Below are 65,738 nucleotides of genomic sequence, written 5' to 3'. Positions count from 1 at the left end.
AGACCCTAGCGCCAAACCGAGTCCCTGGCCTGCTGCCCCACCGTCACGTTCCGTGGAGCCTCACCTCTTAGCGTCAGGGGCCACCCCGCCTCGCACGCAGATGCTCTGTCCCGGTTGCAGGTTGAGGTTGCTGGCTTCCAGACCCTGCACAGAGAAGATGCAGCCCAGCGTGTTAGGGGGCGCAGCTGCTGCCTGCCTGGACCACCCCACCCTGGCAGGAGACTTGGGGGTGGGAGGGAGGGTTTCCCTGATGTCTCATATGGTGCCAGGGGGAGACTGGGGGACAGGACCCCCTCAAGGATCTGTGCCTTCCTGGGAGAGATCTCATACACCTGCAGGGTCTGCTTGTGTCTGTCTATACTGGGGCCTGGGAGGTGAGGTGCTGGGTCCCATCACCCCCTTGAGCAGCTGAAGAAGGAACAGGTTGCCCGTGGGGTACCCGCTCGGCCACCATCCTGGGGAACAGAGAGAGAATGGCCTGAGGCTGTGGGGCCTCTGCCACCTCAAGCCCCTGTCTTTAGAGACACAGGGACCAGGGAGAAAGGGAGACATGGCCAGGTCACCCTGCAAAAGGGACAGCAGCCAAGTTCGGGCCTGCAGCCGGGCCAGCTCAGGGTTAACAAGTCTGAGCCAATATGGGCACTGACAGGCGCTGGCGCTGGGGCAGGTGGGTAGGAGTTAACTGGCGTGAGTGATAACTTCTGCCAGAAACTGGCACCCTTCCTGGGAGCCTGGGAGAACAAGAGACTCCTGCTTCCCTCACCACCTTCACCTGCTGTACACTTGGGGGTGTTGTGGGACCCCCAGTCTCTACCTGCCCAGGCTAGATCCACCCACCCTCCTCCCCCACCCTTCCAGGCTGACCACAACTGGGCAGTCTCTCTAGAGCCTGGAAACTTTCTAGAGCTCTCTGGAGCAGAGGGTGACTCTGCCCTGGCCCGCGACAGGGGACAGCTGCAGCGGGGGAGGGGACGGGAGGTTCACGGCAGTGGAGGATGGGGCTCACAGTCTGCTTCCCCACCCCCACGCTGACCGGCCACGCCCTTCCTACTCCCACTTCTCACAGAAACTGCAGAATGTCAGACTTTGGCAGAAGTAACTGTGCTGTCAGACCTGGAAGGAATCCAGGGTATTCTTAAACCAGAGAAGGCCTTAGGGGACCGTGGTCCCCACCCCCCATTTTACAGATGTGGTCACTGAGGCCCAAGAAGAGAGAAGGCACTCCTTCCAAGCCACACACACAGCTGGAATAGAACCCAGCCCCTGTTCCGCCCCTGCTCAGCCCGGTTCTCTCCCCACCCTGCTCCCACTGGCTGGCCCCACACCATCCCCTGGACTTTGGGGTGGGGGCTCCACACTCACGGCCATGACTGAAGCTAGAGGGTGATCCTGCAGCACCAACTGTCCAGAAGAGACTCCACCCAAGAGATGGCCCCTGACCGGCGCTCAGCCCTTTTAACTGGACCAGACTTTCTCTGTGTCCCGCCCCCCCTGGCTATCCAGCCAATTGCAAGTCAGAACAGGGCTAGGGGCCACTAGGGGTGGAGTCCATGGAATTTTGAAGCCACTTCTGGAGCAAAAGGGACCAATCAGAATAGGGAACCGCTTTCTTAGCCACACCACCGAAGCCCAAGCTCCACCTGCTTTTCTCCATCCCGCCCTCCCCTCTCCAAAATTGTGCTGTAGCAGAGATTGGAGGAAGCCTAATGGAAAATAGTTTGAGAATGAGCTGGGCCCCAGAGCTGGTGGGAAAGGGCCCGGGGCCAGGACGCCGAGCTCGGGGGCGCCCAGAGAAGGCGGCGTAGGAGGGGGTGAGGGGCGGGAAGGAAGACATGCGCTGGGGGCTTCAAGGAGTTAGAGCTGGGGCGTGAAGCTGCTCCAGGGCAGGGCCAGGGTGTGGCTTCTCTGTGGAGGGCTGGGGACCCACGACCACAAGGTCTGGGTCCCACCAGCCCCCCATCCCCCAGACGTGGGTCTGTGGCCGTGCCAGCTGCTGCTCCTCTCTTCAATCTAAAGAAAGGCTGGGCCAGGCGCCAGCATCGGCTGTGCCTCCAACTCCAGACTCCTGAAGGGCCTGCTGGGGCTTCTCAGAAGGGTCTGGTCTGACAACCGCTGGCCTGAGGCTGCCAGACCTGGGAGAGGGGAGGGGCACAGCTCTGGGTGGACCGTGAGCGTTTGGGGTCTCTGCTCCACGCACTACAAACACAGGCTCCATCTCCTGGTACGTGGAGTTGATATTCTCAAAAACACCGTGTAAGCCTAACTTTAGGTATGACTCGCTCCCAGCCTCCCTCACGGCTGGAGTGGACTCTGACCACTCCAGCCCTGTGGTGGGAGCCCTGCGGTGAGAGGGAGATCCTGCAGGAAGGTGGTCTTCAAGGACAAGCTTTGCTGCTTGGGCAGGAGTTCAGAAGCGAGTCTGGCGCACAGCAAGCATTTGACCCCACAGGAGAAGTTTGTGGGACGAAGCCGCGAATCCAAAGGACCCGGATAGTGAAGGGACTCACTAAGGGGCTTGACTGTTGTATGATCCAGATGCTGAGGAGCCACTGAAGGTTCTAGAATGGTGAGTGAGGAGACAAGGCTGTGGCAGTGAAGAACCTAGGTGTTTTCTGTCTTTTGTAATCCTTACCTTAATGGCTTGGCTGGGGGCTGCGTGAACTCCAGGCCTGATAGTCTACGTGACACTTGGCAGGACACCTGGCAGGTCACGTAGGCAGACCACTCCCCAGGAAGGAGGTACCTGGTGTTTGATAAGATCCACCGCCCTTTAGCTCATCGATCTGTACTTTTTGAAAGTTGCTTGCTTCAAACCCACCGATAGGAGCCTGCTAAATCATGACCGTATGGTTAATAGCCTAAAATGTATAAGAATGCTGGGCCGTTCAACCGGGGGCTCTCCTTCCTTTGTCCTCCCTGCAGATCCTGCTGCAGCCTCGGCTGCCCCTGCCCAGCCCAGCATGGGAGGTGGCTGGGAGACCTAGGTTAACCTGAATAAACCACCTCTATGCCTTAGCACCAACTTCAGACTTGCTGATTTTCTGGGGATTTCAAAATTTGACACAACAGTAGCAAAGTGCAGGGTTGAAGAGGGCACTCCTTTCACACCCAGGAAGCAGGTAGAAAGAGGGGCAGGAGAAGTTCCAGACAAAGTGAAGGTGCCCCCAACTTCCCCCACGGCCATCCCCTATCTGATACAGCCACCACCCCAAGGAGGAAGATGCGGACAGGCAGTGACTCACCCTGGAGACTGCTCCTGCAACCGCCCTGCCTTGCCCTTCTCGCCAGCGCAGCGCCTCTGCCCCCACCCACAGGGCTGCAAGCCGAGTGTGAGGCAGAAGCCTGCGGGGGGCGGGGGGGCTGGGTTGGGCCACCCCAGAGCCCCCTTCCCTGTCTTCCCAGACCAGTGGCTGCCTCAGAAGCCAACCATAACGGTTTCATTTTTTCCTTTCAGGCCTCCCCGGACCTCAATCCACTTAAGGGGTGGGTGGGGCCAGCCTGGCTCCGGTCAGGCCTTCCCCTAGGGGTCCCCCTTTCTGCTAGAGGAGGAATGGGGGCTTTTTGAGCAGGGGGATTAAGGCCTCAGGGCCCTGGGGAACTGTATGCCCCAACCTCAAAAAGGAATCTGGCTTGCAAGTATTAGCCGCAGAAGGGGGTTACCACCATACCCCTTTTTGGGTCTGGCCAGCCCACCAGGCTGGCAGAAGGGCGGCACTGCTTGGCACCTGGGTCCCCTGAAAGGCCCTGGTTGGGGACTGTAGGGACTCAAGGCATGGTTCTAGCCCTCGTGTGCACCTCCACCCCTGGACACAGTAGTGAGTCACTTCTGGCTTGCCTCAGTGATCCCATCTGCTAACTGGGGAGAGAAATCCTGTTCCCTTGCACAAGGTTGAGACTGGTCAGGGTACTAAGTCAATGATTTACGTCCTAGAGGCTCAAAGCACATTAAAGTCCCACTGGTCCACCAGTGTCTTTGTTCAAGGTGAGTTTGGCTTTCTGGGATTTTTCTTTCTTTTTTTCGTTAAGAGCTACAGAGAAAGAGGAACAGACACATAGATCTTACATCTATTGTTTCACTCTCCAAATGGCTGCAAAGACCAGAGCTCAGGCAGGCCAAAGCTAGGGGCTCTGTGCCTCAAACTCCCACATTCTAGCACTGGGCCAGCCTGGACCATCTCCTGCTGTTTTCCCCAGGCCATTAGCATCCAACTGGAGCAGCTGGGACATGAACCAGCATCATCATGGGGTGCTGGTGTCAAAGGTGACAGCTTTACCTGCTATGCCACAATACTGACCCCAGTACCCTCTTCTTTTTTAAAAAACATATTTACTGAGACCAGGCCCAGCGGCGTGGCCTAGTGGCTAAAGTCCTCGCCTTGCACGTGCCAGGATCCCATATAGGCACCGATTCTGATCCCAGCTGCTCCAGTTTCCATCTAGCTCCCTGCTTGTGGCCTGGGAAAGCAGTGAAGGACAGCCCAAAGCCTTGAGACCCTGCACCCATGTGGGAGACCCGGAAGAAGCTCCTGGTTCCTAGCTCCAGATAGGCTCAGCTCCAGGCACTGCGACCATTTGAGTGAACCAGCAGACAGAAGATCTTCCTCTTTCCAATAAAAATAATTTCTAAAAAATGTTTACTTTTTAAAAAGATTTATTTTCTTTTTATTGGACTACAGATCAGATTTGTGGAGAGAAGGAGAGACAAAGAGAGAGATCTTCCATCCATGGTTCACTCCTCAAATGGCTGCAATGACCACAGCTGAGCCAATCCAAAGCTGGGAGCCTGGAGCTTCCTCCGGGTCTCCCACCCAGCTTCAAGGTTCCAGGACTTTGGGCCATTCTCCATTGCTTTCCTAGGCCACAAGCAGAGAGCTGGATGGGAAGTGGAGCATGTGGGACACGAACTGGTGCCCATATGGGATCCAGGTGCTTTGCAAGATGAGGATTTAGGCATTGATCCATCATGTCAGTCCCTGCTTCTTCTTATTATTGTTTAAAGATGGACAGCCAGGAGAGACAGAGAGACATTACATCCACTGGTTTATTCCTCAAATGCCAGAAATAGCTTGCCGCTGGATCAGACCTAAGCCAGGAGCTAGCAACTTAATCTTGGTCTCCATGTTGATGCAGGGACCCAAGTACTTGAGCCATCACCTGCTGCCTGCCAGGGTCACATGAGCAAGAAGCTGGATTGGAAACAGAGCCCAAACTTGACCCCCATACTCTGATAAGGGAGGTGGTAAGCCAAGGGATAGCTGGAAACCTCGGAGAGTTTCCTCTTGCTGAGCTGGGCTGGGGACCCTCTCCAGATCCCAGTATCCTCCATAACAGGAAAAACTTTCCTGTCTGTGAGGCCCAGTGTTCAGCACTCTGCTCCCACACACTGTCTCCCCATCACCCCAACGCCCAACTAAGAGGAGTTAAAAAGGTGCCACCGCAGCATGGTAGGGTACGTTTTTGCCTGCAATGCCAGCATCCTGTGTGGATATTGGTTGGAGTTCTAGCTGCTTCACTTTCTCTTTTTTTTTTTTTTTTAAGATTTATTTACTTTTATTACAAAGTCAAATATACAGAGAGGAGGAGAGAGAAAGATCTTCAGTCCAATGATTCACTCCCCAAATGATTGCAATGGCTGGTGCTGCATCGATCCAAAGCCAGGAGCCAGGAACTTCTTCCAGGTCTCCCACATGGGTGCAGGGTCCCAAGGCTTTGGGCCGTCCTTGACTGCTTTCCCAGGTCACAAGCAGGGACCTGGATGGGAAGCAGGGCCGACTGCATTAGAACCGGTGCCCATATGGGATCCCAGCGCATTCAAGGCGAGGACTTTCGCCACTAGGCCACCGCGCTGGGCCCTGCTTCACTTTCAATCCTGCTCTCTGCTAATGCACCTGAGAAAGCAACAGAGGATAGCCAACATTCCTTGGCCCCTGTACCCACGTGGGAGATCCAGAAGAAGCACCTGGCTCCTGGCTTCCGACTGGCCCAGCTCCTACCCTTGCAGCCATTTGGGGAGGAAACCAACAGATGGAGGATCTCTTCCTCTCTCTCTCTCTTTTCCCACTTCTCTCTGTAACTATGGCTTTTAAATTTAAAAATATATAAAAATTTTTAAAGAAAAGTCAGAGACAAAGAGAGAAAGGGAACCTAGAGAAATAAACAGAAACGTTCCCACGGGTCATTACCCACGTTCTGGCGCCAGGTGTGCAGAGCTAAGATTTCTTCATGTCAGACCAGATAACTGCAGGCTGGCTCCTTGGTGACCAGCAGGCTCCCTATCGGCTGGAAGGCATTTTCTGAGGCATTTGGAAGATAAAATACCTTCGTCAGAGACTGCTTCCCCCAAAGAATGTACAAAGAACAAGGACTCCGTGAAAAGTTCTGAAAAAGTTTGTGGCCTGGAATCCCTCTTGCTCAAGACCTGCCCGCAGTCCTCCCCCAGCCAGCACCGGCGGAAGTCTGTGTCCCACTCAGATCCTGCTTTTGTCTGGCTCAGCTCCTCTTGCTGTGACTTCATTCGCCTTTGTCGACCGTGGGACAAGAGAAGCTTGCGACGTCCGTGGGGTTGTGTCTCGGATAGCTGAAGGACAGGTGGCACCTGCTGCTTTCTCTGCTCCAGCCCCTGTTGGCTGCGAGCCAGCCTAGCATGGCTGCTGGGCTTAAAGCGTCAGGCGGTCAGTGTGGCTGGGAAAAGCTTGATTCACCTCCTGGGTCCCTCTCAGTGGTGGAAAACATCAGCTTTGCTCTGACCCTGTTTTCTCTTTGCCACCATTGTGGCTGAGTAGTAAAACTGCCTCCTGCACTGTTGATACCGTATATCGGTGCTGCTTCAAGGCCCAGCTGCTCTGTTTCTGATCCAGCTCCCTGATAAAGCACTTGGAAAAGCAGCAGAGGATGGCCCAAGTGCCGGGACCCCTGCACCCACACGGGGAAAAGCCCTGGCTCCTGGTTTTGACCTAATCCAGCGCTAGCTCTTGTGGCCGTCTGGGGAATGAACCAGTAGATAAAAGATCACTCCGTCTCTGACCACTTTCTGTAACTCACATAAATAAATAAATCTTTAGAAATACAAATGTAAGTGTTCTTTTTAAAAGATTTATTAAAAAAATTTAAAGATACAAAAATATTTTTTGTTAGTTTTTTGAAAAAGATTTATTTATTTATTGCAAAGTCAGATATACAGAGAGGAGGAGAAACAGAGAGGAAGATCCTCCGTTCGATGATTCACTCCCCAAGTGAGCACAGCAGCCGATGCTATGCCGGTCCAGAGCCAGGAGCCTCTTCCGGGTCTCCCACATGGGTGCAGAGTCCCAAGGCTTTGGGCTGTCCTCAACTGCTTTCCCAGGCCACAAGCAGGGAGCTGGATGGGAAGTGGAGCTGCCGGGATTAGAACTGGTGCCCATACGGGATCCTGGCACGTTCAAGGTGAGGACTTTAGCCACTAGGCCACGCCGCTGGGCCCTGTTAGTGTTTTTTTTTTTTTCTTTTTTTAAGATTTGTTTGTTTTTTATTGAAAAGTCAGATATACAGAAAGATGAAGAGAGACAGAGGAAGATCTTCTGTTTGCTGATTCACTCCCAAGGTGGCCGCAATGGCCAGAGCTGAGCCCATTTGGAGCCAGGACCAGGAGCCTTGGGACCTGCAGAGGAGGACGGTCCAAAGCCTTGGGACCCTGCATTCGTGTGGGAGACCCAGAAGCAGCTCAGCTCCTGGCTCCTGGCTTCAGATCAGTGCAGCTCGTCCATTGTGGTCCCTTGGTAAGGGCAGTTCACGGATGACTACCTTGACCTACACTAATGAGGAAGTAGCGCAATTCAGGGCAGAGTTTTAAAAAAATGTGTAGCCAGTGTTTACTTACTGCAAAACAAGATAAAACAATGGGCTGGAATTGTGGTGTAGCAAGTAAAGCCTCCATGTGCAAGTTCAATATCCCATGTGGTCGCTGATTCAAGTCCCGGCTGCTCCACTTCCAATCCAGCTCTCTGGTAATATGCATATGTTGGGGTCCGTGCAGTGGATGTGGGGGACACAAAGGTGTGAAGAGTATTGTTCCATTATAGGCAGAGCCGCAAGGAATTTCTCGCTGTTTGGCAGGGCCCGGTGGACATCTCTACAACCACCTGAATGCAGCTCCACCTTCTTTTGCATGGACTCCGGACCACCCTGCGGAAGAACTCTAATCCATCCAGGAATTGTTTGCTGCTGTGAGGCTGGCCTTTTACTCAATGTGAGCTTGGAGGTTAATGTCAATAATAACATCTTGCAAAAGGGCCTTCTATTATTCATGCTGTCTTGGCTGTCCCCATTGACCTTATGCTAATCAAGGGACCTATATTTAGGCTTTCATTCTTTCCTCATTCTTTAGATTCCCCTTTGTGATACAAGATTGAATTTAGGATAAGAATTGTAGCAGGAACTTTTATTGTTTCTAGGTAAAACTAGTGGCAGAATTATCCCAACTTAACCTTGACGTAAAACATCTGAGTCAGAGTTTGACTGATTTTGTATAAATAAACCAGACAGCTTTCATGCATTGTCCATTATGATCATGAAATCCTAGTGGTCCGCCTTTCTTTCCTCTTTGCGCCTCATCCACGCGAGGTCTGAACTCAGCTGGAGCTGGACTCCGGCATGCATAGAAAAGCAGCAGAAGATGGCCCAAGTGTTTGGGCTCCTGCTCCACATGGGAAACCTGGAAGAAGATCCAGGCCCCTGGATTGGACTGGCCCAGCTCCCAGCCGTTGCAGCTATTTGGGGAGTGAACCAGAAGCTGGAAGATCTATCTCCCTCCCACGCACACCTTACCTCTCTCTCTGAGTAACCTTGCCTTTCAGATAAACAAATCAATCTTTAAAGGAAAAAATTAAAGTTGGGTGTTGGCAACTTTTGGGACTGGATTGCTTCGTCATAATAACCCACACCTTATCCGAAAAGATGGCAATGGATCACACGAGGAGGTTGGTAAGGGTCACTTTCAAGGCCGACAAGCGCCCTGGAGGCGGGCTAGGCTGCCTTGGCTCCTGCCCATGCCAAGACCGCTATGAGTGGTGATTTCAACTCTCTTGCTGGGACTGAGCTTCCGGATTCCTTGTGTGAGCAGGCTCTCAGCCAGAAAGTTCCAAACAGGGGTACCAGCGGTACCTCCTTCAGACAGCCCAATCCATTAGGGACCCCTGGTTGCTGCCAGGTCTAACGACTGGATTTGCCACCTGTCAGCAGAGAGAGAAGCCTGTGTGCAAGGAAGAACTGTGAGGAATTACACAGAGAGGTACAACGCCAAAAGAAACATTAAGTTTCCCAGGTCATTTTGGGTTTGTATCCCTGGCGCCCGGTGAGCCAAGTAAGGCTTCTTACTGATGCCAGACCAGACAACTTCAGCAGATCAGTTGTCAGCCATGAAGCATTTCTCTTTCTCTCTGTTTAAAAGACTCATTTGTTCAGAGGCAAGCGTGATGGCATATGGGCACCAGTTCATGTCCTGGCTGCTCCACCTGCAATCCAGCTCTCTGGTCTGGGAAAGCAGCAGCAAATGGCCCAAGTCCTTGGAACCCAGCCCCCAAGTGGGGGACCCTGAGGAAACTCCTGGCTTCAGCTCAGCTCAGCTCTGGGGAATGAACCAGCAGATGGAAGACCTTCCTCTCTGCCTTGCTTCTCTCTCTGTAAAGTGTGCCTTTAAGCCAATAAAAACAAATATTTTAAAAAATATATTTACTTATTTGAAAGTGATGGGGTGTGGAGCAGAGGGACTCTTCTATATACTTGTTCACTCCGTAAATGGTCACAACGGCCAGGCAGAAGCCAAGAGCTACTTCGGTGTTTCTTCTGGTCTCCCACGTGGAGGCAGAGGCCCAAGCACTTGCATCATCTGCTGCTGCTTTCCCAGGCCATTCTCTGCGAGTTGGATTGGAATTGGAGCAGCTGGGACACGAACCGGCTTCTATATGGGAGGCTGGCGTCACAAGTGGCGATTTTGTCTATTATGCCACCACCCAGGCCACATAAAGCATTTCCCAAGGCATCAGGAAGACAACATACCTTCATCAGAGACCGTGGTCACTTCCCTTAAAGAATGTCAAAGAACAAAGTCGATGAGCAGAAACTATGTGAAAATCTTGTCAATCTTATTTCCTTAAAACTTCACCGCAGGGCCCTTCTGGCCTGCGAGGTCTCTGTTTTCCCAATAAGATCCTGCATTGGCTCGGCCCAGCTCCTCTCACCGCCTGCATTGCTGTGAGGGCAGGAACGACCTGAAAGTCCTGTACTTTGTGTCTGCCCGCTGAGCTGAATTCACAGTAAAATGACGCATCCATCCCAATCAGGACAAGAGAAGCAAGGACCAATGTGGAGACTACAGGCCACCACCACATCTAAGGTCTCAGGCTCTGCTGAGGAACTTGATCCTCTGGGCCTGCAGGTGGCAGTGACTTGCCAATCACCAGCTACTTGGCAGGGCACAGGAGGGATGCTGAGGGCTCAGGGCTCACATTCCCTCCTGCACCACGCTCACTACAAGGACCACAACCTGCCACTCCACTTTTGGTTCCTGGGCAAAGTGGTTAAGAAGAGCTTTCTGGAAATTTCTCCATCATAAAAGCAGGACCATGACTGCTGCTGTGAAATGACCCCAGCACGTGAGGTCATCTCTTCCAAGTCAGTGTAGCCCTTCTCTGGTCCTGGTTCCCACCTGTTTCTGCCCTACCCTGCCCTAATGGACACTGGGTCTTTTCCAGCTGTGCCCACCAAAACACTATACACCCCTTCCTTGCACCCTAGCTGCTCTAGCTGGAGAAGGTAGGGGTGGTAAGAGTGACTACCAGCATCTTACCTGTTCCCCATTTATTTTTTGATTTTATTTATTTTTACTGGAAAGGCAGATTTACGGAGAGAAGGAGAGACAGAGAGGAATATCTTTCATCTCTAGACTCACTTTGCAAATAATTGCAATTACTGGAACTGAGTCAATCTGAAGCCAGGAGCCAGGAACTTCCTCCAGGACTCCCACATGGGTTCAGGGTCCCAAGGCTTTGGACCATCTTCCATTGCTTTCCTAGGCCACAAGCAGGGAACTGGATGGGCAGTGGAGCAGCTGAGACACAAACCACCCAGGCAGGATGATGGCACTTACAGAAGATTAGCTAGTTAGCCTATTGTGCCGGCACTGTTGCTCCCCATTTAATGACCAAGGTCCCTTTGAGAGGCGGAAAGCCAGCATCCCAGATTCCTGCACTCCTGAAGGGCTGGAGGGATCTTGGCCTTGGCCCTCCAAGCTGCCTCCCAGCCCTTCCTTGGCTTTCCCACCTGGGTCACAGGCCCCTAGGGCTCATTTGGGAAGCCACCCACTTCACCTCCTTTCACGCAAGGTCTGCGTGCAACTCACACCCGCCTAGGACAGAGCCTTTTTTGTGTTTTCAACATCTGACTTGTAATTCTAGGCTCAAGGAAGTGAAGAGCTTTAAAGTGCTTAGAAAATATTTGCACCCTGAAGGGGATAAAAAAAAAAATGTGCTGGTTCCAAAATGCTGAGTGCAAGGCTGAAATTAACAAGCGTTCACCTTGCTCCTGCAGGAACTGGCTGGACTGGTCACAGTAAGTGACCTTTGCAAACTCTGCAGGTGGGATTTTTCCATAGCAAGGGGTTCCCAGAATTCCTAGAGCTGGGTCAGTTCCTAAATTAGATCCAGATGGATCTACAGTCTTAAAGCCAAAAATCTAAAATACATAAAAATACTTGGAGAAAATTTTAAAGTTTTTATTGGAAAGGCAGATTCATGGAGAGGAGAGACAAAGACCCTCTGTTTGTTGGCTCACTCCCTAAGTGGCCACACAGCTGGAGCTGAGCTGATCCAAAGTCAAGAGCCAGGAGCTTCTTCTGGGTCTCTCATGCAGATGCAGGGTCCCAGGCCACAAGCAGGGAGCTGAACAGAAAGGGGAGAATTTGGGATACGACCCGGCATGCTTATGGGATCTTGGCACTTTTAAGGCAAGGATCACCGAGACGTTGCGCCAGACCCACAACACTCAGAGAAAGGTACATTAACTGTGGGATATGCCTAAGGCGTGTGTCTAAGGAAGGGTTTTCTGTTTTGTTTTTTGGCTGTATGCAACTCCAATTGCTTTAAGTGAAGGAAACTGCCAGAAGCCAGAAGCCTGGAGCTAGGAGGCTTCCCTGGCAGGTGAATTCTGTATTCAATAAAATCAACAAAAATCTGGGTTCTTGCATAAGCCTGAAAATGGCAGTGCAGACACTCCTTGACCGTTAGACACAAACTGATGAGTTCAGCTCTAGCTGTTGTGGCCATTTGGGGAGTGAACCAGCCGATGGAAGATCTCTCCCTCTCTCACCTCTCTATAAACTGCCTTTCTTTTTTTTTAAAAATATTTATTTTTATTATTTTTTGATTGGAAAGGCGGATATACAGAGAGAAGAGACAGAGAGGAAGATCTTCCGTCCGATGATTCACTCCCCAAGTGAGCGCAACGGTCGATGCTATGTCGATCCAAAGCCAGGAGCCTCTTCCGGGTCTCCCACGCGGGTGCAGGGTCCCAAAGCTTTGGGCCGTCCTCGACTGCTTTCCCGGGCCACAGGCAGGGAGCTGGAAGGGAAGCGGGGCTGCCGGGATTAGAACCAGTGCCCATATGGGATCCTGGGTCGTGCTAGGCGAGGACCTTAACCACTTGCGCCACCGCGCCGGGCCCTATAAACTGCCTTTCAAATAAAACACTTTTAAAGAAAATTTTAAAAAGCTGTCTCTCCCTATCACTTTCTCAAATATATAAATCTTAAAAAAATAAAAGGGGTGGTGGTGTTGAGGGGACACATTCAGTGCTGTCTCCAGGTGATGGACACCTCCAGAGCCATCTGTCCCCCCCAGCCTCGCGCAGTCCACCAATGCAAGCTGAAACTGTGTAGGTGACCACACCTTGCAGCTAGGAGCTTTCTTCCAGCCCCATGGGAGTGCAGCTTTGAGCCCTGGTCCTTCCATCTCCAATCCATCTTCCATCTGGGAAGGCAGTGTATGACGACCCACGTGCTTAGGCCTCTGCCATCAGTGTGAGAAACCTGCTTGAGGTTCTGGGCCCCTGGTGTCAGCCTGGCTCAGCAGCTTCGGCTGCTGGGGCCATTTGGGGAGTGAACCAGGGCACAGAAGCTCTTTCCCTCTCTCTAATGTTGTGCCTTCCAAATGAATATATAACAGATGAATTTCAAAAAGTAACCCAAGATGCACCCCTACCCAAGGGGAAGGCTGGGGCAGGCCCCTGTCCGGCCACAGTGAACCACACACGGACACTTCCGCTCGTACTTTATTCAGTACGGGAGGACAGGTTACAACAGAAGTGGGGGTGGCATGAAGGCCCTGCCCCCACCCTCACTGGCACACAATAATAAATAAACAGTTGGGAGTTGGCACAGAGAAGTGGCACAGCCAACACTGACCACAAGAGGGAGACACACAGAGGCCCCCCTTCTGAGCTATGGCCTCCATCCACACTGGATGGTGCCACAACTGGGGAAGGATGGGGCCTCAGAGTTGCTTGGCCTGTGGTGAAGGGTTGTCTTCCAACCTTGGCACCCCCAACCTGCAGTCCAGATCTCTGGGCAGATGCAGATTGTCAAGAGTCACAGACCTCTGGATTATTCTATTCTGGGTCTGAGGGGCGCAAGGTGGGCCAGGGAGTCCACTCCAGTGCCTGGGACAGGTCAGGGTAGTGTCCTCAGGCTCCTAACTGATCCACTTAGGACCTGGCTTCAGAGAGCTGCTGTGCCTTGGCCTCAGATTGGTCCACAGGCTACCACAATGGGAAGCCACTGCTCGGTCAGGGCAGGGTGGGAGAGACGGGCAGGCAGGGCAGCAGCAGCCCCAGGGAAGGGAAGGTTCCAGGTGGGGAGGGGCCTCTCCAGCTGGCCTCAGGGACCCGACTTCCAGAAAGGGCCAGAAGTAAGCCCATCTGCCTGGGCCAGACCACCAACAGGGTCTGGGACATCACAGAGTGCCCGGTCCCTTCTGGGAAAGGGGGAGTGAGGCACACCAGTCCCCAAGCCTCCCCCCACCCCAGCTCGGGGTTCCAGCTCCACCAGGATCAAAAGCAGGCCAGGGAGTGGGGGCGGGAAGGGGCCTCAGTCTCCCAGGCCTTCTATCAAGTCTGCGATGCTCTCCACGTAGTAATGGGGCACCAGGTTGTGCTGGCCAGTCGCCAAGTACGCCTGGGCCTCCTCCAGGCGGGAAACACCAGTGAGTGTGAGCACGGTGGTCATCCCGCAGCAGTGGCCAAAGAGGATGTCGGTCTCCAGGCGGTCGCCCACCATGAGGGTGCGGGCAGGGTCCACGCGAAAGTGCTCTGTGATGCATTCGAACATGTAGGGGCTGGGCTTGCCCACCACCACAGCCTGGCGTCCGGAGGCGGTCTCCACTGCGGCGGCCAGGCTGCCAGTGCCTGCGGTAGAGGGGACAGAGATTCGGATCAGCAAGAAGCCGCTCAGTGTGGGGGAGTCAGTCAGGCTAGGGCATCATAGCTGGCTCAGCCAGCCCTCCTTAAAGGTCCCTACTTTACCCGGTAGCCGTGGGCCTTTGGGCAAGCCCCTCAACCTGTTTCCCTGAACTTGCTGCAAAAGGGGGTGGGGTGCAGCCTAGGGAAGACTCAAGAGGGACATTCCATTCAGGAGCAAATGTTTTTGGGACTGGAAAAGCTCTAAGCCAGGAGCATGTGGTCATGGCAATTGGAACCCCTGCTCTGGGTACCAGAGCCTGGCATGGCACTTCTGGAATCCAGCAGGACCCAGAGAAATTCGCGCCTCTGACCTGGTCTGGCTCCATACGGGGGGGGGGAAAGCGATCACAGGAAGAGAATTCAACCTGGAGACAGAAAGCTACACGCTGGAAGGTGACTGTGGCTACGGATACCCGCATGGGTAAAATCCTGGCAGGCAACCAAGGGCTCAAACTGGGAGGACTGCTGTTTGGTGTTATCTCCCACTTGTTTCAGCGAGCCTCTGGGCTAGTCCACTCTGCTTAGGTCTGATTACCAACATTCACTGAAAGCACCTGCTAAGCTGCCAGGGGCTGTGCCATGTGCACGTGGCAGCCCAGCTCATCGAGGAGAACACGGAGGCTTGTCAAAGGCTGCACAGCTTTTCATGGGACAGGTGGGTGTGACCCAGACAGGCCACGCTGGCTTGGGAGGACAGATGGGCTCATTTTCAGGAATTCTGTGAGCTGAATGGGAAGGGACATTAGCGCTGAAAGTTAACAAATAAGAGCACCACATGGTGCACTACATTCGGAGCAGACTGTGCCTCGCTCACTCATCACTGTACCACACTTGCCCGAGCGCACCTCACAGCGCAAGCCTGTCTCTCCCCGGTGCCATGCCAGGGTGTTCATGCCACACAGATCAGCAGAACGGGCAAATCAAGGCCTCCCTAGCTACCAGTACCAATCTGACCCCAAGGGTCTGATGCCAGGCAGCATCAGGAGTCCCACAGAACATGGCCTTCCACACTGGCCCAGAGCAACACCCCCAGGGAAGTTCACCCTAACATCTGACCTAGAACTTGCTTGTTTGTTTGCATTGGGTACAGGAGAAAAGTGACTCTCCCCCTTGGCTGGAAAATCCTTCAAGAGTCACCCCAAAGGGTTTTTCTCCCAGCTGCCTCAGCTCCCCCAACCTTCTACCCCACTACACATCAGGATGGAGCTAATGTACATGACTATTCATGCCCCAGGATGCGCGGAGGCCCAGTTCATGGCAGATCGCTGGCGTGAGCTACCCCAGAGCCAGCAGGTGTCTCTGCTGTTCAGCACCGTTGGACTGGATGGGCAAGGGGAGCTGGGAGGTCGGCCTGATTTCAGATCTGAAGCCTTTCTATAGGCTGTGCAGATGCAACAGTGAGGCTGCACTTGCTAAGCCTCTCTGTGCCCTCTAGCAGGTGCACACAGGGGACATGGGGGCCTGGGCTCACCAGAAGGCCTGTGAGGCAGGCCTGTGAGGCAGGCTGGGCCTCTGCCCAGCTCTTCATCCCAATTCCAGAACCTTGGGGGGGTGTCCTAACCGAGATACACCTTTCATAGCACAGCCTGTCGCTGCCGGGAGCCCTGACCACAGGGAAACTGAGTCAGAGGGGGCAGGGGTCCTTGTAGCAAGCACCTGCCTCGGTCAGAGCCAGGACAGGTCTGAACTGGGTATCCCCGCCCTTCCCCTTGCCTCACCATATCACTGTCTGTCTGCTGTCCAGTTCTCCCCTTACCCTGGCCTTTCTGTGTCATCCTCTGTCCATTTCACATCAGTAGTACCCTGCTTCCTCCATAGGACTGCGTGTGGATGACCAGGTCAGTGGCCAGCAGACAGGGAGCGGTGGTGATCTATCCTGCCTGCCCACACACACAGCACCTCTGCCCAGTCCTGGTAGCCACCTGCTCCTATTTACCCAGAAGCCTCTGGGGAGCTGGGTTGAACACCTAGGATAAGAGTAGCAAAGAGGAAAAAAAAAAAAAAGAGTAGCAAAGAGGGGCTACCAGGAGGTTAGCTGGGCTTGACTATAGGTCAGACCCTCTCCAGTAGCCCACGGTTCCTCTCGGAGCTTCAGGCCATTTTAACTGGAAAATGGGATGGTCACTTCCACTTCCCCAGTAATTAAGAAATTAAACAGACACGGAGGGGCTTCTCCAAGCTCTGATACTTGAGGTCCTACTTTGCAGCAGGTTCTCACAGGGCATCAGGCCCTGCGAAGAGAGGGGGTGGGGTGGGGGGAGGGAGTGCTCCCATTTGACACCCAGGGACGCACTTGCTGGTTATGTAACTCCATGGGACGCCACAGCTTGGAGCTGCAGCTGAGGTCAAAGGCCTTCGAGCCCCAGGCGCCACACAAGTGCCCATAACCTCGTGCAGGAGCTGTGCGCCATCCTGGGGACCTCGGGCGGAGGGGGAGGGGCGGGATGACAACCTTCTCCCTTGGGTTTCCCACCACCCTATCCGATGGTGGGCGGGGCAAAGCGACAGGAGTCTTTCAAGCTGTTTTCAGAAGGCTGAGGTGGGAGTCAGGGAGATTTGGAATCCACCTTCTTCTCCCTGAGCCACAATGCACCTCAGTTCCCCATCCGTCAACGCTGGAGATGGAAGCTACTGTCCCATGTCTCACAGCGCAGGTTGGCAGCGAGGACATTCAAGCACCCTGGGCTCTGGCTGCGCGGGGGGCTACCCTTGCCATCTCTCCAGTCCTTCTTCCCCACCCCCCAGCCTCCGCGCCCATCTACTTCTCCCCTCCCCCACCAAGGCAAAGCATTGCTAGTCCTCCACCTGTGTCCCTCGCCAACCGCTCACTCACCAGGGGTCCGGCTGCCATCGCTGAGAGGGTGCCAAGGGTCGCGATCAGTAGCCACGAGCAAGCAGTCGGGGTCGCGCAGGTGCGCGCACGCCTGGCTCAGCTTGGCGAAGGAGAAGTGCTCGTCGTAGCCCACGAGCACGGCGCGCACACGCGTGGCCGCGGGATCCTCCGAGGCCAGGTCATGGCCAGGGTCCCCTGCTACACGCAGCCCCGCGGCGCGCAGCTCGGCGCGTAGCCCCTCGCCGCCCAGCACAAATACTGTGCCCGAGGCTTCCGGCGGGCCCGGCAGGCGCTGGCGCAGCAGGTGCGCGGCGCACAGTGCCGAGCTGAAGAGCTGCTCGGCTCGCAGCCCCCCGAAGCCGAGACGCGCGAACCGCTGGGCCAGCTCAGGCCGCGCGCGCCGGCTGTTGTTGCTTACAAACAGCGTCGCCTTGCCGGCCCGCCCCAACCGTTCCACCAGCTCGGGGGCGCCCGGTACGACGCACTCGCCGTTCCACAGCACCCCGTCGCAGTCAAACAGGACCCCCTGCGCCCGGCCTAGCACGTCGCGCAGGGCCGCGCCGCGCAGCCGCTCGCAGCGCGCCATGCAGCCGGCTGGCAGCCCGCACGCACGCCCGGCCGCCCGCTCGCCCTCCGCGGGCACGGCGCGCTCGTCCCGGCCCGGGCCCCTGCGGCTGCCAATCGGCCCGCAGGAAGGTCCCAGGGGCGGGGTCACTACATGGGCCCGTAGCCAATAGGGGCGAGAGTCTCAGAGACATGGCCAGTCGCCGAGGACTTAGAATTCCGCTAACCTCGTCCAGGGGGTGGGGAAGCTGGGAGATGACGTTTTTCGGCCCAATAAGGAGCTACGAGGAGAAAATGCAATCAACCAATTGGAAACCGAGGAGAGCCGGTTGCTAGAAGGAAAAACAGATGCTACGGGAGAGGTCAGCTTTTGGTCAAATCTCATTGTCCAGCCAACCATGGGTGCTGGAGATGCGCAAATTCACCTCGGGTGCCTTGGGCGATAGGACCCTTAGTCTGGACCCCGTGGTTCTCCACGCCGGTGGTGCCGCAAGCCTCTTAGATGTGTGTGTGTGTGTGATCACTTCCATATTTAGGATGAGTAAAGTGGATATTTTTCATGCATTTATTTAATTTCACTATTCTATGGATTTTTTTTTTTTTTCTACCACAAGGAATCGATCTTGGATGTTCACTTCCACGGCTTCTGGCTAATGCTTTTTTGAGGAAGCTAGAGTTGTGGAACAGCAGGTTTAGCTGCCATTTGCTATCAGGTGCCAGTTTGGAGAAACAGGGTCTCCACTTCCAATCCAGCTTCCTGCAAAAGCGCCTGAAAAACCAACCATTAATGGCCCAAGTGCTTGGTCCCCTGCTGCCCACATGGGAGACCCAGATGGAGTTTTGGGCTTGTTGCTTCAGCTTGGCCCAGCCCTGGCTGCTACATCATTTGGAGAGTGAGCCAGCAAAGGGAAGATCTCTCCTCCTCTTTGTCTCTGTCACTCTTGCTCTTTCAAATAAATAAATAAATCTTTGTTTAACAACCCACCCTGTGGGTAGGCACAACAGTGTAGTGGGTTAAGTTGCCACTTGGGACACCTGCCAGCATCCCATACTAGTGTGCAAGTTCAAGTCCTGGTTGCTCAACTTCCTGCTAAAGCACCAGAGAACCACCAGACAATAGCCCAAGCGCTTTGGTCACTGACACCCACATGGAAGGTCCACACGGCTTTGAATCTCAGGGGATCCACTATGAGGTCAAAATAGGGGAAGAACTGAGTTAGCTACAACCATCACCGAGTTTGCTGGCCAGGGGCTCAGGGAGTGACCCAGCTGGACTGGGGGTTTCTCACAGAGAGAAAACTGAAGGCTTCCCAGGTGCCTGAGTGGGAAGCTGGTTCCAAAGTGGAGCAGCGAGGAAAGCCACTACCTGCAATGCCAGTGGCTGCCCCACTTCCATTTTGGCTAATGTGCCTGGGAAAGCAATGTAAGATAACGCGAGAGCTTGGGAGCCTGTATCCACACAGGAGATCCAAAGGAGGCTCCAGGCTCCCAGCTTCAAACCAGCCCAGTTCTGGCCATTGTAATCATTTGGGGAGTGAGCCTAGACAGAAGATTTCTCTTTCCCTCTTTCTCTGTGACTTTAAGTAAATAAGTGAGTTTTAAAAAGTGAAGAAGCTGGGGCCCGGTGCGGTGGCGCAAGTGGTTAAGGTCCTCACCTTGCACGCCCGGGATCCCATATGGGTGCCGGTTCTATCCCGGCAGCCCCGCTTCCCTTCCAGCTCCCTGCCTGTGGCCTGGGAAGGCAGTCGAGGACGGCCCAAAGCTTTGGGACCCTGCACCCACGTGGGAGACCCGGAAGAGGTTCCTGGCTTCGGATTGGCATAGCATCGGCCATTGTGCTCACTTGCGGAGTGAATCATCGGACGGAAGATCTTCCTCTCTGTCTCTCCTCTCTGTATATCCGCTTTTCCAATAAAAATAAATAAATAAACCTTTTTAAAAAAAAAAAGTGAAGAAGCTGGAACTCGAACTAGTGTCCCAATATGAGATGTCAGCTTGGCAGGCCACAGTTTAACTCACTGTGCCACACTAGCCTGTGTCACGGCCTTTGTACAGGTTGGTAGTCTTACTGGCCTAAAACATCAATCTTGCCTTTCAACGTTTCCCTTGAAGACTTCCCTTACAGATCACCTCCTCTAGGAAGCCTTCCATGACTAAATGCCATCCACATTCACATATCGGTCTGAGCCAGGGAGTCCACCCCTCACTGGGACCCCAGTGCCAGGACCCTAGGTTCTGTCAGGTCTCCTCCTGTTTCCAGAAGCTTTGTGGGTGGAGAGCTCAGTCCAGGAGCCAGCCCAGCACCTGTGCAGAGCCAGCTTAGCGGAGCTGTGGACAGGGCATCTCACCCTAAGTACAACTTTTGTTAGACCATCCGCTTGGAGTGCCAGCAAGCAGAGCTTCCGGCAGTCTGTCAGACCTTGGTTCCCACCCCAGCCCTGCGTGCCTCAGTCTCCCCGCTTGAGAGGAGGGCGGCATTGATTTCCCAGGGAGGAGGAGCTGAGCAGGATGCTGAGTACAAGAAAGGAGGAGAGGAGGACTCCCCCTCCCTCTCCCCGCTGACAGCTTCTTTCATTTCAAAGCCAGAAGAGAAAACAACCCTTTAGGCGGCTGCTCCAGTTTTGTCCAAAATAATTTATTGACCAGCCTTACAAAAAAAAATATGTCGGCAAGAGAAAAATAATAAATCCCCTAAGGACAGACAAGCCCCTCCTTCCTTCCACTGGTTCCCCTGGGATCCTGCCAGAGAGTGGGGGGTCAGGCAAGGAGGAGGTCCCCAAGGAGAAGGTCAAAACATGCAGGGGCCGTGGGGGCCGGCCCAGCGGGCACCAAGGCACTTATGGGCAAAGGCAAGGACTGTGTCCTGCGAGGTCACGGCAGGCAAAGAGGGAGGGCACACCTGTTCAATCAGTCTCAGAGGCAAGGCTCCTGGGCCGGGGTTGGGGTGGCAGAGCTGGGGAAGTGGGGACCCCCTCAAGAGCTTCAGGGGCCCCCCCTCCTTCTTCTTTGGCCACCCCAAAGTCCACGTGCACAGGCCCACTGAGGGAGACTGGGCTGAGTGAGGCCAGCCCTGGGGATGCTGGGGACCTGAGGCTCTGACGCTGGGCAGGCTGTGGGGGTACAGGTGGCAGAGGGGGTGGCACTGTGGGGGCCCGGAGACTGCTGCCAACCAACCTTCGGGGCAGAGCTCGGGGTGTGACGGGGCTGCCGGAGCCAGGGGGCAGTGGCGCAGCTGGAGGAGAAGACCGGGCGCTGGCCACCTGGGGTGGTGGCATGGTGGGTCGTGCAGGTGCTGGGCGCTTGGCTGCAGAGCAAGACAGCAGGAGGAAGGTGAAACATCCCGATTAAGGGAGTTCCACCTGCAAGCTGGTCCCACCCCAGGGTCCTAGCACCTGCTTCTCCTCCTGTAGGGGCTTGCTCTCCCTTCATGCTCATCTCCCCAGTGGGCCCAAGACCAACGCCCTACACCTGTCACATCTCCCAGTTCTATTTGCTGCGCATGACTTTGGTGCTCTGAAAGGGCTTTGTGGACTTTTCTGTTGCTCGTGCATTGCTCACGCCCCTTACCAGCACCAGCAGAGTGAGCCAAGCAGACCATCTGGCACAGCACTGAGCAGGGGGTCTCCAGAGATGGCTGCACCTCCCAGATGGGCCACTCATGCCAGGGAGGCCTGCTCACCTGTCCAGCTCTGAACCAAGCTGACAGGTGAGTGGGCCCGGAGGCTGCAGGTCTCTCTGTGCCAACTACCTCTTTTTCCCCCTGCCCTTTGACCTCAGGTGCCTGGCTGCCCAGCTAGCTCTGCACACTGCACACAGCGCTCCCTTCAGGCGAGAGTGCTCTCTGCACCCAGGATGTTAGGACTACACTCAAGGTGCCCAGTGCTGGAATCTGAAGAAGGCAGCAGGACTGGATTCCTGGCCTCCCCCAGCCCCTCTCCTTCCCTTCCCACCGCCAACTCACTCTTCCGAGCTGCATCCTCAGCTGGGGTTGTGGCCTCTGGGGGGCTCCTGTGGACCTTAGGGGAGGCTGGTCTGGGGGGCGCTTCCGAGTCTACCCTGCAGAAGGAAGGGGAAGGAGGCAGAAACAGACATCGTCACTGCCTATAAGTTGCTTGCCTGCCATGTTGAGGAGACTCCCAGCTGACAGGAGACTGTCCTACCAGGGACCAGGCCAGATCCCTAAGGCAAGACGCTTCTGGTTCTAGACAGGCTTGCATCCACCATGTCCACCTGCTGTGGGACCCTGTTAAGGGGTCCATGGCCCCTGTGGGGGAAGGCTGGCACACTACCTAGTTGCCTGTTGGAGCGGGCCTCCCAGGGTGTGGTTCATGGGATGTTCTGCCTCTGGAAGCAGCGAGTCAGTGGGTGCGCCTGGCTCCCCCATCCACCCATTCTCTGCTCCCTCCTCTTGCATGGCACTGGCTACCACCTGCCATTCCGTGCTTGCTGGTTCTCTCTCCCACCATGCAGTGCGAGAGCTAAGCCCTGCTGCCCAGTGCATCTGGGGAATTCATGGCTCTGGCCAGCACAGCCTGTGGGACACTGGACAGCCCCTGCTCAATACAGATGCCCCAGAAACCCTTCCAGCTCAGTCTGGGAGGTTAGACAAACTCTACTGTGGTCACCTCTCTGGGTCCCTAAATTCCCAGGGCCTGGTACACAGTGGGCACTCAGGAAGCAGCCAGACAACATGCCAGTGAACACATTCAAGGCTGCCAACCTGCCCACACCCAACTGTCTGGGCTGGTCTTTGAAACCAGAAAGAAAACTGGTTTGAAAGAAACCAGAGTGTCCCATCGCTACACATGTTGGAACCCAACCAAGGCTGGACCACTCCTGTGCTTCTGGTTGCTACTAGATGACTTAGGACACTTGTGGCCATGCAAGTGCTACCTACAGAGTCGCAACACTATGGTTGAGAGGACAAGGACAAAAAAAAAAAAATGTTTGGGGAACAGCGTCAAAGCACAGGAAGTTAAGCTGCCACCTACAGCGCCTACAGCCTACACTAGAGTGCTAGCTCAAGTCTGAGCTGCTCTGTTTCCCATCAGCTCCCTGCTAATGCACCTGGGAAAGCAGCCGAAGATGGCCCAAGTGTTTGGGCCCCTGCCACCCCTGAGGGGTCCCCAAATGGAGTTCCAGGCTACTGGTTTCAGTCTGGCCTAGTCCCAGCCATGGCAGTCATTTGGAAAGTGAAATCAGTGGCTGAAAGATCTCTTTTTCGTCCTGTCATTTTGTCTTTCAAATTATTAAAATAAATCTTAGAAGAAAAAGAAAAATCTGACTATGTTCTGCATAGACATTTTTTTTTTTGGCTGGATTTCCCACTCCATGATTGGGTCTCACAGAGGTGGATGTGTGACAAGAGGGCCAAAGACCAGTGGTTGAGGCTGGGCACCTGCAGGGTGGGCACAGGGCGGGGTGGGAGGGCCATGTCCTAATGCTCACCTTTCCCTGATGGAGGCCGGGACTGCAGCCGGAGCTGGAGCTGGGGTGGTGGTGGGAGCGGAGTCAGGTGCAGCGGTGAATGGCAGGTCCTCTAGGACTGGCCCCTCACTGCCCTTGTCCAAGGGCGCCAGGGCCGCAAACAGGCCTGACACGTTGAAGTTGATGTCTGTAGACAGAAGGTGTGGGCCTTGGGGCAGAGCCTCTGCCAGCCCCTGTGCCTGGTCCCCTGCACTCCTGGGGTGAGCTTCGCCTCCTGTTGCCCATGGACGCAGACCAGGAATGGGAGCTCATAGCAGAGAGGCAAGTGCCGGGGCTGCCCAGGCCTGAGGCTGGGGGCAGGGGTGGGAGGTGGCGGGGAAACCTTACCTCCAGGGAACAGAGTGTCTGCATTCTGGATCAACACCTCTACCACGCCCACCACTTGGATGGAAGACACGGAGGCCGCGTCCAGGTGGGCCTGGTCCCTGGCACAAGAAAGCAGACACAATCAGCATTGTGTCTGACACCTGTGGCCTGTGAGGTCAGGCCAGCAAGGGCTCACAGGCCACAGGTCCAAGGCCGCCACGTATATATGTGTGTGCCTGGTTCATGCAGCCCAGACTGCCCTTTTTCCAGCCACTGGTTCAGCACCGAAACTTCTCCAAGTTCTCAGCTCTAGACAGACTCTCCTAGCATGAGATGGGACCTGTGTGTGTCAGAGGCCCCTCCCTGGGTCACAGCACACACCCCCAGTCCTGACGACCCCTGCTCCCATGCACCTGGGGAAGTAACAGGTAACAACTCTGGGCGCTGCATCCCTGACACCCACATGGGAGACTCATGTGGAGTTCCCGCCTCCCAGCTTCGCCCTGGCCCACTCCCGGCTGTCGCAGGCATGAGGAATGAACCAGACGATGAGGGATTGCCCACTCTCTTCCCATTTGTCTTTGGAATTAAATGAATAAAACAACTAAGCATAATTTCCTCACTCATGAATTTTTCAAATTTCCAAGGCAAAATTCTAGTCTGTGTAATTCGGACTGGTGTGACGGCTCAACTGGCTAACCTCCTGCAAGCACCGGGATCCTATATGGGCACTAGTTCATGTCCCAGGTGCTCCATTTCCCTTCCAGCTCCCTGCTTGTGACCTGGAAAAGCAGGAGAGGATGACCCAAAGCCTGGGGACCCTGAACCTGCATGAGAGACCTGGAAGAAGCTCCTGGCCCCTGGCCTCAGAGCAGCTCAGCCATTGCAGCCATTTGGGGGAGTGAACCAGCGGATAGAGAATCTTTTTTCTGTCTCTCCTTCTCTCTATACATCTGCCTTTCTAATACAAATAAATCTTTTTGTGACGTGTCCCCACTGTAGAGCTGGGGACATGGAGCGTTGGAGAATGACTTCCTCAGGCTGTTGCTGGCAGGTCAGGGGTTGCGGTGGAACCCAATCTTGCTCCCAGGCCCCCACATGGGGTTGTCAAGGCCCCCATTGCCGCTGTGAATGCAGAAGGCCATGACCCCAAGCCCTGGGGGCACCTGAAGTCCCATCAGGAAGTCTTCAGGGGTGGCTGTGGCCACAGCAGCTAACGGACCCAGGCCGAGAGTGAGCGAGTGAGATGGGGGTGTCAGGTGGGGCTCCCTCCCCCCACTACTGCCCCTCACCCTTCCTTCTCAGGCGGCCACAGCAGGTTGGGCCCCAGCACAATAGCGATGTTGCTCGGTGTCATCTTGTTCACCTCCTGCTCTTCAGCCAGCCGTGCCAGGAACTTCATCAGGTACCTGGTGATGGGTGGGACATACGTCATGGCCACAGGCCCCCTGGGCTTCCAGGGTTTCCAAAGAATGGGCAAGTGCCACCCAGTATGGTTCTAACAGCAGCGTCAATAGGGCCCCTCTGTGGGCTGGGCTGGCATGGGTGGAGGATGCTAAGACCTGCAGACCCACCTGCCAAGGCTGTGCCAGGCACGGGGGCAGAAGATGCCAGGCAGGTGACTGGGCTAAGTCCCCCCTGGGGTTCTGGCTATGGGGTTGGACTCACCTGAGGTTGTTGAGGTTGTCAGGGGGCAGGCGGCTACACACCTCCTGCAGGGCCTCCAGCCGGGCACCTGGTTCCTTCAGGCTGAGGACAGCAGAGCAGGTGAGCCAGGGGTCCTAGGCCAGGCCTGGGCAGCCACTTCCTCCCACTGCCACCTCAGCCACATCCTCACCTGGCAGCCCTCAGCCAGTCATCATAGAGGTCGAAGGTCATCAGGGGCTCAGGCAGCTCCCGCAGGTAGGACTTGAGGGCACCTGCCACTGCATGGGGGTCGCAAGAGAACTCCTCCAGGCTGCCCGGGTCCGAGGCCATGGTCTGCTTAAGGCGCTTCAGCACTGAGGCTCCGGCGGCCAGACGAAAGAGGCCCTGGAGTGTGAGAGGGCTTTTAGGGGAAGGGGATCACCAGAAATGGGGCAAGGCAAAAAGGCTGCTGGGGAGTCAGGAGGCTGGTCAGCCTAGCAAGGCAGCACAGGGGCCCAGGCAGGAGTGCCAAGGGGCCCAGTTCTGTCTTGGGGCATCTCCTGCTTAAAGGGCCAGCCTTAGGAAAGCCGCCAGGGGACTAAAGGACATGGAGGGCCCAGTGTGTGGCAGCCCCGCTGGGAGCACTTCCAATGCCACCTCCCCATGTGCTGTCCCTCCCTCTGGAAACAAGGCCAAAGTGCCACAGGGTCACTGTTCAACGGAGCAAGGATTGCCAAGGGTCCGCAGCACAGTGCTTGGCCCAGCTGGGTGTGGGTCTGGGATAGCATGGGAGCCCGAATGCTCCTCGTTCCCCCACCCCTGCTGCCAGCCACAGGGGCCCCACCTCTTCCTTCATGCCCTCAGAGAGTAACATCAGGACACAGGCCTCGATGGGCAGGGCGATGTCCCGGCCCAGTTCCTGTAGGTGCGCCTGCAGTGACACCCCATACACCCTGGGGGAGGTGGTGGCTGTCATCGAGGACAAGGGGTCTGTGGGGATAAGACGGATCAGCGGCCCAGGGTCTTCTCACCTCGGGGAGGAGGTGTCAGTCATGCTAGATATACATGGGCACCCCACACATCCTCAAAAGAAGGGTCCCCACCTTCCCCCAACCCTCCCTGAAGAGACACCCATATCCAAAGTAGCCTCTCATGTCTGCCTACTTCCCCTACGTCTGCCCCGGCCTCCTGGCCACTGTCTCCTCCCATCCCCGCATCCCAGCAGGTGTCACAGCCCTGGGCCTGCTCCCTTCCTTCCCTCTTTCACACACACGGTTGGGGGCAGGGCTGTCAGGTCAGCTCTCCCCAATCCAGCCCTGACCTGCTTGGCTGTGGTTCTCCCTCAGCTCGGACAGGGCCGTGTCCAGGGAGCTCAGAGACCTGCGATGATAGTCAGCCTGAATCTCCAGGAGCTGTGAGGATAAAGGGACAACACCCCGCGGGAGTGAGGAGAGCCGGGCAGCCGCAGATACGCCTCCCAGGTCACCACACAGCCATTCCCACCTCGCACAAATCCCAGACTCACATGAATGAAGTAGTTGGCGTAAGAGTCCTCCTTGGTGGAGAAGTGGTACAGGTCGGCCAGGTACTCGTCCTTGGGGACAGATCATATCAGTGGGCCTGGGGGTCTATGGGGACGGGGTAAGGGATTCTGGGGCTGGGAGGGGTCAGGGACGCTCTGCATCACCATACCCTTAGCACACTGTCCGGTCACCCATTCACTCATTAAACATACCAAAAGTCCAGTGACCAGCACGCCCGCCTGCCTCCCAGGCAGTATGCCCAGGGTGCAGACACAGGCAGCTGTGAGCTCAAGGCCAAGGCTGCGGTTGCTGGAGGCTGCCAGCCAGCACTTCAGCCCAGCTGGCTCCGTGGTGAGAGCAAGCCACCCACACTGCCTCTGCGAGCCTCAGGTGCTCTCTCCTCTGACCCAGGCCTGGGCCCCATCCTCACACCTTCACGTGTCCCACCTTGCACTGTAGCACTCTCCTCTTCAGTTCCTCCTCCTCCTCCTTCAGCGTCTCTACCTTGTTGGCTGCCGTGGTGTGACCATGACCACTAGGGGCACCACCCAGCCCCTGACCGCTGCCTGAGTTCTTGGCTGCCTGGTTGAGCCTGGGGAAAATGGAGTGGTCACTGGGACTGTTGCGCACCCAAGTGTTCCTCCAGGTGGCAAACCTCAGCGTTGTCTGGGTTCTGGGGTCTTGTCCAGCTTGGACCAGGGGCGTTGTGCTGCGTTCCCTGGCGGTGACTTTGGTAACTACAACCATTCAGGCCACTAGGGTGGAGGAGTAAAACTATTTATGGCTCCCCTGGGCTTGAGGGGGTCACCACAGCTGTCTCATGCATGCACCCTCACCACATGTGTTCCTGTGGGCCCTGAAGTGTCCCTCCCGGTGTGGCAAGGACCTCAAGCTGTGTGGTCATCCCTGTGGCGTGATGAGTACCAGTCCCCACCCCCAGCAGCCGGCCACGGCTTGCACCTGCTCTTGAGGGCGTTCCAGTCGGACACGAGCTTCTGCAGGCTTTTCTTGTGCTTGAGGATGGCCGGCAGCTCCTCCTGGGGGCAGGCGGGCGTGGGGAGGGTTCAGTGGGCAGCAGCAGGAGGCAGGCGCTGGGGGGCGAGGCAGCAGGGGGCTGGGTCACCTCACTCAGCCTGTTGAGGGGCTGCAGGACATCCCTCTCCAGGGTCATCTCAAACTCTGCCAGGATGCGGGCCAGCTGGTTCTGGATGGCACAGCTCATCTCCAAGGCCTTCCTGTGGATGCAGCACCCAGTGGGCCCAGGCTCCTCCTGACAAATACTTTCGATTGGGAGAGGGTACTCCCTCTCCATTACTTCCTGCCCCTCCCAGTTCTCCTTCATCTTCACCAGGCCCAACACCCTCCCACGCTAACCACTATGCTGTCCCCAGACTGGCCATGGCCACCTTTGCTGACCTGGGTCCCCTACCAGTTTTTACTACCCCCTTGGCACCCCCAAGTGCATGCTGGGCCCCAGCTGGGCTCACCCCATGCTGGAGTCAGGGTCCAGCTCCTTGAAGCTCTCAGCCATTGTGGTGGACAGAGCCATGAGGGGAAGCTTCTTCTGTAGGGGGACAGTCGAGGGCCAGGTGTAAGCAAGAGCCTAGAATGGGGGATCCCAGCCATGGGGGAAGCACGGGGTGACCCCAGCCATGGGGGAGGGGCCTGTGGTCACAGCTCCTGCTCATCTGGTCCCCTTTCCCCTCCCAGCAGCCACATGACTGGGCGAGCAGGTGGGGCAGGCCAGGACACAAGGATGCATACAGGATCAGAACCACTAAAAGCCACCCAGCTGAAGGAGCTAGCCTAGGCACAGCTGCCTCCCCTGGCCCAGGGCACATGTAGCGTTCATCCATTGTACCACAGCCCGTGCCCTGGTCACAGATTCTCACAATGCCTTCCTCCTCCTGCCCAAGACACAGAGTGCTCCAGCTTTGAGGTGGGAGAGATGAGGCTCAAACTAGCTGTGCTTCTGACAACCCCAGCATGGACCTTACCCCTGGGAGCCCCCACTTCCTCCTCCAGGGTGCCTGTTGGCACCCAGCACCGATATATCAATGCATCGTAGCAACCGTCCAGCAGGAGTTGGTGAGCATCGCTGAAAATTCAGCTCCAATGCTACCTCTTCCAGGAAGTCCTCCCAGGCTACTCCACTAAGTGCTGGGTCAAAAAGGCAGGTGCCCCAGGACTCTTTACCCCCAGCAGTCTCCACACGTCCTCCAGTGCTACTTAGAACCCCTTTTGCCCAGCTCGCTCACCACCCGCTTGTCCATGTCTGCCCCGCTCTGGCCCTGCAGACACGCCTGCAGCCGTTTATGCACATTGTGAGCCGCTCGCTTGGCGGGTTCCAGCCGCTGCTCCACCTGGGAGGGTCCGGGGAGAGGCAGGGATGGTGGATTCTGGGAGACTATGGTGTCCCCTACCCACCCACCCCCACCCACCATTTTTTCTCTTTCCTCCTCCTGGGGATCCCGTGGCCAACAGCTTGGGAAATGACTCAACCCGGGTCCCCAGCTAGCGTCCCCACCCTGCCCCAGCTCTGACAGCTTGCACGGACCTGCCCGCCCGCCGGCGGCCCAGGCGCGTACCTGCAGCAGGTCCTCGCCCAGGAGCTCGGCAGTCTCAGGGGTGCTGAGGAAGGGTGGGAGAGCTGTTGTAAGTCCCCCTGCCTCCTGCCTTTCCCTGCTCACCTCCTCTCCAACAGGGTACCCAGACCCCAAGTCCTGGCAGGACCCATGACAGGTGGGCCCAATCCAAGAGCACATTCCACAGGGCAGTACAGCAGCCCTGCCTTCCTCCTCCATGCAGGACACCCAGGGCTGTGCCCTGCCGGAGCTGGGAGAGGAGGGGCTCTCCTAGGCCCACCCCCCACTATCAACACCCCAGGGAAGAGGAGGCCTGGCCAAGCCCCCAAGCATGGCAAGGACCCTGCACAGCAGCTGGGAGCAGAGGTGGGCTGGCCAGAGGGTGGAAGTGGGCCTGGGCTCTTATCAAGGATACAGTGGGCGCTGGGGCTGCCAGGGCACACAGGCGTTTGTACCCACAGGAGCCCACAAGCTGGGCCCGGGGCGCCTGGCCCACAGAATAGGGAACTCTCTTGGGCTGGGGGAAGAGACGCAGAGAAGACAGGGCCCTTCGCGGCAACCCAAACTTCCGGCCTCCCCTCCACTGACTGGAGGGGTGGGGAGACCCTGAGCAGGTTTTCCACCTGAGTTAGGAAAAGCAGAAGCGGGACCCAGAAGTGGGAGGCCTCCAGCCTGGAACTGGGGGAGGGGGCGCTGCCAGGAGGGCCCTGCCCCTCCTCCACTAGGCAAGGCCCCTGCCTCCTCCCCTCCCCCCAAGCCCTGCTCCCCCATCAACCCTTCCCCTTCCTCTAACCGGCAATCCCAAGGGGCTTCTCTGGCCCCACTGTCCAGGGCTGACCAGTGAGGCCAGGGAGGCCCTACGAGCAGGGCATATCCAGCGTCCTGGGCCGCCCCCCTGTGTCCATGCAGCACCCCCTCCCCAATCAGGCGTGGGGCACTCCTTTCCCCCAAAGGCGAGTCTGTCCTCCTGGAGGTGTAGGAGGCTTGCAGGGCAGGGAGAAGGAGAGCAGAACCCAGACCCCCAGGCCAAGCGGCTGCCCAGCCGGGGCGGCCTCCCCGCTTAAGTCTCCCAGCTCTCACATCCCTCTGGGTCCCGCGGGGTCGAGGGGGTGGGGAGGGAGTTGGTGCCGCCAGAGGCCAGTACTCACCGTCCCAAGCTGCCCGTTTGGGCCAGCTGCCGCATGCGGTGCAGCTGCCTCTTCATCATCTTGGGGGTTGTTGGGGAGCGGGGTACTGCGGGTCACGCTCGGGGGTCGAGGGCAGCCCCCGGCCCAGCCTGCCTGTCTGACGCGGCGCTCGCTTCCTGGGCCGCGCGGAGTCTCTCGCTCACTGCCGCCAGCTGCCTCCTCCCCTGCTGCTCGCGGCTCCGCCCCGGCCCCCAGGTCAGTCCTCTCTCCAAGTTCGCCTCCTCGCTCGGCCCCGGCTTCCGGGCCCCCAGTCGCCCTGCCCGCCCCGCCAGCATTGGCGCGCGTCGCCGTCCGCAGGTGGGGCTCCCCGCCCGGCTGGCCCGGTTGGCGGGAAGCAGGTGAGCCGGCTCCGGCTGCGGCCCCGCCACCCTAGCAACCCCCTGCCCCCCGCAGAAGGGACCTTTGCACCCGTCTTAAGGGCTCAAGAGGGCTTTGTGCTTAGCAGAGACAGACCTTTGGGACCTTCTCTGGCCTGCCTGGGCGGCTTGGCGACCCGAAGGCCCTTCGTCAGATCCCTGCATAGTGGGCTGGTGGACTGGCCAGCATGGGTAGCTCCAGTCTCCAGCCACCTGGCTCCAAGCGCCTGTCCCACCGTCTCCTTTATAGTGGATGCTGTGTGGCCGGTGTGATGGCTCAGCTGCTGAATCCTTGCCATGCAAGCACCAGCATCCTATATGGACACTAGTTTGTGTCCCAGCTGCTCCACTTCACATCCAGCACCCTGCTTATGGCCTGGGAAAGCAGCAGAGGCTAGCCCAAGCCTCGGCACCCTGCACCCCTGCGTAGGAGTCCTAGAAGTTCCTGGCTGTGGATTGGCTCAGTTCCTGCCATTGCAGCCATGTGGGGAGTGACCCAGCAGATGGTTCACTCTTTCTTTCTGCCTCACCTTCTCTGTATAAATTGGCCTTTCCAATAAAAATAAATTTTTACGGTGGGTGTGTGCTACCTCCCTTTAGCTCCTAGGCTTCCCACCACCCCCACAGGTTCCCTGGGGACAGTCCCCTCCCTCTGTGGCGCCTCTTCCCCTTTTTTCCCTCCCCAAGGGACTCAGCTCAGCCCCTGCCTTGCTGCCTGGAAGGCAGTGACAAGTGACAAGGGTGTTACTCCTGGGGTCTTCATGTGCTGCACAGGCACATGTGGAGTCAAGCAAAGTAGTCCACACTCTTCCTCACCTAATGCAGGAAGGTCCTGGGAGCGGGGGATGAGGTGAGCACCTTACTGTTCAACTCCCAGTGTTCCGCACCTAGGTGAGCACTGGAAACTGCAGCCCCCCTACCCTCCCTGCTCACAAAGGGAGACTCAAACAAGAGCTCCCCCTCTCGGCCCTTAGAGTAGAGGAACTGAGGAGGGGCCCAAGTCCAGGGCCCCTGATGATGGAGGAATCCCAGGAGGGTCCAAGATCACGGCTGGGCCCAGTATGGTGGCCTAGTGGCTAAAGTTCTTGCCTTGAACGCACTGGGATCCTATATGGGTACCGGTTCTAATCTTGGCAGCACCGCGTCTCATCCAGCTTCCTGCTTGTGGTCTGGGAAAGCAGTTGAGGATGGCCCAAAGCCTTGGGACTTTGCACCCACATGGGAGACCCGGAAGAGCTCCTGGCTCCTGGCTTCAGATCCTTCAGATCTGCACATCACGGGCCGTTGCAGCCACTTGGGGAGTGAGTCATTGGATGGAAGATTTTCCTTTCTGTCTCTCCTCTCTATATATCTGACTTTGCAATATAAATAAGTCTTAAAAAAGAAAAAAAGATCATGGCTAAGGCCAGAGTGGGAGAGCTGCCAGGCCAGATGCCCCCTCCCCTCTCTTTTTTTCCATGAGGGGACCCCCAGAAAGGGATTCCAGAAAGAAGGCAGAGGATGGGGTAATACTTATTAGAAAGTCAGAATTACAGAGAGCGAGACAGAGAGGTCTACCCATGGATTTGTTCCCCCACATGGCCACAGTGGGCAGGACTGGGCTGAGCTGGAGTCTGGAAGCCAGGAACACCATGCTCCATCTAAATCCCCCATGTGGATGACAGGGGTGCAAACACTTGACCGCCCTCTGTTGCTTTTCCCAGGCACACTAGCAGGGAGCTGGAATGGAAGTTGAGCAGCTAGGACTTGAACCTGCATCCATATGGGATGCAAGCGGTAGCTTTTACCTGCTGTGTCACAGTGTCAGTCCCTAGACCTGGCTCCTTAAAGCGTCAAGCTGGAGTTTGGAACATATGGGACTTGGTTTCCCTGTCTCTGCCATGGTGCACGGAAACCAACTACCTAGTGCAGTGTTAGGAGCCTGTAAATCCCCAGGCCAGCAGCTTATGGCTGGCGTCACCCCTCCTGCTCCTCCCACAGTCCCTGGGTGTCTATCCCAAGGGCCTACCTTATTCTGGCCCACACTGGGTCCATCCAGTTCCCCAGCTGCTCCAAACATCCTTGTAGGCCCGACTTGGCACCCGTGGTTTGTCCCGGCTGATTTTGGGATCTGCTCCAGGATCCAAGCCCTGGAGGCCCTGGGACTGTAGCAGCAGCTGTCAGCAAGTGACTGGAGCCCCATGACAGGACCCCCACTCTCACTCCACTGCTGGCTCTACACTCCCCTGCAGCCAGACTTAGGCATCCTGGGAGGGAGAGGCGTCCAGCTCTTCTGGTCCGACCTGGGTGGGGCAGCTGCAGCTGTTGGCTGGAGGCTGGGAACAGGCGAGGGCCTTGCTCTGTCCCACTGGCTGTTACATCACACAAACCTGCAAGTCTGGAAGATGGGATTTCCGGGCGGTTCTCTCTAGGCTGTAATCTGATACTTGAGAGTTCAGAAGTTGCTGGCAGGGATTGTTGGGGGCCTGGCTGCTGAGGACTGCGGAAACAGAAGCCAAGTGGGGGGATAGTTTTCTCCATCCATGGGTGCCCCTGGCTGGGTTAGGTCTCGGCAGGATCATGGTGAATTCCCAGGGCCCTGGTCTGTGAAGGCACACCTCTGTGGACATCCATGTGCAACCCCAAGGATGACTAGAACAGGGCTGACAGGTATGAACCGAAGCAGCTGGCAGGGTCAGTCTCTCATTAGCTGGATAATCCTGGACAAAACAGTTGGTTTCTCTGAAGCCCAGGATATCCTGGGTAAAATGCAAACACAGCAGTGGTAGCAGCTAATTCATGGGTTTCTGCGAGGGCTGGATGAAAGCGTATAGAAAAGAATCTGGCAGGAGGTAGCTGTGTGGTCTAGCAGGTAGAGCCACATTCTATGTTACCAGTATCCTGTTTGAGTACTGGTTTGAGTTCCAGCTGCTCTATTTTCCATCCAGCTGCCTGTGAATGAGCCTGGGGAAGTACAGGATGGCCCAAGTGCTCCATTGCCCCCAGCCACATGGATGAAGCTGCTGGTTTCAACCTGGCCCAGCCAGGACACTTGTAGAGTGAACCAGTAGGTCAAAGATCTCTCTGTAACTGCCCGGCAGTGTTTGGCACTGTTGTTCAGCACGCCCCATCAGGAACCCCAGCTCCTACCTCTGAGATCTCCTTGTGTGTCTAGCTGCCGTGGGACCATGCAACTCGCAGTCACGGGCCTTAATAGACCCTTCAGTGAGACCCCCTCATGGCTCCATTTCTTTGAGGGATCCAGAGAACGAGCGAACGAGCTCTGTCATCTGTCTCTCTCCAGATGCCCACAACGGCTGGGGCAGGTAGAAGTGGGGGTGGGGGTGCAGTCTAGGTTTTGTTGGGGTAGGAATGCTACTTGAGCCATTACTGCTGCCTAAGGTCTGCACTAGCAGGAAGCCGGATCTGGGATTCAAAGTCAGGCACATGGGAGGGGGGACACCTGCCAGCGTCCTAACCACTACGCCACACATCGGCTAGTCTTGTTCCTGTGTTACAAGCAAACAGACTGGGGCTCCTGCCTACAGTTCTCTGGTTGGCAGGGCGGCAAAGCGGTAAACTCAGAAAGCCCACAGCTTGTCTCCTATGGAGTTGGCCCCCGCTGCCCTTCACCTCTGTGGTGGCTGTGCCCTTCACCCAGCAGCCCCAGGGCTGTCTGGGACAAACCTGGGAAGTGCCTGCTGGTAAAGACTGAGCAGGATGTGGCCATGTGGCCAGTGGCTGGGTGCCAAGGCAGTGGTAGCGAAAACATCTTGTTTTAGACTTGGTGACAAATGACTTGCCTGTGGCCAGAGCGGTGCTGTCCTCTGAGTGGAGCCCTCTACCCTGGGGTGCTAGGTGCATGAGCTGCACCAAGAACTGCCTTACACTCCCTGAGCCATGGGGACTTTCCAGGGAGCCTTGGGACGCGATGGGTAGCCCTGAAGGCAGCTGGCTGGGCTGACAGAGCAGGGGTGCTGCGGGGCTGCAGGGGCAGTGTGCTAGCCGGGGGGAGGACACCTGCTCTTGGGATCTCATATCACAACTGCCAAGCCTCAGCATTCTGTTTTCACTGCTCCTGGGTGGAGAAAGGCTGCAGGCCGCACCCCAGAGTCAACATTCTGGGTCCACATTGTTGGTCCTGTGCCCTGCTAGAGAGGTGGGTAGGGGACCCCAAGTGACCAGGTGGGGATGTCCCCCAGCCCCAGGCTGGCAGGGTGCCCCTCCAGCTCTCTCAGCAGCTGGGAGCCCTCAGCTGGTTGCTGAGACAAAAAAACGAATTGCTGCTGGGGCCAGGCCACCTGCAGGTGCAAGTTCTGGTGCCTTTGGTGCTGCAAGGATGGCTCCCTGCAGTGGACACCCCGACCCAGGTCCTGAGCGCTGCACAGCTCTGGGCACCATCTGACCAGCCACGTGGCACAGCAAGCCAGGCACTCCACACTCCAGCCTGTGGGTTCTGCCCGTCCTCATCCTTTCTAGGGCCAGTGGGAACTGGGTCCCCAGGTGTATGTCACAGGCATGGTGACTTTGTTTCCAGAACCTTTTAACCAGGTCCTGCCTGGAAGGCATCATGAATGTCCAGACAAGTTCTGCAAGGGGTGGGAGGCCAAGTGAACAGGAACAGGGCCACCAGCTGGGAGGCCAGGGGTGCTGTGGAAAGGGTGACCCCAAAGGTGTCTGAAAGGCGTCCACAGGCACTGCCACTGCTGCTGGTCCCTGGCGCTGGCAGAGCTCCCCCACCCCAGATTTCTGGTGTCTACGGGGGTGTTTGTTCATGAACAGAGGAGCACACAGGCAGGGGTAGGCAGCTGGCCGCCCTCCAGATCAGTGCAGAGAAGCCCAGCCACCCAGCTGTGATTGGGAAACAGATGAGACAAAGTGAAAGCGGTTCAAGTGTGGGACTTCCCGAAGCTCTAGGATCCTTTCCTGCGGGACAGCCTGCCAGTGCTGGCTTCCCTCTCCACATGTCCTCGCCCCTGGCCTGGCTCGGCCCACAGTAGGCTCACCTAGGGGCCTGTGAGCCATGGCCTGACCTGTTCTCTGCAGTGCCTGCAGCTGCTGTGGGCCCTGCTTCCTGGGCCTCGGAAGAGCGAGCAGCTGGGCTGTGGGGCCCCGGGGGCGGTGCAGCCTTGCTTGCTGTGAGAACTGGGGCCAGCAGGAGGAAGCTATGAGGAGCCAGAGGCTGGGGCCTCCCCCAGGGCAGCCCTGGCTGCTGCTGGGATGGGGCTCAGGCTGCTGCAGCTCAGGGTACTCCGGAGACCCCTGAGCAGGGCCCTTGTTGGGTGGAGAGTGGGGACTCCACCGGCTAGAGTCTGCATAGCCAGAGAGGTCCCTGGGTTCCCTCCACCTCTGCTCCCTCCTTTCTTCTGCCACCTTGTAAGGGCTGTGAGAGCAGCTGGTCCAGGAAAAAGGATGTTTTATTTTCATAAATATTCCTGCTCTCACTCACACATGGACCCCACTTCTGACCACCCATAGGTGGACGGCTGGCCGTGGGACACCCACAGGAGACCCCAGCAGGGGCCCAGGACTGAAGGAGACACGCCAAGGCCCCACAGCCCCTGGCTGGGGTTCTGGTGTCACCCTTGGACCCCCTCCACAGCCTCTCAGGAGGCTTGAGAGCAGAGGGAGGCCTTCCGGGAAGAGGGGGCCTGGGTGGTGCTCCCCTTATTTCCCCCCCAAGGCTGCAGATATAGGGCCATTTGGAAAGAAACGCAGAGTCAAATCACACACCAGAGTGCAAATAGCTGGGGGTGCAGGGTCACCCCCTCATTCACTGGGTTCCTGTGGCAGAGGCGAGGGCGGTCCCTAGCTCCATCAAGGCTCCCCGGTTATGGCTGGGCCTTCCCATAAGGCATACGAGACGGGTGGGGAGGACCCACCGCAGGCAGCGGGGCAGGGCTGCCTCAGGCCCGGTCCTTCCCCTACAGCTCCACACTTCTCCCCACTACCTTCTCCCCACTGACTGAAGGTCCTCTGGGGCCCTGGGGCCTCTCCCTGGCCAGGCTCCCACTACTGACAGGGGGCGGAGGAGGCCAACAGTGCAAGCACGGGCCCAGCCTCCTGCTGGGTTTGGCTTAGCCTGGGAGGAGGCAAAGTGGGAGCCATAGGGGTTTGGGGAGAAGCACCAGGCGCAGGGAGAAGGAGTGTGGCCTCCCACCCAGGCTGGACGGTGGCCAGGCCCCTGCCCCTCCTCGCCCCAGCCCCTCTCTGTTCTAGAGGCTCCCCCAGGTGTCGGGTGGGGGGAACTGGTCGACATCCCCCATCTCGTTGTAGGTCTGCTCGCCCATAGTGAAGATGAGCTTGTAGCGCAGGCGAACCTTCTCCTACAGCAGACATGAGGGAGCAGGAGGGTTACAGAGAGTGCCGCTGTCCCCCTGCCCCCCAAAGCGTGGCCTTGGCCAGACAGGGCCCTTAGCCTCACCTTCTGAGGGTTGGCGAGGAGCAGGACCTGGGTGATGGCTGAGGGGTGGACGATGGGGTTGAAGGCAGGCAGCTCCGTGCCCGAGGGTGGCTGCAGCTTCACTTTCATGACCTGGAGATAATGGGGTGAGCTGGCCCTGCTCCCCGCTTCTCCACCCTCATGGAGCAGAGGTGTGGGAACTCTCTCCTTGGTCTTTCGTCAGCCTCCTCCCCCCACCAGGCTGCCCCGCCATGTCACCTTGGGGACAGCTGACTGAAAGACAATGTTGCGGATGGGCTGGGGGGCGGTGCTTAGCATGGAGACCACCACCACGAGCAGGTCGGAGCGCCCGGGAAGTGGGTCGCGGGCGAAGTGAAAGAGGACACGGAAGCCATGCTGGTCATACACGGTCACGGGCAGGATGCTGCCTGTGGGGGTTACTGGTAAGCACTTGGGCACAGCCACTCCCGGGGGCTTCTGCTTCACCAGGGCATAGGGCAGGATGCTGGCAGCCCGAGTGAGGCACAAGAATTGTGGGGGGGTTCGCAGCAAACTCCCAGATCCAGACCACACTGAGGCCGCTGGTCTTCCCCACCCTGATGGGGGCCTGCCATGTCTGGTTCCATCACCCTGGGGAGCCCCAGGCCTGTCTGCGTTCCAGCCCCCACCTTTCTGGGGAGGGTTCTGCGCCTGCACAGTAAGCCTGGGGCTCCTGGCAGTTCCTTCTGCCAGCATTCGGGGTGCCAACGGGAAGAACTGGCCCGTGAGGGGTGGGGCTGCTCCCACTCCCCACTGGGGTATCCCCCAACCACAGAGCCCTGCTTACTGGGTTTGATGGACTCCAGGGGCACAGTGATGTTGGCCAGAGAGAGCTCAGGGGGTGTGGGCTGCTGTGAGGGTGCAGGGGGCTCCGGGGATGTGGTGGGGAGCAGGCTGGCAGCCCCCAAGCTGGGCGAGCTGCCACTGTTCTTGGTCTGCAGGTCCCGAAGTGTGAGCCGGGGCGCTGGCTGCTGCTTCTCCCTTCATGGGGGACAGCGTGTCACTCAGCAATCCCCTGTGGTGGCTGCGGGGTGGGGAGCTCAGGGAAGGCTGGGCTTCCAGCTCTGTCCTTGGCTTGGGTTCACCTCACTGGATTGGGGTGAGGGAGGTGGTGGTGGTAGTTCAATTCCCACCCACACCCTCGCCCCCCGCCACTCCTGGCCTGCAGGGTCTTTCCCCTAGGAAGGCCTGGAGTCAGCTCTGTCTGGCCAGCACTGGGCCACCTGGAGACACAAGCCTGTCCTTGCAGCTCACACAAGCGGTGCTCTGGTGCCCACTGCTTCCAGGAACAGGCCAGCCTGAGCTGCCTCTGCTGGATCCAGCCCTGGAGAAGTGGCTGTGGCCAGGTGCCTGCCAAGCTGGGCACTCACCACCGCACTTGCTGTGACTCTGGGGGCAGCGACTGCTGCAGGAGGGTCTTCCCCAAGAGGTCCAGGTCGTCTAGGCCACTGCTGCTTGGTGGCGGTGGGGGCAGCAGGGCTGTCTGTGCCACTACAGGCCGGCTGTTGGTGCTGGCAGCCTGTGCCTGAGTGGGGGTGGGGTGTTCAGCGCTTTCAGAGGACTGTGGGCAAAGAAGACAGGCAGTGCAGCTGCATGAGGAGATGCTGGGGCACCTGGCACTGCCCAAGGCTGGTACCTGAAGGGGCACCTTAGGGACAGGAGGGGAAGCCTTCATCGCAGTCCCACAGTAGTCCCAAGGGAGACACGAGGCCAAGCCACAGGCATGCAATAGCTGCAGGTGTGGGGAGAGGCCCAAGCCTCAGGGCTAGCCCTCCCACCCTCCACGGGGAGAGCATCTGTCCCCTTACTGTCCCTCTTTCCTGCTGCCCTGACTATGGAAGCAGAAGTGGGACAGGTCGGAGTTCCTACCTGGAAGCTGTTCCACCCAGCCCCCTCCAAACTGGGGCCTGCAGGGGGTGTGGGGTCACTCAGGCCTGTGGGCAGGAGAAGCAGGCCATAGGTAAAGGAGCAGGACTGACTGCATGTGGGGGGAACAGGGGGATGCGATGTGGGAGTCTAGCTCCTCCCCCTCCCTTAGAGGCCTGGCTTGGAAGTGCGCAGCCCACACATTCTTCCGGACAGAACAGGAAGAGAGAGACCCCACTGGAGGCCCACACACGCTTCCTCTCTGCACCAGCCATAGAAGTCAGGACTTTGCTGGGATTTGGGGCTGACGGAGGGGAGCAGGGCTCAGCAGGTACCTGCCCACAGCCCAATCCAGGGGCTCCCTCTGAGCGGCCCTGGGCAGCACTGAGGGCAAGCGGCTGGTGCCAAGGAGTGCCGCAGAGGTTCACCAGCAGGGGACAGTGGCCACCCACCCCAGGTCTGATCTAATCTTCCCACTCCTAGCAAAGCCCCACTAGCCCAGGTTTCAACTGCAGTGTTAGGGGACTGGCCAGGGCTCCAGGCAGCCGTGACCACGGGGTCACTTCCTATACATGTCTGAGACCTCAGACACCACAGCAGTGACGTACATGGCTCCCTCCACCCTTCCTTGCTGTATGCTGGGTCTCGAACTTTCCATAGCCTTCACAGCTGGGTGTGGGGTCCTCAGCTTGTGCTCTTTTGTAGGCTGAGCAGGTGCAAGGCTCAGAGGAGGGAGGCACCTGCCCAAGGTCAGACAGCATGGCTCAGCCACCTCACTGTGTGACCTGGGGCTGCTGCTGGCCACTCTGCCTCATCTAGGAGGTGGACCAGAGCAGCTCCTTCCCCCAGTGGGGGCACACTGTCCTGGACGCAGCCACCCCTGTCCACCTGTCCTCACCCTTGCTGCTGCAGACCAGGGCTGTTCTACTGCAGCCCCGGCCCTTCTGCTCCTGCTGCCATACTCTCCGCCTCTCAGAGGAAACCAGAAGGAAGCTGGGGGCCCAGGGCTCTGTTGAACCACGGTGTGTGTGGGGGGGTGGGGGCACAGGAAACACAAAGCACAGCTCGCTGCTCGTGCAGGAGAGGCTCTGCTGTGGCCTGTGCCAGGGGCTGGCAGGTGCACCAGTCTCCATGCCCTCCAGGCCAGAGCTTTCCTCCTGTGTGACTGCCGGTGAACATGCAGGACTGGGTAACCCCACACTGGCAGCTGGGGCAGGTGCTGCTCCCAGGCCCGTCGCACTGTCCTCCCTGCGCCCTTGCTCTCAGCTTTGGCTGGTGGACAGTGAGGCTCAGGGCATGCAGGCCACCAGCTGTTGGCAGCCTCAATTGCCTCATCAGCAACTTGGGGGCAAAACGGCACCTGCCTCCCTGGCAGAGCAAGCAAGTAAGCAGCAGGCCTGCATGTTCCACTTGGGCCTAGGGCACACAGGGTGATCCCAGCTGTGCTCTGAAGCCCAGGAAGAAGCCCAGGGAGAGGTTCAGGGAGTGCCTGGTGCTGCCTGCGTGGCTCCAGGAGCTGCAGTGGGTACAGAAACTGTCCAGCCTCTGCACCACAGCTCCTGGCTGGACCCTCAACTGCACCATCTGGTGAACCAGGCCTTGGGCCACCCCAAGACTCCACAGACTCACCCCAAGGGGCCCAGGGCCAGGTTCCCATGGCCCTGCCACAGCTTAGCCTGCCATTCCTGACCCGGCCCTTCCTTACCCAGGGACATGAGCTCGTCGTCAAGCAGGGAGACAGAGGTGCTGAGTGACTCGGGGCTGGCCTGTCCGCCAGGGCAGGAGGGCACAGCTGGGTGCGTGGTGCCGGTGGGAAGATCGAGGCCCGAGAGGTCCAGCAGGGCTGAAGTGCTCCCTGGATGGGCAAGGAAGCTCCAGCAAGTCCCAGGCGCAGGACATTGGGGCTTGTAGCCCACGCGGACACAGGAAGCAAGGCCCCCACCCCTGTTCTCCCGCTCTGCCTGGCTGAGCTCTCTCTCTGGCAAGCAGACACACACACACACACACACGCGAAGACATACAGTCACACGTGGTCACAGACCAGACACAGACATGCACACACAGAGCACGGTGCCCTCCCCATGCCACTGCCTCCTCCTCACCTGGAACGGCGCTGGCTGTGGTGTCCCCATTGACCTCCTCGCCCCGCACCAGTTGCTTGTACAGGTTGATCACCTGTGTCAGGTTGTCATTGGCCTGAAGGATCTCAGCTACAAGAGGCGGGAGGGAGAGGCCAGCTGAGAGCCTGTGGAGCAGCCCACACGCAGCCAGCCTGCATGGAAGGCAAGGGGTGGGACACCCACTCTGTCCACTGGGCCCATTCCTGCGTCCACCTCGCCCTGGTCAGCCTGCTGCGTGCCTTGGATCTGGAACTTGCTTCTCCTTCCCTCGCTGCCATGTGTCCTTGCACAGAAGGCACCTGAGAGAGTCTCCCCTATGCCCACTCCATGCTGCCTCGCATCTCCCTTGTTCCTCTCCAGGCCACTGACTGTTGCTGTCACCGCCCACACGTATTGGGTGAGGCACTGCCTCTTGCACTAGGTGACAAGCTCCCACAGGAGGTCTCTGTCCACTGTACTCAATGCCACATCCCTGTGGTGGCCATTCCTTTCCAGTGACCTCTAGTGGAGGGGTGACGATGCCTGTGCTCACACACCTGTCCCAGGAGCCTGGGCAGGAGCTGCCAGCTTACCTAGGTCCACCCTGGCTCTGTCACTTCCCACTGAGCCCCAGGAGTGCTGGACAAGGGCCCCCACTTGTGGGCTCTCTCAGCTGTGGGTACCCTGCTCCCTGCTTCCTCCAGGAGTCCCTAGGTTAGTGGTGGAGCATGGTGCCCTCTGGTGGAGATTCCTTCTCATTGCAGGCCATCAGCAGGACTTGCGGAGGGATCTATCAGGCTGGGCAGGGCCCTGGCTCACCTAATGCCTCGTCATTGTCCTCTGTGTCGCTGGCCAGTCGGAAAAGTGTAGGCCGCATGCGCTCGCACCGCTGGTAAAGTTCCTGGGGACAGCAGGGTGGGTGGGTGAGGGTCGGTGGGGGGCTCTGGGGTGGGCTGGGGAGAGGGATGAGGCAATGCACCTTCATGAGGTCTTCGCTGCTGCCGGAGGCGCCGCCCTGACTGTGGTTCATCACCATCTCTGTGAGCAGCTTCACGTTGTTGTTCACCTCCTCGATGGCGTTGACCCGCTTCGAGATCTTCTCCATCCGTTTCTGGTCCTGGGGAAGCAGTAGCCCTGGCCTGAGCGAGCTAGCATGGCAGTGGGGAGCCAGAGAACGCGGCCCTGCATCCACCTTCAGGGAGGCTGCTGGGAAGGGAAACTCTGGGGTGGAGGCCATGTGTCCCCTGCCGTGTTTGGGACAGGCCCCCTCCCTCAGAGCCCCCTGTCACCACTGCAGTCCTCTCCTCTCTCTCCTGCCAGGAGGCCTCAGCAGGAGCCCAGCACAACACGCTGGGCACAACTGCATCTCCAGGGCTCTCGCCAGGTGCTCAGGCACTCCGCCCCGTCTGGGCAGGAGGCAGCAACAGAATCACAGTCTCCGGACCACAGAGGCTGGCCAGGGTTAGTGGGACTAAGGGGCCAAGCAGGCAGTGTGGCCTCCCAGACAACCTCAGCTGCCTGCCCTATGGGCCTCTTCCCAGCGGTGGTGAATAAAGGATCCAAGCTCAGCCCTGGGCCACCCTGTGCATACACAGGACCTGTTCCAGGAAGAACAAGCAGCCAGGGCTGGGGCGCGCTTTGCAGCAGCTGCCACTAGCAGTGACCCAGGCAGGTCACAAGCTGCCGATCTAGGGCCACTGACTGGGGGCAAGGTGGGCACCCTGGACTCCGCTGCTGCAGTCCTGGCCTTGCTGGCTGCCCTCCATGGGGTCTGCTTCATTGTTCTCCCCAGACATTGGGGACAGTAAGCTGACATGTGGCTTTTTTCTCAGCTCTGCTGTGGGCTACATGTCTACAAGCTTTTGCATGCCTTATATCCCTACTAATAGAAGTGTTAGCAGGCACGCACACCCTGCATTTACCCACACACCAAACACTCCCTATTTTCTTGGGGCCAGCACCACGGGGCCAGTGTATGACACACCCCAACCCCACTTCCCAGCTGTTCCACTTCAGATCCAGCTCCCTTCAAATTCACTTGGGAAAGCAGCAGCACGTAGCCCAAGTGCCTGGTTTCCTACGCACATGTAGGACACAGGCTCTACGCTGTGTGTGGATGGAGCATTGGGCTCCTGGCTTCTGCCCAACACTGGCTCAGCTGTTGTGGCCATCTGGGGAGTGAACCAGCAAATGGAAGATCCTTCTCTGTCTCTCCCCATTAATTCTGCCTTTTTAAAAACTCTATTTTGTTTTAATGTGAAAGGCATATTTATACAGAAAGGAAGAGGAACAAATAGACAGGTCTTCCAACCACTGGTTTACTCTCCAAATGGTCGTAATAGCCATAGCTGAGCTGATCTGAGGCCAGGAGCCAGGAGCTTCTTCTGGGTTTCCCATGCAGGCACAGGGTCCCAGAGCCATCCTCTGGGAAAGCTCCAGCTTTCCCAGGCCACAAGCAGGGATCTGGATGGGAAATGGAGCAGCAGAGTCATGAACTGGTGCCTATATAGGATGCTGGCGCCATAGGACTCTCCTGCATGATGGTGCCGGCCCCTCAAATCTTAAAAAACAAAAAACCAAAACAAAATACACCACACAACCAACCACTTTTTCTTGTCTGTGCACATATACACATGTATCTAAGCACCTTTAACTACATGGAGGCCTCCTCTACTTCTCAAGCTCCAGGTAGCTGGTCAGGCTGGCACAGGCTCACTGTGACCATGACTTCCATGGCAGCCCCGAGCGTGGGGACTTGCTGGGCGGGTCTGGGCTCCCTGGGCAGGCACACACACAGCTCTACGCAGAGTCCAGGACAGCACCCCAGCCCCCTGTCCCACACTCACCTCCTGCACCATTTCCTTGATGAGCTTATTGGCTGCACGCAGGTCCTCGGGGTGCGAGCTCTTCAGCAGGCGGGCCAGCATCTGGGGAAACAGGGGGTACAGTGAGTGGGCTATGTGCCCACGGGGGCACCTTCCGCTCCCCATCCAGGCTCTCTAGGAAATGCACACATCTGCTGACTCCAGAGAGGAGGCCTGGCGACATACAGTGCCCTCCACTGAGGGCCTGGCTGGAGGCTCCATGGCGAGGAATCCCGGGGAACTGGGCCTGCCCAGGCTTAAACCTCCTTCCTCCCTCCTGCAAGGGAGAGGCCGCAACATACTCATGAGATTCTTAACAAGTGGCAGAGACATAAAGACATGGGCTCCTGGTCAACCTGGGCCATACCCCCAAACCGCACTGGGACACTCAGTCCTCCCGGCAGGGACATTGGGTGCAGCAGCCCGTGCTGTACACAGCACCTGGCGCCCGCCATGAGGCTCCTTCTCTGGGCCCTCACCTTGGATTTCTCCTCGTCTTCAAAGATGACATTCTTGGGCCGTGGCGGAGGGAGGGAAAAGAGGGCGTCTTCAGGAAGCTTGGGGTCCGCCCTCACGATCCCTGGGGTGCACATCGCCGGGGGTGTCAGCAGGGCCCAGGGCTGGGGCTGGGGTTGCGGTAGAGGGGAAGGGACAGGAGGGAGAGCAGGCTTTCCCCAGCATGCAAGCACTGGTCCTGGACTGGTGGGGCCAGGCATCCACATTCAGCTCACCCATGGCAGCTGCTTTCTACAGGAACACTGACTTGAACCCCCGTTTGCTGTCCACCCACAGAAAACCCCCTGGGCAAAAGTGCCAGAGCAATGAGAGGGCAGAGCACGACCCAGAAGCCTGAGGCTGCGGGAGCCCAGGCCAGGCTAAGCTGCAGGGGCCAGGCACCCGTGGGCCTCACCCTGCTTCTTCAACATCTGGTAGGCCTCGGCGATCTTCACCTCCTCGGGCAGGCCAACTGTCCAGCTGTACAGCAGCTCCAGGATCTTGCTCTTGACCTTCTCTGATGTCCGGGAGCCCAGGTACTGCAGGGGCACAGGGTGGGAGAGGCTGTGATGCCGCCCTGGCCCAGGACTGGGGGACAAACAGGTGTGGCCCTGCCAAGGCAGCTGCAGGTAGGACTGGAAATTCAACAAATCCATAGAAGGCAGATTTCTCAGCAGGTCATTCTCCTGTGGCCCGTGGGTGACATCAATGCCGAAACCTGGCTGCCTGCCTGAGGGGTGTCCACAGCCTCACTGAGCACCCGGCACAGACCAACACCCACCTCTGAACTCTGCTTCTTGCTAGCTGGGTGCACCCTGCAACACGGTCTCCTCACCTGCTAAGGGGCTGCGAGGTAAGGATACAGAGCGGGTAGAAGGAAGGGCCAGCTCCCGGACAACCCAGCCTGAAACCTCAGGGGAGCAGTGGAGGCTTCCAGGCTAGAGGGACACGTGTGGGCCCAGTCACACCTGCTGGCATCAACAGGGCAGGGCTGGCGGCTCTCCCAGCAGAGGACCCCTCTGGGTTGCACAGCGGCTCAGGTGAGAGGATGGGGCTGAGCAAGTAAAAACAAGGCCATGGGTGCTCCCTCAAGAGCACCGCACCCCGACACGGCCCACGGGAGAACTCCGCAGGCTCCATCACTTGTGACGGCCTTGAAGGCCACCCCTGTGTGGCAGGGTCAAGGGCACCTGCCAGAGAGCAGGTATGGGGCTTCACAACCCCAGCTGTGGGGAGCAGCCTCCAGGCCTGCGCACTGTGCTGGGGGTGCCGTGGTTCCAGGTGTTGGGCCAGCCTGCACTAGTGTGTGCAGTAGGTGAACAGGGTGGAGGGCATGCGGGGGCGGCACCCACCTTGGGTGACACGACCTTGATGAGCTCGTTGAGGAAACGGAACTTGCCCACCTCGTCATGGAAGCGCTTGCCACAGCTTTTCATGCACGTCTCCAGCACCTGCGCAGGGGCGGGTGTGAGGGGCAGCAGGGGGAGTGACCGGGAGGCTGGTGACATCTCGAGGCTCACGGGGACCCCAAGGGGTTGCTCCTGAGGACCCCGTGTGGCAGTTCCTCACCATTTTTCTTTCCTTCTTTGGAAACTGAAGTCAGCATGGTGGACCCTGGCCTTATTCTAACCTGTGAAGTCTGTGTCCTTGTGGTCGAAGACCCCTAACGTGCTCCAGTGACCATCTAATTGTCACGGGAAAAACTGTGTCCTCTGGCACTAGCTCCAGTGGTGGGTGGGCGGGGCTGGCATGGCCTTCTTCTGCTACTTCACACTAGCTCAGCCCCCAGCACAAAAGGGGGCTGGCTGGGCTAGGGCGATGGTGTTGGACCCCCATGTCCCATGTCTAACACAAACAGCCTGAGCTGGGCAGCTGCTATCGGGGTACCCTAGCCCGTTCTTTCAGCCACAGGACAGAGCACCACTGGCTGCTGGGCCCCACCCAGAATCATCACACAGCTGGAACACAGAGTACCCCCTTCCACCACCCTGTCTCCTTACCGTCAGGGCCTGCATTGCCTCCCACTCCTGAGGAGACTGGATCTTGTGGGCCAGCAGCCGGGTGGCAAGTGGAGGTCTAAGGAGAGGGACACAGAGCCATCCTTGCCGTGGAGCCTATTGGCTCACTCCCCCACCGCGACCTCGGCCTTCCGCAGCCTCACTGTGGAGATGGCCAGCAGGGACGGGGACAGTGGTGCCACACAGAGCTGCTGACCTGTGAGGCACTCCCACATACTGCCCACCAACCCTCCAGACAGCTGTGGAAGGTGCTATGGTCATTCCCACCATGTGGCATGGAGCCCTGAGGGCCAGAGACACTCAGCAGGGAGTGATGGATGTGTACCCCACCCCATATCCTGACCCTAAGGCACACACACCACCCAGATGGCCCCAGCCAAGGTGGCATGGAGGTCGATCATGCAGCAGGAGTGCCCAGAGTGTCCCCTCCTGACATTCCACTGGAGACTCAGCTCTGGGGTGGCCTATGAACGGGAACAGGGCTCCCTCCCAGAGCATAGGGGCTGCCGCGTCCCCCTCCCTGCATGCAGCTGGGGCCCCCAGGACGACACAGGCCAGCTGATTCCTCTTGGTGAGTCCTTAGGGCCAATGCTGAAGCCCCAGCCCCCTGCCTGGCCTTTGGCACCTGTACAGTGGGCCCAGCATGGCGCCCACAGCTGTTAGCCAGGAGGCCCTCGGTGCCCAGGGCACCTACCCTTCAAAATCCTCGTTGAGCTGCTCGCAGAAGCCGTTGATGCTGGCCCAGTTCAACTCCTTATTGAGGGGGTTTGTGGCCTGGTCTGCAGGGGGACAGGGAGAGGGGATCAGTGTGGCCTGGGGCAGAGGGCCCCACCTCTCAGCTGAGTCCGTGGAAGAGGTTCTCCCCTCCATTTCCTGCTGAGACAGCCAAATGGAGATGTGGACAGACAAGCATGCAGCCACGAGCTCCCCTTACCAGGGACCCATTCAATGAAGCACATGCACCTGGCCTTAAGCTGCTCTGGCCACCTCTAATTCTGCGCCTGAGGGCAGGAACCCCACCACTCTCAGGGTCAAGGGGCCATGGGAAGCTGAGCACCATGGAGGCAGGGTTCAGCCGGGCCTGGGGAAAGGCCCAGAAGGAGTTAACCTGACTGGAGTGCCAGGTACAGTGCACAGGGGCAGGCCCCTGGATCTTTCCATCACTGCTGGGGAATGGCTCAGGTGTCACCTCCCCTAGGCAGTCTTCCCTCACCCTCCCCTCCTGCCCAGGGTAGCCGAGCTGGGCCAATCCTCTTTTCTGTGTCCCACCTCCTCAGCCTTCACCACGGACCAAGCCTGTCACACTGCATCCCGGCCACTGTGTGCATGCCTGAGCCTCCTCTTAGCAAATGCATGCATGAATGAGTGCCAGCTGTGGACAGGCAGGGCAAGGTTTCGGGGAGTCTGGATGACCCAGGGATGGGTGGCACGCAGGACGGGACCCCTGTGAGCAAGGCCAACGGGGCACTTCAATGACAACCTGGGTCACCTGACCTCTCTGAACCTCCACCATCCCCAAAGCTGTAGGAAAATTTGGTCAACTCTGGACACCCCACACGTTGACAGGGCCAACAGGGCAGCTACAATGAAGGCTTCCCCCTGCCCAGCCAGCTTTACACAGTCCTGGGCAGCTGGATGGGGAGGGCGTAGGCACAGAAACGGCTGGGGACCGGCATAGGTGGGGCGCCTAGAGCCTGGAGACTTCGGACTTGGTGGCCTTTGCTCAGTTCCTAGGCATCCCATGGACATCCCAGGTGCCCAAGATACAGCAGGGAAGGCGACACAACCCCTGGAGCTGGCCTGGGTATTATGGTGCAAAGTTAAGCTGCAGCTTGGGATGGCTGAGTCTGGGTTCCTCTGCCTCCAATCTGACTTCTTGGGAATGTGACCTGGGACATCTTGAGTGCTTGGGCCCCTCATGTGGGAGACCTGGATGGAACGCTGGGCACCTGGCTTCAGCCTGGTCCAGCCCTGTTACTGCGGGCATTTGGAACCAGCGGTGGACAATCTCTTCCTATGTAACTGCTGCTTTTCAGGTCCAATTAGACAAACTGGAAAGCTCAGAGTCTGGAGGAGTGGGTGGGTCCAGTGCTCGGCAGGGCAGGGAACTAACAGAAGATGCTGGGCACTGCTCTCCAGGCAGCTGAGCCCAGCTGAGCAGACACTGCACCGATGCTTCTTCTCCCTGTCCAGCCCATTAAGCAAAGTTCCAGCTGGCCTCCTTGGGGACTCCGGGGACATGCCCCCACCCCACCTCAGGGCGGCGGTCCACTCTGCCTGCCAGTGTTCCGGTAGAGCTCAAGGCTCCAGAGGGAATGGCGCTGGGTCCTGCCCACTTGACAACTTAGCCAAAGGACCCTACAGCAGCAGGAAGTCCTTACAGCAGTGCCAAAGTCACGTGGCTCTGAGTGTGGCAGGAGAAGCTGATTTGAGAGCTGGCCTGGGAGTCCCAAGCCGGCAGGGAGGAAGTGTCCTCATCACAAGACCCCAGCTCTCTGCCCTGCGCCTGTCGGTGGTGGCACTCACTCAAGGGCCTCGCCCCAGCCTCCAGCCCTCCCACCTCCTCCTGCAGAGCTGGGGGTGGGGGCGCAGAGCAGGCAGGCAGCAGGGGGACCCCTCAGGGACAGAGGTCAGCATCTCACTGTCCACCCTCCCACTCCACGGTGCACTGCCGAGGTGGCAGCCTCCAGCCTCTGTAAGGAAGTCCCAGTTTGGCTGGGGCAAGGAGAGACCAGGCCACAGCTGACAGACCCCAGCCCAGCCCAGGGGCATCTTAATAAGGAAAACTCAGAGGTTTGGTCTGGCCACACAGATGAGAGGCCCCAAGGCCAAGGCCCTGTCCATCCCCTAAGCTGCTCCCAGGACCTGGGCACTTGTGGCCTCCATCACGCTCAACGGCTGCTGAGTGCTACCTCCTGTGCTGGCCACACTTGACTTTGAAACATTCCTGGGGACAGTGTGGTTCTTGGGTTGGAGACCTGTTTATAAAAGGGGCCAGCCATGACCCTAAACCAGTCTGTCCAGGTCCCCAGGGTGCCCTTGTGCAAGAGGCTGAGCTGAGAACAGACCTAGAAGCTTCCATACACATACACAAGTGGGGTCGGATGGGAGGAACCACCTGGGGACAGCGCTGTCCCTGGTCAAGCCATCAGGTCTGCTGGGCAGCGAGCGCAGGTGGAGGGGCTGAGGCCCGGGGAGGAGGCTCAACAGGCACTGGGAGAGCAGCCCGGGGTATTGTAGGTGCATGTGTGGGGTCTGACCGGGCAGTGCTGGGAGCTGGGGGTCGCTTGGGAGCTCTGCTGGACCAGAGCTGAGAGCAGATGAGGACGGACGCCAGCGAGTCACGGGCCCAGAGAAGGGTCGAGGCCGGTCAACCTCCTTCCGGGGCACGCGAGTAACCCCGGCCCACCCACAACCCACCAGGCCCAAGGGAGTTCAGCGCGGAGGCCGAGGCCGGGCCTGGGGGCCCACCGGGGGTCTCGGCTCGGGGTGGGGATCGGCTGGGTGGGCGGCGCCCGCTCGCCCTCCTGCCAGGTCCTCCTCCTCCAGCGCCCCGGGTCGAGGGCGCGGACTCGGGGGGCGCCGCCCCTCCTGGCCTGGGCCGGGGCGGGGCGTGAGGAGGGGGCGCCGCGTACCCCGCCTCCGCCGGGCAGGGGCCCGCCTCGTGCCCCCGGTTCCGGTTCCGGTCCGGACACTCACTGATTCGCGCCTCCAGAGTCTCCGGCTCCATCGCGGGCTCCTCCATCCGCCTCGGGGGCCCCCCAGGCGCGGCACCGCCCCCCGCCCCCCGCAGCTCTCGCGGGACCTCCTCGGCCCCGCCCGCCCGCCCGCCGCCGATTAAAGGGGCAACGTCCGGGACGCGCGTGCGGGGACGCGCGGCGCCACCGAGACGCGCACTCGGCCGCCTAGAGCGTCGCCGCCGGCTCGCCAAGTCCCGCCCCCTCCACCCCCACGCACAGCCACGTCGTGGCGTGGGGGTGGGGCGACCGGCCTCTCTGTCCGTTCCCTGAGCTCAGGCGGGAGAGGAAGCGGAGAGAACCGGGGCTGAGGGGAGCACAATAGAAACCCCGCGGGACGCTCTCAGGGGCGCTGCGTCACCGAGAGGCCTGTGACCCCTTCCGGAAGAACGCTGCGCGGCCATGTTGCCGAAGGGCACTGAAGTCATTTCCGGAGCCCTGCGCGCGTGCTTCCGCTTGGATGCCAAGATGGCAACGTTGCTTAAAAGGGCGACTTACGGCCCCCGGTCGGTCGGGACGCGTATGGCATCTGCGGAGACGAAGACGAAGTCCAAGTCTGTGGACTGTGAACAAGAGACCTTGTTCTGAGCCGTTTGAGGGCACACAAGGGGCGTGGCCGAAAGCCCAGGTGGTGACCTCTGCGATTGGAGGCACCCCCACCCCGAAAGTGGGGTGCCGGCGGCGCGGGGCGACGGGCGGCTGTCCTGAGGCAAGGGAGGGAGGTTGTGCGAGAAAGCAAGCGGGGTTCGGCATACACCTGGTGTGAACGGATCTCCCCGGGGTGGGGTGCAGCACGGGGTTCGACGGGGTTCGGGAGTCAAAAGTGTTTCAGAGCGCTTGCCATTGCGGGGTGAGGGGTCCCGCGTCTCGCAGGTGCAGTGTGCTGGAGGTGCTGGGGATGGACACGAGTCCAGTCCGTGAAGGAACGAGAAGGGTACTGCTAGGGGCAAGCCAGCGAGGTCGGAGCCCCTGTCCTCCCCGCCTCTCCACCTGCTGCCCAGGCCGGCTTGCCTACACCCGCGTTCCTTTGGTGGTCCTCCTGCTTGGGAAGGGGGAGAGGGAATCCCGCCAAGCCGGTTCTGCTTGGGCCCGTGACATCGAGTCACCTTGCAGAGCCGCAGTGACCTCATTTGGATAGGGTTCCCCCCCAACACACACAAACTCAACATTCTTGGTATGGGAATGCTTTTCTAAATTATCTCCACAGGCCTTTAAAATTACACAGGAAAGTGGTCTGGGTGTTTATTGCATTTCTCAAAGATGCAACCAAATATGTACTTTTTGCGGGTCTCTTTGGTGAAATAAAGGTAAGCTGTGTTTCGGCATTAATCTAGGGACATAGCCACACTGTTGGAGTCGAGTCCCCTTTGTAGTGTCAGGCAACATGGATGTGTCCTGGGTGCAATTTTTTTTTAAGATTTATTTACGGTGTTGACAGGCAGAGTTCCACACACATGCACACAGATTCTCCATTTGCTGGTTCACTTCCCAAATGGCTGCAACAGCCAGGGTTGGGCCAGGCTGAAGCCAGAAACTTCTTCCAGATTTTTCCCCCAGGTGCAGAGGACCAAGAACTTGAGTCGTTTTCTGCTGCGCTCTCAGGATGTTAGTAGGGAGTTGGATCTAAGTGGAGCATCCAGGATTGGAACCAGTACCCATGTGGGATGCTGGGGGCTATAGGTGGCGACTTTGTCCACTGTGCCGCACACAGCACTGGCTCTGGTTGCGAATGCTGACTTCATGCGTCAGCTGCAGACAGCTGTGGGCAGGCAAGGCTCCTCCTCACCACCAGTGTCCACCTGCTGAGATCTCCCCATCACTTAGTCCTGACCATGGCAGGCGTGTTTCCTTCAACCTGGTGCCTTTGGCTTGCACCCAGGAGAATGTCACACCTCCAGGCCCTCCTCGCATGAGCAATTCCAGTTGTGTGGTTTGTGGACAAGTCCCCCCAGGACTGGAAGCAGTGTGGGGAGGGGTTTCCATAGTATGTTGTCAGGATCCAGAGACCTCCCAAAGTCCTTCCAACTGAAGGGCACCACAAAGGCTCCTCACAAAGATCATCCTCACTTCCTCTTTCCGTTCTTTGCTTCTCTCCCAGGCAGACAGCAGAGACTAGAGCAGAGTGTGAGACCCTCAAGGCATGGGGCTGCTGTCCCTTAAGGGAGAGGGGCCAAGATGCTGCCCTGAGAGACTGACAATGATTTGAACCCCCATCCCCCACTCCCGGCACCGCTGCCAAGACATCAGGACAAAAAGATTGGGTAAATTCAAGGATCAAATATGCATCAGGGAACTACTCAGCATATGCTAACAACAAGAAGAATGGGTTGGTACGTGAGGGGCTTCATTCAGTGAACACAGCGTTCATGAACACCTGTGCACCAGCTGGGCTTCCACGTTTTCCTCTTGGGTACGGTTGATTTTCACTTATGAGAGAAAACCTGGTAGTTTCTCTGATTTATCTCCCCTGGAATAATGATCTTCATTTTATTTTTTAAAGATTGCTTTTATTTGAAAGGCAAAGTTGAGAGGAGAGATGGAATCTTCCACCTGCTGCTTCAACTAACTCCTCAAAATGCCTGCAAGAGCCAGTGCGGGGCCAGTCTGAAGCCAAGAGCTTCTTCCAGGTAGAGGCCAAGGACTTGGGCCACCTTCCACTGCTTTCCTAGCCCGTTAGCAGGGAGCTGAATCAGAAGTGCAGGAGCCAGGACTCAGACCAGCACCCATGTGGGATGCTGCTGCAAGCAGAGGCTTAGCCTGCTATACCATGCCACAGCCCCCATGATCCTCACTTGCTTTTCTTTCTTTTTTTTTTTTTTAATTGGAAAGTCATATTTATAGAGAAGATAAGAGACAGAGAAAGATCTTCAGTCTTCTGGGTCACTCCCCAAATGGCCATCATGGCTGGAGCTGGGCTGATCTGAAGCCAGGAATCGAGCTTGCTCCAGGTCTCCCACACATTTGCAGGATCCCAAGGCTTTGGGCCACCCTCTATTGCTTTCCCAAGGCACAAGCAGGGAGCTGGATGGGAGTAGAGCAGCCGGGACACAAAGCAGTAGCCAAATGGGATCCTGGTTCTTGCAGATGGAATTAACCAACTGAGCCATTTGCAGGGCCTCAGAAGCAGGCCAGGAGGTAGCGTTTAGCCTGCATCCCATGTGGAGGGTGGGTTCAGCGCCCAGCTCTAGTTCCTTGCTGCAGCCTCATGTGAAGGCAGACCCGGGAGCAGCAATGATGGCTCCTGCAGTGGGAACACTGCCCTCCGAACGGGACACGGCCTGGGTTGCATTCCACGCTCCTACCTTCAGCCTGGCCCAGTCCCTTCCCAGTGCTGGCATTTGGGGACATGAACCAGCAGATGGGAACTTGCTCTCTCTTTATGTCACTCTCTTAAGTGAATTAAAATAAATAAATAAAAGAACTAGGCCATGTAGTCTGAGCAAGACCATGACTGATACAACAAAACCTTCACCCAGTGCTGAAATTCAGCTTCAGTTCCCTGCACGTGTAGTAAATGATCTTTACTGGGGCAGCAGGGAACATAAATCCAGGGCAAATACAAGTACTTGTGTTGCAGAAAGTGATTTCATTGGCTGTTGACAGAAACTCTGGGCTGCCAGAAATAACAGGACAGTCAGAATGAGATCGGCTGTGAGGGAAACTGGGCCACGTGTCATGGGGGATGGAGGGCAGGTTGTGGCCACTGGAGAAATGGGCATGTCCTGGAGGCTGGGAGCAGGTGGGGATCACCCTGGTGGGAGTTTTAATGGCTTCATGAGTCCATGACAAAGATTGCTGCTTACTGACTTGGGGCCTGTGTACCAGGACTGCCACATGTATGTCACACTGGTCCTCTGAAGCAGCCGGGTGTCCCCATTTAGAGAAAAAAAATGAATGGAACAACATGATGGTTCATCTGGCTAATCCTCTGGCTGCAAACACCAACATCCCATATGGGCACCAGTTCATGTCCCAACTGCTCCACTTCCCCTCCTGCTCCCAGCTTGTGGTCTGGGAAAGCAGTGGAGGACGGCCCAAACTCTTGGGACCCCTCACCCGCGTGGGAGACCTAGAAGAAGCTCCTGGCTTTGGATCAGCTCAGCTCCAGCCATTGTGGCCACTTGGGGAATGAATCAGCAGATGGGAGATCTTTCTCTCCGACTCTCCGTTTCTTTGTAAATCTGACTTTCCAATAAAAATATTTTTAAAAAGCACACACTGTTTGCCAATGTCAAAAGCCTTTGATGAGCTACCAGCCCTGCCCCTACTACAAGTGTTGTGTGGCCTGGCCCAGGGAGCCCTGGTGTTCTGGCCTCTAGGTGCCTGGCCTGGTCTTGAACATGCTGGTGGGTGCAGCACCTTATTTTTATTGGAAAGTTAGATATACGGAGAGGAGGAGAGACAGAGAGGAAGATCTTCCATCTGCTGATTCACTCCCCAAGTGGCCGCAATGGCTGGAGCTGAACTGATCCGAAGCCAGGAACCTTCTCCGGATCTCTAATGCTCCAGACTCCTGGCTGCTGCCTAGTCCACATTTGGCCATTGCAGCCATTTGGGAGTGAACAAGAGGATAGAAGAACTCTCTCTGTAACTCTTTCAAGTAAAAATAAATTATATCTTATTTATTTATTCAGAATAAAACCAAGGGCCTACGGTCTTGAGTTCTTGCCGTGCATATGCTGGGGTCCCATATGGGTGCTGCCTTGTGTCCTGGCTGCTCCACTTCCCTTCCAGCTCCCTGTTGGTGGCTTTGGAAGGCAGTGGAGGATGGTCCAAAGCCTTGGAACCCTGCGTTCACATCGGAGACCCAGGGGAGGTTCCTGGCTCCTGGCTTTGGATCAGCTCGGTTCCAGCCTTTGCAGCTACTTGGGGAGTGAGCCAGTGGATGGAAGATCTTTCTGTCTGTCCGCTCTTTCCAGTAAAAAATAAATTTAAGGGCCCAGCTTGATAGCCTAGCAGTTAAAGTCCTTGCCTTGCACACGCTGGTATCCCATATGGGTGCCAGTTCTAATCTCGGTGGCCCCACTTCCCATCCAGTTCTGAGAAAGCAGTCGAGGATGGCCTAAAGGCTTGGGACCCTGCACCCGTGTGGGAGACCTGGAACAGGCTCTGGGCTCCTGGCTTCAGATCGACTCAGCTCTGACCATTGTGGCCTCTTGGGGAGTGAATCAGCAGACAGAAGATCTTCCTCTCTCTGCACATCTGGCTTTCCAATAAAAACAAATGAACAAACAAACAAACAAATAAATAAATCTTTAAAAGTGGCACCAGGAAAAAAAAGGAATAAAACCAAGGCATGGGGCACTGTGTGCTGTATAGTCTCAGCTGTATGGAGCATGGAACACCCTGGGAGGTAGTGTTTGAAGGGGATGATTATGGGGAGTGGGGCGAGGAGTTCCTATTCCTGTCTGTAAGACCTTTGAGGCTGTGCAAAGCATATTTGAATCACATATGTGTCTTCCCTTGTCATTTTTAGAGGTAGATGTTTAACAATTTTCCAGCAGTTCCCTAACTCAAGTTGTTCTCTTAGTGGCCAGCAGGGGGACCTCTCCACTCCCCAAACTACCCCAGAAACCACCTGAACCAGGGCTAGGAACCCTTGGGACCAGAGTGGGGAACTTGACCTCAAAATTTGGGGGACTTAAAAAGAAAAGCAATACAAAGAAGGCACTATTCTGAGTTCCAGAGAAACCGTAATTTTTAAAAAGATTTATTTATTTTATTGGAAAAGCAAATGTACAGGATGGGGAGAGACAGAGAGGAAGATCTTCCGTCCACTGAGTCATTCCCCAAGTGGCTGCAATGGCCGGTGCTGTGCCTATCTGAAGCCAGGAGCCAGGAACTTCTTTCCAGGTCTCCCACGCGGGTGCAGGGTACCGAGGATTTGGGCCATCATTGAATGCTTTCCCAGGCCACAAGCAGGGAGCTGGATGGGAAGCAGGGCAGCCAGGACTAGAACCAGCGCCCACATGGGATTTCAGCACATGCAGGGTGAGTACTTTAACCACTACACTGTCACGCCAGGGCCGAAAATTTTTTTTTTAATATAGAAATTAATTTTGTAAAAGTTCCTGTAGAGGAAGGCAGATAGTAGTTATTACATCTATAAAATGCCATATTTACAATATGGATTAAAATTCAAAAAATCATTCTCACGCCCAGCCCAGGAAGAGGGTACTTTTAGGTCTCTTTTATAAGGAAACTTGTAACTTATAAGGAGGTCGACCATGACCTGTTGTGGCCACTCAGCTTGCAGGTGGCAGAGCCAGGCTCCACAGTCACCCACATGCTCTCGAAGGTGTGGAAGAGGGAGGTGGGTGGGAGCTCCCGGAAGCCAGGGCCAAGGTCGCCCAGCCACCGACCACCATGGCTCTGCTCTGGTGATGCTTTGGGCCCAAGGCACGGAAATATTTCCATTGAGCTAGAATCAGGAGGGAAAGAATAAACCTTTAGGAGGAGAGAGATGTTTTCACACTGCTGTTGTAAGTCACAGTTACTCATGTGCACGGGTTTACGGTAAGGACTGTGTACTTGGCAGCTTGGGAAACGTGTGAACTATGGATTGAAAAGTCGCTTAGGTTGGTGCACAAAACAGGTCTTCGTGAAGCTCATGGAAAAGACGTATTTAAGAAAAAAAAGATACCGGGATGCTAAGCTTTTCTCGCACCAACACAAACCTAGCTGTACTTCCATTTCCAGACCCTTGGCAAAGGTGGCAGGAGCTGACCAAGGCACAGAAAGCCCTGTGGGGCCCCCGCAGGTGGGGCAAGAGGACCCCACCTACCTAACAGGTGAGACTCCAGGCTGCAGAGCAATTAATGGGCAATTAATGGTGATTAAGTAGCAGGCGAAGTGCCAGCCTTTATCTCCTTTGTTCCCGCAACGCCTGTGTTCCGTTTCTGTGGGAGGAGTCGGGCTCAGGGAGCCTGATAAGGGAGCCCTGGTCACACAGCAGCAAGTGGTAGATTCAAGCCTAGGAATTGCACCTTGGAAACCACCCCCTTCTTCCTGGGCTCTCTGAAGCCCTCCACCGGGAAGGAAAGTCTAAGGAATTGCTCTCTAATGATCACCTGGACCCTGGACAGGGCCTCTTGACCGTTCAGCTGAGATGGGGGCATCCTGCAGGTTTGGATAAAGTCAGGTGTGCTAGGTGAGACCCTCTCTGGCACTTAGTGGGGCACCCCCCTCCAGCACGTTTGTCACAGCTGCCCTGTGGCATGGCCTCTTTGGCCTCCCAGAGTCCCACACAGGTCAGGGAATATGGCTCTCTAAGGGCCATCTTGGGGTCTGGGACATCTGCCTTTCGAGTAAAAATCAACCAATCAATCTTTAAAAATATATGCAAAGAAACAAGTTCAGGGATTTTTATAGTGATCTCTTTATAGTTTGTAAAAAAAAAATTTATTTGAGAGTGAGCAACAGAAAAGGGGAGGGGAGGGCAGCTCCCACCTGTTGATTCACTCCGGAAATACTTGGCAATGGTTGGGAGCAGGCAGCTTCACCCAGGGCTCCCACATGGGTGGCCGGGACCCAAATACTTGAACCCTCTCTTACCTGCTGCCTCCCAGGATCTGTGTTAAGAGGAAGCTAGGACCGGGAACGGAGCCAGGCCCTCTGACATGGCATGCAGGCAGCGTGCTCATCACAAAGCCAAATGCTCTCTGGCTTTTTAAGATCGTGCAGGGAGGACAAACATGCAGGTATACAAGTACCCAAATGCCACGTGGGGCCACATATCCTTTTAATGTTCTGTTGAGACACATGAATGCTGCAGCTCTTGTTTTCCTGCTCTACAGCCTTCTAATGCTTGCAGCCGGCTCCCACCATCAGAAAAAGTATGATCGCTGACCGTGAGAACACACTTTATAATACCTTATCTCCCTGGGCTCTGCCAGGGCGCTGATAGAAAGGCCCAGAAGGGATCGATTTCTTTGTGGATAAAATGAGGAAATCGTTGCTGCTAGGGGTGCTGGGGCACTGGAGGTTGTGTCCTGTGTTTGAGCAATGGGCAGTAAGCCACCTGCTGGCTCCTGGCACCAGAAGGTACGGGTGGGGCTGGCTGCCCATGGGCCCTGCCCAGCCAGACCACTGCCAGCTTGGGTGGAAAATGTTCAGGTTCATCAAACGTGGTGCCAGAGTAGTTTTCCTTCTGGGCATCTGTGCTACATGAGCCGTCAGGAGACGGTGACTCTGTGGGTGCCGAGATTCAAGGCAACATGTTTTTAACAGCAAATGTTGAGAATGAACGTGACTGTTCGGTGGAGGAAACAGCATTTCCCAGCCACTGAGGTGCACTTCTGAGAAATAGATGTGTGGGTTTCATTGCTTCCTGATTAAAACAGGACTTGGGATGGTCCAGAGGGGTGTCCAGGACAGAGACCCCCCACCCCAAAAAACACCTGCAGAGGAAGTGAGTCGCACACTTAGGCGGCAGAGCTGTGAGCGGCCAGTCCTGTTCTCCTCGAATTTCTCTAATTGGCTGCAGGAGCATGTCAGTCACGCAAGCAACAGACACCAAGAGCTAATCCATTCCCATTCCTCCCACTCCCTTCTAGAAACTTCTAGATGTTTCCTTTGACTCCACCATGCATGGCTTTTAAAATCTACTGGTACCATCACAGAACGGTGGAGTGGAGGGCAGTAAAAGGACCCTCAGAGAGAATCATGAGATGCTGAGAGATTTAAAATGAGGCTCTCTTTGTGGGAGTTGGAGACCACTGAGCCCACGGGGCTGTGGTCTGTTCAAGGGCAGACCTCACCTAGGTCCCTGGGGAGGCCGGGCTGCAGAGAGACAAGGAGAACATTGTGAGCTGGAGAGGGGGACAGTGAGGCAAGGAAAAGAGGGGTCCTCAGCCGGCTCTTCTGGTGGCACAGGCAGCTGACCGCTGGGAGGGGCCAAAGTCCTCATTTACGGTCTAGGAGAGTTAATGTGTAATATCCTGAGATATAACCGTGGCCAGAGACGCGCGGCCGGAACACAGGAGCTGTCTGTCACCAGGAGCTGCCACCAGGAGCCATCGCTGTCTCGGGGAGCCGTCACCATGTCGGTGAGGACATCAGCACCCCCTGCCCACTGCCCTCTGTCCTTCTGTGGCTTTGCCTGACTTGAGGGCTATGTACGTTGAGGGAGGGCAGCTTGTTGCCCCCATCTTGCCTCAGTTTCCCTATCTGCATAGTGGGGGACTTGGTTCTTCACTCTCTCTGCCAGCATTCTCCTACAGGAGCCTGAGCCTGCCTCTTCCCCTCTCTGTCTTTACCTTTTTCTTAATCATAATAATAATAGGCTGCTAATATCCATAGCTCTTGATAACGCTGAATGGACTGAAGCCCAGATTTCAGTGACCCGAAAGCATACCCTGGGAACTACAGGGGCTGAGCTACAGTCAGGGAGCCCCTCCCCCTGCTCCTGGGAGTTCCTCTTTGGCTGTGCCCCACTGGGCTTGCTGTGTGCCCACTGGAGCCCTGGCCTGCCCCATGCCCGTGGGGCAGAAGCACAAAGCATCCTCTGTGGGCTAGCAGGTGCTTCATTCCCATAAACCCTCGCAGCCACGTGGAGCTGAATAGTCAAAGCTTGCTCTCCCATGTTTCTGGAGTTGAGCGGTCAGAGTGAGGGCCAGTTTGCTCTCGGGGTCCCCTAGGATGGGAAGGGGCCTTCCTTGTCCCTTTCAGCTTGTTGTAGTGACTAACTGGGTCCTTCTTGGCGTCTCTAAACTTCCGGGACTAGCTGCGTCTCTTCGGCTCCACTTTCATCTCTGAGCCTGGAGAGCTCAGCTTAGCAGAATTCCATGCAGCCACACTGCATTTGGAGGTCCCCCTGCCCGAAACCAGGCCTTTAACCTGATTGCGTTTGTAAAGGTATTCATGCTGAGTGGGAGCGGGGCGTGGCCATGGCTGGTGGACCCTGCATGGAAGGCCTCACCCCTGCTCCCAGTGAGGGCTGTGTGGCCCCAGGAACCCTCCCGTGTTTCATCCTACCCTACCTCTTTTTCTCTCCTTCTCTGAGACCACAATCCAGACCCCTTCTATTACAGAGTGGCCCCCGGTCACTCTCAGCCAGTTAGGGGTAGAGCCAGGAATAGGCCCTGGCCCCTCGACTCCTCCTTCACCCTGGTCCCAGCTCTGCCTCCCTCTCGGTCCACACCCTTCCACATCCGGGTCAGTCCAGGTGCATGCCCAGCACTGCCCGCCTCTTGTTCCTGTCCCTGGGGTTTGGGTGCTTCCGTGGCAGCCAAGAGTGCACAGCAGTCAGTGTTTGCCCCCGTCCCCATCTTGGGGGAGGACAGGGGACCGGGAGGAGCACGGTGCCATCACCTGTTATCTGCCATTAAGTATGAGTGTGTGTACAGGGCTGGGGGGACACATCTACATCCCTCAGGGGGACCCCGACGGTCTTCCCTGGGTCACAGCCTGGGTCACAGCCTGGGTGACAGCCTGGGTCACAGCCTGGGTCACAGCCTGGAGAAGCATGCCCGTGGTCCGTGTGTCTGGCTTCCAGGCGTGCATCCAGCCAGTACCATGGATACCAACTTGTGAGCCCGCTCTGAACCTTTGGGGCTGGTTGTGTCCTTCTCAGCCCAGTCCCTCGCCCTCCAGCCTGGGCATTTTCTGAGTCTTGGGTGATGAGCTTGGAAAACCCAGCCTGGAGACCAGCCCGTTCACCACAGGGTGGGTGAAGGACGTCTCTGCCGTATAGAAGCCTGGAGCTGGTGGGGAAATTGAGGCACAGATGGTCATGAGTGCTTGTAGTGACAGGGCCTGTGGGAGGCCCTCGGTCTTCTCAACCCAGGGCCTGCAGGGGACCGGATAGAGCGGGAAGTGGGGAGGGTGCCGGCCGGCTCCTGTCCTAGCAGTCAGGGGCTGGGCGCTGTGGGGAGCTCCAGCAGCGGGCCTCTCTGTCACCACAGACGAAGTTTGAAATGACGAACCTGGACTTGAAGGAGGGCACCTCCTTGAAGCTCAAGGGCAAGATCCATGAAAGCAGCGACGGGTGAGCAGGTTGGGGCCGACGGGGAGGTGGGGTCACGTGCTGACCCAGGAGTCTTTTTTCTTTTTTAACATCCTGCACCCCTCCCACATATTCCTGCTGCCTCATGATAGTACCCACCTTGCCCCAACCTCCATTGGCATGGAGCTGACACCACCTGCTCTGCTTCTTGGCTCCAGCAGCCACCCCTGGGGGAACGTGTCACCCCTTGGGAACCCATACCATAATGGACTGTGCTGAGCGCTAAGCCCTGGGCAGCCACCAGGGGGCACCAGGCGACCTCACTTATGTCCTGTTGGCCAGAGCCACTGGAGTCCAGCTGGGCAAGGCAATCTCAGGGTTGCCACCGTGGGGGTGGGTGGTGGTTAGGAACTGCTTTCCCTTCCCTTTCTGCTGGGGAGGAGGCAGATCACCCCAGGTTGTGGGGTGGTAGCCAAGAGAAGAGCAACTTCTGTGGGTCTTCAAGTTCACAGAAATGCCAGATTCCCTGGTCCAAGATGCCCTCAGAGGCAGACCCCAGGAGCAGAATCTGTTCTCAGAGGCCCCTGCAACATGGGCGCCGACTCCCGCGCGTGGATGGCCACAGCCCACAGGCTTTCTTCCACTACCCCAGGAGAGCCAGTTTGTCCAAGAGATGGACATCCCCATTTGTGGATGTTCACTTGGTGGCCACGTCCTTGGCCTAAGACACATGCACACAGCTTTCCTTGGCTACTCCCCCCAGCCTGTGCCCGTCCAAGAGCCTCTGCCCATGCTCTCCTACCCACTGAGCCTGGCCGCTAGGAATCACACGTGCCCCTTGTGCCCCCTTCCCCTGCAGCTTCATAATTAACTTGGGCCAGGAGGCCGACACGCTGTGCATGCATTTCAACCCGCGCTTCAAGGAGTCCACCATCGTGTGCAACTCCAAGGACGGCGGCAAATGGGGAAAAGAGCAACGGGAAAGTCACCTGGGCTTCGGCCCTGGCTCAGAGGTCAAGGTGAGGTCCAAGGGAAGAAAGCCCAGCCTGGACACTGGCTCCACCCCTTCCCAGGCCCCTGCAGCCTCCCTGACCGCTCCCCTCCATCTCCTTCTGTAGTTCACAGTCACCTTTGAAGGCGACAAGTTCAAGGTGAAGCTGCCAGATGGGCACGAGGTGATCTTTCCCAACAGGCTGGGCCACAGCCAGCTGAACTACCTGGCCGTGCATGGTGGGCTCCGTGTCTCTTCCATCAAATTTGAATAAAAAATGCCCTCTGTCCCCTAGGCTGGGTTCAGCCAAACCTGAGCCTTCCAGGTCACTGCAGGGTCTGCACCCCCTGCACCCCCACCCTCAAAGCCACAAATAAAGGAGCTTGCTTGTACCCAGGAACCCTGGGAGAGTGTTGTGGGTCTCTGTGCTCCCGGACATGGAAGACATTCAGGCCCAAGGAACGGGGCTGTGCCCTGGGTCATGCCTCCCTGGCCGCTAGGACCAGAGCAGTGAATGCCAAGGCCCGTGGGATGCTGGCGCAGACATTGGCTCCAGGCACCTGGTCCCTGGGCTGCTCACGGAACTACAGATAAGGGCTCCCACCTGGCCCTCTTATCTTGGGCATTCCAGTCAGGTTACTCATTACCTCTGCTTGCCTCTGCCTAGGGCCTCCCGCCCTGCTGCCCTCCCCTGGCTAGGGGCCTGGAGGGAGGGTTGCGGGGTCCTTCTCCCAGCTACAGCCCTCTCTCCAAAGATGTCTCCAGAACACTTTCCTCAAAACATTTTTAATCAGGCCTTGGAGGTGGGGCTGGGGTACACCGGAGGGAGTTGCTTCCCCTTCTGCCGGCCCCCCTTCCACGAGGTGGTACCTGACCATTCTCTCAGGTTTCAGGGAGGAGGTGGGCAAGGAAGCTGGGGGCAGTGGGGACCCTCCTGGGGCATTCCCTGTGGGAGAGAAGGGAGGGCTCTGCAAGCTGCTCTCCCTACCCACCCCACAGGTGGAGGGGCAGTTCCCTTTGTGAGGTTGGGCCCTCTAGCTGGATGTGTGGGCATAAGCAGGGGCCTTGCGGGGAAGCAGGTGAGCCCTGTAGGGCCGACAGGAGAGCCAGATCCTGGGCCCACACAATGTCCTTTGCCTCTCTCCCATGCCCAGCTGGCAGAGATGTGAAAGCGTGTGGGGGCAGCGTGGGATCTTCCATCCCTGCAGGAGCCACCTCGGGGTGGGGGGTGAGGGGTGGGTGTGGTCCTGAGACCCCCACCCTCACACCTTCACCTCATCATCTTCCTCTTCAGCGTCAGCAAACCCAAAGGTGTTTGCTTGCACTGTGCTGGGCACGGGGGTCCTGTTGCCTGCCCAGGGAGGGCCCCACTCTTCATCCAGGCTCTCCCAGGAGGCCCGAGCCTGGGGCAGCACCCCTACCAGCTCCCGCCGGGCATCCACCTCTGTGTAGTGGCGGCTGCCCCTCCAGCTGGCTCCCCAGTGCCTGCCCAGGGCTATGGTGGCATCAGCAGGTTCTCGGGGACCTTCCCCCACTGGGCCAGCCCGCACCTCAGCCACTGGGCCCAAGCCAGCAGTTACCCCATTGGGGCAGTGTCCATGCGGTGAGGGGCTGGAGGCAGGCACTGGGGAGCTTGAAGGAGGGGCTGGGGAGCTTGGAGGAGGGGCTGGGGGGTTTGCAGATGGGGTTGGGGTCTCAGCTGCAGGGGCTTCTGAGAGGCTCATGACTCCAAGCAGCTCACTGAGGAGGGAAGGTCCAAGGTCAAGGTCAAGGCGGAAGGACAAGAGAGAATCGGAGCGGCGGAGCTCAGGCTCGCCAGGGAAGGACCCATCTCGGTTGCGGTCCCGGTTGCGGTCTTGGTTGCGGTCACAATCACGGTCCCGCTCTCGGTCGTGAGGCTTGTCAGAGCGGGGCAGTCGGGAGATAGTGCAGAAGCCGGAGTCTGTGCCTAGAAGAGGGAACGGGGAGCAGAGTCAGAGCTGGGGGGCCTCCAGCCAGGGACAGAGCCCAGGAGAGCCAGAGCCAACCCCAGCTGGCTCTCTGGCCTTGCTTCTGCTGTCTTCAAAATGGCAAGAATCATGGTCTTTCCTGGGCTCCCCTCAGCAACCCTGAGAACCAAAAATGGTCCTAATGCTTGTGCCCACTTGGCACCTCGGGAAGTCAGGTTCACCTGCACTGGTTGAGGACTGGTTTCCCAAGGTCACAGTCCCATGGTCAGAGCCGAACATGGTGCTACTGTGATTGGCTGACTCAGCCCCCTGGGCCAACGGCTATAAGCAAAATCATAGCTCAAGGCCATGGTCAGACTGTGCATAAATCAGACTTGCAGGCCTGGAATCCCACAGGGTCCAAAGTGGGGTTCAAGGGCGGAACTTCCACTAAGGCAAGGAGGGAACCATAGCTGCAAGGCACGGAATGACCACCAGGTGGCAGCAGGGTCCCCCAGTTCCCAAGTTGCAGGCTGGGCACCTGGCTCACATGGGTGTGAATTTGCCAAAGTTGGAGCAAATAAGAACTGCTCAGACACCCTACTGTGTGCTGGTCCCTCGTCTACAGATGACCCAAGTGCATGTCAGTCACAACGCCAAGGGGTTTTTCACATGGGCATAGCTCATGGCTATGGCCTGGCAGAAATCCTACCGGGTTCCTCCCATCTGTCGCTCCGAAGAAGGGTAGCGACGGCTGCAGGAGGCAGGCAAGGTCAATTGGCCCAGCAGAAGGCCGGCCCTGGGCGGCAAGCAAGGAACTCCAATCCTGTGCCCTCCCTCTCCCCCTCAGCGTGTCTGCCACCCAGGCAGACAGGCCCAGCCCTCACCGTAAGCAGAGCGGCTGTCCGGAGAGTCGGTGGGGCTGTCACCATCGAAGGCAAACCTGCTCACCACCAGGCTGTCATAGGCAGCCTGGTTGAGCTGCGGCAGAGAGATGGCGTTCTTGATGATGGGTGAGATGGCGGGCGGGGCCGGCGAGGGTGTGGCCGGGGAGGCTGTGCGCCGGCGGGGCGGTGCCCCGACCCTCCGCACCTGCTGCAGCTTCTTGGCCAGGAAGCTCCGGGGTGAGCGGTGGGTGTTCCCGGTGCCGCCGTGGTTGCTGAGGAAGGAGGTGTCGCCGAAGACGTCCCCACCGCGCCCCACGTGCATGGTGTGGCGGAAGTCCCCGAGTGGTGGGCTGATCATGTCCGCAGTCAGTCGCCGCTTGCTTTGCGAGCTGGACACCCAGCCCATGGGCGACAGCTTGCCCAGGCTCATGGCAGGGGCTCCTTCGGCCCCCTGAGGACCGGGCATTGGGTCAGCTTGCTGGTGCTCACCACTGCTGGGCCTTGGAATGGAGGCGTCGGGGGGTTCAGCGTACCCC

The 65,738-nt window shown here is 57.6% G+C and overlaps 6 protein-coding genes across 9 annotated transcripts in view; 1 reads left to right on the top strand and 5 right to left on the bottom strand.

Moving 5' to 3' along the window:
* The window catches only part of LGALS1 (galectin 1), a 4,039-nt gene extending 2,529 nt beyond the window's left edge, over positions 1-1,510 (bottom strand). Inside the window, exons 1-2 of the mRNA XM_040991128.1 lie at positions 1,363-1,510; positions 65-144 (exon numbers count right to left, since the gene is read on the bottom strand). Of these exons, the coding sequence (XP_040847062.1) occupies positions 65-144; positions 1,363-1,368 (86 nt within the window). The 5' untranslated portion in view covers positions 1,369-1,510. The remainder of the gene's footprint in view (positions 1-64; positions 145-1,362) is intronic.
* Positions 1,511-13,282: 11,772 nt separating this feature from the next.
* On the bottom strand, positions 13,283-17,969 carry LOC121160165 (pyridoxal phosphatase). Its single transcript, XM_040985820.1, has 2 exons — positions 17,318-17,969; positions 13,283-14,430 (listed from the first exon to the last, which is right to left on the bottom strand). The coding sequence occupies exons 1-2, from the start codon at positions 17,901-17,903 to the stop codon at positions 14,114-14,116; spliced, it is 903 nt and encodes a 300-aa protein (XP_040841754.1). The 5' UTR covers positions 17,904-17,969; the 3' UTR covers positions 13,283-14,113.
* A 2,526-nt stretch (positions 17,970-20,495) lies between these two features.
* Positions 20,496-30,734, bottom strand: SH3BP1 (SH3 domain binding protein 1). Of its 2 annotated transcripts, none has more exons than XM_040985813.1 (17): positions 30,557-30,734; positions 29,412-29,454; positions 29,082-29,186; positions 28,311-28,387; positions 27,947-28,058; positions 27,784-27,860; positions 27,271-27,415; positions 26,826-26,894; positions 26,622-26,712; positions 26,145-26,290; positions 25,512-25,705; positions 25,343-25,423; positions 24,967-25,083; positions 23,696-23,793; positions 23,330-23,495; positions 21,832-21,937; positions 20,496-20,620 (listed from the first exon to the last, which is right to left on the bottom strand). In XM_040985813.1, exons 1-17 carry the CDS (start codon positions 30,613-30,615, stop codon positions 20,573-20,575), a joined length of 1,734 nt encoding a protein of 577 aa, XP_040841747.1. In that variant the 5' UTR covers positions 30,616-30,734; the 3' UTR covers positions 20,496-20,572. The 2 variants fall into 2 exon arrangements, with proteins under 2 accessions (XP_040841747.1, XP_040841741.1); XM_040985807.1 differs by having other exon boundaries at positions 20,496-21,185; positions 21,843-21,937.
* Positions 30,735-36,329: 5,595 nt separating this feature from the next.
* On the bottom strand, positions 36,330-50,831 carry GGA1 (golgi associated, gamma adaptin ear containing, ARF binding protein 1). Of its 3 annotated transcripts, none has more exons than XM_040985801.1 (17): positions 50,414-50,831; positions 47,409-47,493; positions 46,697-46,772; positions 46,049-46,147; positions 45,112-45,235; positions 44,681-44,781; positions 44,184-44,264; positions 42,317-42,454; positions 42,157-42,238; positions 41,341-41,448; positions 40,944-41,093; positions 39,242-39,306; positions 38,751-38,933; positions 38,160-38,349; positions 37,592-37,761; positions 37,355-37,465; positions 36,330-37,256 (listed from the first exon to the last, which is right to left on the bottom strand). In XM_040985801.1, exons 1-17 carry the CDS (start codon positions 50,457-50,459, stop codon positions 37,146-37,148), a joined length of 1,920 nt encoding a protein of 639 aa, XP_040841735.1. In that variant the 5' UTR covers positions 50,460-50,831; the 3' UTR covers positions 36,330-37,145. The 3 variants fall into 3 exon arrangements, with proteins under 3 accessions (XP_040841735.1, XP_040841733.1, XP_040841736.1); XM_040985799.1 differs by having other exon boundaries at positions 38,160-38,353; positions 38,743-38,933; positions 50,414-50,828; XM_040985802.1 differs by lacking the exons at positions 40,944-41,093; positions 41,341-41,448 and having other exon boundaries at positions 38,160-38,353; positions 38,743-38,933; positions 50,414-50,830.
* Positions 50,832-59,390: 8,559 nt separating this feature from the next.
* On the top strand, positions 59,391-62,787 carry LGALS2 (galectin 2). Its single transcript, XM_040991115.1, has 4 exons — positions 59,391-59,498; positions 61,356-61,438; positions 62,256-62,415; positions 62,515-62,787. Exons 1-4 carry the CDS (start codon positions 59,493-59,495, stop codon positions 62,659-62,661), a joined length of 396 nt encoding a protein of 131 aa, XP_040847049.1. The 5' UTR covers positions 59,391-59,492; the 3' UTR covers positions 62,662-62,787.
* A 418-nt stretch (positions 62,788-63,205) lies between these two features.
* CDC42EP1 (CDC42 effector protein 1) lies at positions 63,206-65,668 on the bottom strand. The gene is made up of 2 exons (XM_040991102.1): positions 65,203-65,668; positions 63,206-64,335 (listed from the first exon to the last, which is right to left on the bottom strand). Exons 1-2 carry the CDS (start codon positions 65,666-65,668, stop codon positions 63,650-63,652), a joined length of 1,152 nt encoding a protein of 383 aa, XP_040847036.1. The 3' UTR covers positions 63,206-63,649.
* Positions 65,669-65,738: the final 70 nt, after the last annotated feature.

The sequence above is a fragment of the Ochotona curzoniae genome, unplaced genomic scaffold (genome assembly GCF_017591425.1).
Source record: "Ochotona curzoniae isolate NIBS_2020 unplaced genomic scaffold, NIBS_Ocur_1.0 contig_1014, whole genome shotgun sequence".
In the NCBI taxonomy this organism is placed as follows: domain Eukaryota; kingdom Metazoa; phylum Chordata; class Mammalia; order Lagomorpha; family Ochotonidae; genus Ochotona; species Ochotona curzoniae.
This window is presented reverse-complemented; position numbering and strand designations above follow the sequence as displayed.

Bases quoted from the DNA above. Each gene is read 5' to 3' on its own strand.
- LOC121160165 (XM_040985820.1), bottom strand. From the start codon at position 17,903: ATGGCGCGCTGCGAGCGGCTGCGCGGCGCGGCCCTGCGCGACGTGCTA. The intron at 14,431-17,317 runs GTGAGTGAGCGG...CCTCTACCGCAG, and splicing joins CGATGGCAGCCGGACCCCTG to GCACTGGCAGCCTGGCCGCC.
- GGA1 (XM_040985799.1), bottom strand. From the start codon at position 50,459: ATGGAGGAGCCCGCGATGGAGCCGGAGACTCTGGAGGCGCGAATCA. The intron at 42,239-42,316 runs GTGCATTGCCTC...TGCTGTCCCCAG, and splicing joins GCAGCGAAGACCTCATGAAG to GAACTTTACCAGCGGTGCGA. The intron at 37,257-37,354 runs GTGAGGCTAAGG...TGTCTGCTGTAG, and splicing joins TCCTCGCCAACCCTCAGAAG to GAGAAGGTTCGCCTGCGCTA.
- SH3BP1 (XM_040985807.1), bottom strand. From the start codon at position 30,615: ATGATGAAGAGGCAGCTGCACCGCATGCGGCAGCTGGCCCAAACGGGC. The intron at 26,713-26,825 runs GTGAGTCTGGGA...TTATCCTCACAG, and splicing joins ACGCCAACTACTTCATTCAT to CTCCTGGAGATTCAGGCTGA. The intron at 26,291-26,621 runs GTCAGGGCTGGA...TTATCCCCACAG, and splicing joins GGAGAACCACAGCCAAGCAG to ACCCCTTGTCCTCGATGACA.
- LGALS2 (XM_040991115.1), top strand. The intron at 61,439-62,255 runs GTGAGCAGGTTG...CTTCCCCTGCAG, and splicing joins ATCCATGAAAGCAGCGACGG to CTTCATAATTAACTTGGGCC. The intron at 62,416-62,514 runs GTGAGGTCCAAG...CTCCTTCTGTAG, and splicing joins GCCCTGGCTCAGAGGTCAAG to TTCACAGTCACCTTTGAAGG.
- CDC42EP1 (XM_040991102.1), bottom strand. From the start codon at position 65,668: ATGCCCGGTCCTCAGGGGGCCGAAGGAGCCCCTGCCATGAGCCTGGGC. The intron at 64,336-65,202 runs GTGAGGGCTGGG...TCCCTCTTCTAG, and splicing joins GGACAGCCGCTCTGCTTACG to GCACAGACTCCGGCTTCTGC.